We start from the raw sequence: 72,089 nt of genomic DNA, 5'->3' as shown, positions 1-72,089 counted from the left end.
TGAGGTCCCAGAGGACTGGAGAATAGCCAATGTTGTTCCTTTGTTTAAGAAGGGTAGCAAGGATAATCCAGGAAATTACAGGCCAGTGAGACTTAAGTCAGTGGTAGGGAAATTATTGGAGAGGAAATTATTGGAGAGGATTCTTCGGGACAGGATTTACTCCCATTTGGAAACAAATGGACTTATTAGCGAGAGGCAGCGTGGTTTTGCGAAGGGGAGGTCGTTTCTCAATAACATGATCGAGTTTTTTGAGGAAGTGATGAAGGAAGGGCAGTGGATGTTATCTCTATGGACTTCAGTAAAGCCTTTGACGAGGTCCCTCATGGCAGACTGGTGCAAAAGATGAAGTCACACTGGATCAGAGGTGAGCTGGCAAGTTGGATACAGAATTGGCTCGGTCATAGAAGACAGAGGGTATCAGTGGAAGGGTGCTTTTCTGAATGGAGGGCTGTGACTAGTGGTGTTCCGCAGGGATCAGTGCTGGGACCTTTGCTGTTTGTCGTATATATAAATGATTTGGAGGAAAATGTAGCTGGTCTGATTAGTAAGTTTGCGGACGACACATTTGTTGGTGGAGTTGCGGATAGTGATGAGGATTGTCAGCAGGATATAGGTCGGTTGGAGACTCGGGCGAAGAAATGGCAGATGGAGTTTAATCCGGACAAATGTGAGGTAATGCATTTTGGAAGGTCGAATGCAGGTGGGACGTATACAGTAAATGGCAGAACCCTTAGGAGTATTGACAGGCAGAGAGATCTGGGCGTACAGGTCCACAGGTCACTGAAAGTGGCAACGCAGGTGGATAAGGTAGTCAAGAAGGCATATGGCATGCCTACCTTCATTGGTCGGGGCATGGAGGATAAAATTGGCAAGTCATGCTGCAGCTGCACAGAACCTTAGTTAGGCCACACTAGGAATATTGCGTACAATTCTGGTCGCCACACTACCAGAAGGACGTGGAGGCTTTGGAGAGGGTACAGAGTAGGTTTACCGGGATGTTGCCTGGTGTGGAGGGCATTGGCTATGAGGAGAGGTTGGATAAGCTCTGACTGTTTTCACTGGAACGACGGAGGTGGAGGGGCGACATGATAGAGGTTTACAAAGTTATAAGCGGCATGGACAGAGTGGATAGTCAGAAGCTTTTTCCCAGGCAGGAAGAGTCATTTACTCGGGGACATAGGTTTAAGGGGAGAGGGGCAAAGTTTAGAGGGGATGTGCGGGGCAAGTTTTGTTACACAGAGGGTGGTGAGAGCCTGGAGCTTGGTGCCGGGGGAGGTGGTGGAAGCAGGTACGATAGTGACGTTTGAGAGGCATCTTGACAAATACATGAATAGGATGGGAATAGAGGGATACGGATTCCGGAAGTGCGGAAGGTTTTAGTTTAGACAGGCATCATGATCGGCGCAGGCTTGGAGGGCCGAATGGCCTGTTCCTGTGCTGGACTGTTGTCTATCACTAACCTCCTCACAGTTCACAATACTTCCATGTTTTGTGTCATCTGCACAGAGGTCCAAGCAATATTACAGAGTAAAACATAAATGTACAGAAAATTACGAGAGACTGATAAAACTGGAGTAGAAAAGAGTAACGTATTAGACGGGGACAGTGTCAGAGGGAAGGTGATAAGCTGTAAATTCAGTTTAATGTGTGTGTATATGAACGCACGGAGAGTGGTAAATAAGGTTGTTGAGCTGCAGGCGCAGATAGCCATGTGGAGATATGAGGTTGTGGCAATAACAGAGTCCTGGCTCGAAGAGGGGCAGGACTGTGCAGTGAATATTCCTGGCTACAATGTGTTCAGTAAAGAGAGGGAAGGAAGGAACGGAGGAGGGGTATCAGTATTGATTAAGGAGAACATTACAGTGCTGGAAAGTGATGATGTCAGAGAGGAGCCATCAGATGAGAGCGAAACAAATAAAGAAATACCATGACATTTCTGGGTGTATTCTATAGGCCAACAACTAGTGGGAAAGATATAGAGGAACAGATTTGCAAGGAGCTAACTGAGAGGTGCAAGAGTTAGAGCAGATATAAGGATGGGATTTAATTATCCAGATATAGACTGGCATAGTAATAGTGTAAAGGGCAGAGAGGGACAAGAGTTTCTAGAGTGTGTTCAGGTGAATTTCCTACGTCAGTATGTTTCCAGTCCAACGAGGACGGAGGCATTGCTGGATCTGGTTCTGGGGAATGAGGTGGGACAAGTGAATTAAGGGTCATTCGGGGAACATTTAGGGGACAGTGACCATTGTATCATAAGGCTTAGGTTGGCAATGGAAAAGGACAAAGAGAAATCAGGAGGAAAGATTATTCATTGAGGGAGAACCAATCTCAATGGAGTGAGAACAGATCTGACCCAAATAAACTGGAATCATATTATATACACACACACTGTGATGCATGAAGTGCTCAGTCCCAGAGACCCATCCAGTCTCTTACTGATGGAATGTGGGGCAATGATAGAGGGCAGTGGGGTAGAGTGACTGAGGGCAGTGGGGTAGAGTGACTGAGGGCAGTGGGTTGGAGTGACTGAGGGCAGTGGGATACAGCGACTGAGGGGGTGCGACGCATCGACTGAGGGGAGTGTGATGCAGTGACTGAGGGGAGTGTGATGCAGTGACTGAGGGGTGTGCGATGCAGTGACTGAGGGGTGTGCGATGCAGTGACTGAGGGGTGTGCGATGCAGTGACTGAGGGGTGTGCGATGCAGTGACTGAGGGGTGTGCGATGCAGTGACTGAGGGGTGTGCGATGCAGTGACTGAGGGGAGTGCGATGCAGTGACTGAGGGGAGTGCGATGCAGAGACTGGGGGGTGGAGTGTGACACGGTGACTGAGGGGACTGGGATACGGAGACTGAGGGAGGAGTGTTACGGAGACTGAGGGAGGAGTGTTACGGAGACTGAGGGAGGTGTGTTACGGAGACTGAGGGAGGTGTGTTACGGAGACTGAGGGAGGTGTGATACGGAGACTGAGGGAGGTGTGATACGGAGACTGAGGGAGGTGTGATACGGAGACTGAGGGAGGTGTGATACGGAGACTGAGGGAGGTGTGATACGGAGACTGAGGGAGGTGTGATACGGAGACTGAGGGAGGTGTGATACGGAGACTGAGGGAGGTTTGATACGGAGACTGAGGGAGGTGTGATACGGAGACTGAGGGAGGTGTGATACGGAGACTGAGGGGGGTATGATACCGTGACTGAGGGGAGTCGGAGGCGGAGACCGAGGGGGTTGCGGGGCGGAGACCGAGGGGGTTGCGGGGCGGAGACCGAGGGGGTTGCGGGTTGGAGACCGAGGGGGGTGTCATTCGGAGACCGAGGGGAGCGGGAGACAGTAATGTAGTGAACAGGATGGAAGATTATGGTTTTATAAAGAATGCTATCTGACATTCTCCTGACACTAGTACCATCCTGTTGACCTGTTGTGTTCTTCTCCATGTCTCACTCTGCAATGTCTCCCTCCCTTTGTTACAGAACCCGAGACTTCCCAAACTCAGGAATACGAGGAACAATGGACTGGAGAATCCACTGAGGGTCCATCCTCTATCCCAGCGGCCTCTGGAAGCTCAGGTATCTGCCTTGTGGGGTTATCATTGCATCATGGAATCAGAGACTTGTTTCAGCACAGAAGGGGCCATTCAGCCCATTGTACCTGTACTGGCTACCGATAAGAGCTACTCACCTACTCCCACTCCCCAGCCATTTCCCCGTCACCCTGCAGTTGCTTTCTTTCAGGATAATATTCCAATTCCCTTTTGAAAGCCTCAATTAAACCTGCCTCCAGCACACTCTCAGACAGTGCATTCCAGATCCTAACCTCTCGCTGTGTGAAAAGGTTTTCCTGCCTCTTTTACTACTTTTACCACTCACCTAAAACCGGTGTACTCTGGTTCTGGATCCTTCCACCAATGGGAACAGTTTCTCCCTGTCTACTCTGTCCAGATCCCTCGTGATTTTAAACACCTTGGTCAAATCTCCTCTTAATCTTCTCTTCTCCAGGGAGAACAACCCCAGCTTCTCCAATCTATCCACGTATCTGAAATCCCTCATCCCGAGAATCATTCTCGGAAGTGCTTTCTGTACTTTCTCGAATCCCTTAATATCCTTTCCTACCGTGAGGTGCCTGGAACTTGACACAATACTCGAGTTGACGCTGAACTGGTGTTTAATACAGTTTAACATATCTTCCTTGATTCTTGTCCCCTGTGCCCCAGTTTATAATTCCTGAAATTCCCAATGTTATATTTACCACTTTCTCACATTCCCTTGGGTAGCGGGATGGAGCGACGGAGGGGAGCGGGCTGCAGCGACGGAGGGGAGCGGGCTGCAGCGACGGAGGGGAGCGGGCTGCAGCGACGGAGGGGAGCGGGCTGCAGCGACGGAGGGGTGCGGGGTTCAGCGACGGAGGGGAGCGGGATGCAGCGACGGAGGGGAGTGTGATACAGTAATGTAGTGAACAGGATGGAAGATTATGGTTTTATAAAGACTGCTATCTGACATTCTCCTGACACTAGTACCATCCTGTTGACCTGTTGTGTTTTTCTCCATGTCTCACTCTGCAATGTCTCCCTCCCTTTATTACAGAACCTGTGACTTCCCAAACTCAGGAATCCGAGGAACAATCGACTGGAGAATCCACTGAGGGTCCATCCTCCATCCCAGCGGGCTCTGGAAGCTCAGGTATCTGTCTTGTGAGGTTATCATTACAGAATCATCGAATTGGTTACAGCACAGAAGGAGACCATTCAGCCCTCTATATTTATACTGGCTCTCTGCATGAGCCATTCACCTACTCCCATTCCCCAACCATTTCCCCATAATCCTGCAGATATTCCTGTTCAGACAATTAACCAGTTCTTTGTGGAAATCTTCAATTGAACCTGCCTCCAGCACACTCTCAGACAGTGCATTCCAGACACTAACCTCTCGCTCTGTGAATAGGTTTTCCCTCGTGTTGCCTTTCTTCTGTTCCCAACCACCTTAAATCAGTGTCTTCTGGTTCTGGAACCTCCCGCCAATGGGAACAGTTTCTTACTGTCAAGTTGAGTCTCTCCTCTCTTTTCTGCATTCGGATTCAGTTTCCACCTGTCGGAACATTTCCACCTGTCTGTCTACATCCTTTTGGCGTCTATCACTATTCTCCTCGTAATTCACAACTTTTGAGTCATCTGCAAATTTTGAAAATGTGCCCTGCACATCCAAATCTATGTCATTAAGGCATATCAAGAAAACAATGGTCCAAGCAATATTGAAGAGTCTGGTAGACAGTGTTTGAGGGGAGTGGGATACAATGTTTGAGGGGAGTGGGATACAGTGACTGAGGGGAGTGCGATGCAGTGACTGAGGGGAGTGCGATGCAGTGACTGAGGGGAGTGCGATGCAGTGACTGAGGGGAGTGCGATGCAGTGACTGAGGGGAGTGAGACGCAGAGACTGAGGGGAGTGTGACGCAGAGGCTGGGGGGTGGAGATTGACACGGTGACTGAGGGTACTGGGATACGGAGACTGAGGGAGGTGTGGTACGGAGACTGAGGGAGGTGTGGTACGGAGACTGAGGGGGGTGTGATACGGAGACTGAGGGGGGTGTGATACGGAGACTGAGGGGGGTGTGATACGGAGACTGAGGGGGGTGTGATACCGAGACTGAGGGAGGTGTGATACAGAGACTGAGGGGGGTGTGATACAGAGACTGAGGGGGGTATGATACAGTGACCGAGGGGAGTGGGAGGCGGAGACCGGGGGGAGTGGGAGGCGGAGACTGAGGGGGTTGCGAGGCGGAGACTGAGGGGGTTGCGAGGCGGAGACCGACGGGGGTTGCGGGGCGGAGACCGACGGGGGTTGCGGGGCGGAGACCGAGGGGGTTGCGAGGCGGAGACCGAGGGGGTTGCGGGGCGGAGACTGAGGGGGGTGTCATTCGGAGACCGAGGGGAGCGGGAGACAGTAATGTAGTGAACAGGATGGAAGATTATGGTTTTATAAAGACTGCTATCTGACATTCTCCTGACACTAGTACCATCCTGTTGACCTGTTGTGTTTTTCCACATGTCTCACTCGGCAATGTCTCCGTCCCTTTATTACAGAACCCGAGACTTCCCAAACTCAGGAATACGAGGAACAATCGACTGGAGAATCCACTGAGGGTCCATCCTCTATCCCAGCGGGCTCTGGAAGCTCAGGTATCTGCCTTGTGGGGTTATCATTGCATCATAGAATCAGAGACTGGTTTTAGCACAGAAGGGGTCCATTCAGCCCATTGTACCTGTACTGGCTACCGATAAGAGCTACTCACCTACTCCCACTCCCCAGCCATTTCCCCATCACCCTGCCGTTGCTTTCTTTCAGGATAATATTCCAATTCCCTTTTGAAAGCCTCAATTGAACCTGCCTCCTGCACACTCTCAGACAGTGCATTCCAGATCCTAACCTCTCGCTGTGTGAAAAGGTTTTCCTCTCTCTTTTGCTATTTTTACAACTCACCTAAATCCGGTGTCCTCTGGTTCTGGATCCTCCCACCAATGGGAACAGTTTCTCCCTGTCTACTCTGTCCAGATTCCTCGTGATTTTAAACACATCGATCAAATCTCCTCTTAATTCTTCTCTTCTCCAGGGAGAACAACCCCAGCTTCTCCAATCTATCCACGTATCTGAAATCCCTCATCCCGAGAATCATTCTCGGAAATCCTTTCTGTACTTTCTCGAATCCCTTCACATCCTTTCCTACCGTGAGGTGCCTGGAACTTGACACAATACTCGAGTTGACACTGAACTGGTGTTTAATACAGTTTAACATATCTTCCTTGATTCTTGTCCCCTGTGCCCCAGTTCATAATTCCTGAAATTCCCAATGTTATATTTACCACTTTCTCACATTCCCTTGGGTAGCGGGATGCAGCGACGGAGGGGAGCGGGATGCAGCGACGGAGTGGAGTGGGATTCAGCGACGGAGGGGAGCGGGATGCAGCGACTGAGGGGAGCGGGAGACAGTAATGTAGTGAACAGGATGGAAGATTATGGTTTTATAAAGACTGCTATCTGATATTCTCCTGATACTAGTACCATCCTGTTGACCTGTTGTGTTTTTCTCCCTGTCTCACTCTGCAATGTCTCCGTCCCTTTATTACAGAACCTGTGACTTCCCAAACTCAGGAATCCGAGGAACAACCGACTGGAGAATCCACTGAGGGTCCATCCTCTATCCCAGCGGGCTCTGGAAGCTCAGGTATCTGTCTTGTGAGGTTATCATTACAGAATCATCGAATTGGTTACAGCACAGAAGGAGACCATTCAGCCCTCTATATTTGTACTGGCTCTCTGCATGAGCCATTCACCTACTCCCATTCCCCAACCATTTCCCCATAATCCTGCAGATATTCCTGTTCAGACAATTAACCAGTTCTTTGTGGAAATCTTCAATTGAACCTGCCTCCAGCACACTCTCAGACAGTGCATTCCAGACCCTAACCTCTCGCTTTGTGAATAGGTTTTCCCTCGTGTTGCCTTTCTTCTGTTCCCAACCACCTTAAATCAGTGTCTTCTGGTTCTGGAACCTCCCGTCAATGGGAACAGTTTCTTACTGTCAAGTTGAGTCTCTCCTCTCTTTTCTGCATTCGGATTCAGTTTCCACCTGTCGGAACATTTCCACCTGTCTGTCTACATCCTTTTGACGTCTATCACTATTCTCCTCATAATTCACAACTTTTGAGTCATCTGCAAATTTTGAAAATGTGCCCTACACATCCAAATCTATGTCATTAAGGCATATCAAGAAAACAATGGTCCAAGCAATATTGAAGAGTCTGGTAGACAGTGTTTGAGGGGAGTGGGATACAGTGTTTGAGGGGAGTGGGATACAGTGTTTGAGGGGAGTGGGATACAGTGTTTGAGGGGAGTGCGATGCAGTGACTGAGGGGAGTGAGACGCAGAGACTGAGGGGAGTGTGACGCAGAGGCTGGGGGGTGGAGATTGACACGGTGACTGAGGGTACTGGGATACGGAGACTGAGGGAGGTGTGGTACGGAGACTGAGGGGGGTGTGATACGGAGACTGAGGGGGGTGTGATACGGAGACTGAGGGGGGTGTGATACGGAGACTGAGGGGGGTGTGATACGGAGACTGAGGGGGGTGTGATACGGAGACTGAGGGGGGTGTGATACGGAGACTGAGGGGGGTGTGATACGGAGACTGAGGGGGGTGTGATACGGAGACTGAGGGGGGTGTGATACGGAGACTGAGGGGGGTGTGATACGGAGACTGAGGGGGGTGTGATACGGAGACTGAGGGGGGTGTGATACGGAGACTGAGGGGGGTGTGATACGGAGACTGAGGGGGGTGTGATACGGAGACTGAGGGGGGTGTGATACGGAGACTGAGGGGGGTGTGATACGGAGACTGAGGGGGGTGTGATACCGAGACTGAGGGGGGTGTGATACAGAGACTGAGGGGGGTGTGATACAGAGACTGAGGGGGGTGTGATACAGAGACTGAGGGGGGTGTGATACAGAGACTGAGGGGGGTGTGATACAGAGACTGAGGGGGGTGTGATACAGAGACTGAGGGGGGTGTGATACAGAGACTGAGGGGGGTGTGATACAGAGACTGAGGGGGGTGTGATACAGAGACTGAGGGGGGTGTGATACAGAGACTGAGGGGGGTGTGATACAGAGACTGAGGGGGGTGTGATACAGAGACTGAGGGGGGTGTGATACAGAGACTGAGGGGGGTGTGATACAGAGACTGAGGGGGGTGTGATACAGAGACTGAGGGGGGTGTGATACAGTGACCGAGGGGAGTGGGAGGCGGAGACCGGGGGGTGTGGGAGGCGGAGACTGAGGGGGTTGCGAGGCGGAGACCGACGGGGGTTGCGGGGCGGAGACCGTGGGGGGTGTCATTCGGAGACCGAGGGGAGCGGGAGACAGTAATGTAGTGAACAGGATGGAAGATTATGGTTTTATAAAGACTGCTATCTGACATTCTCCTGACACTAGTACCATCCTGTTGACCTGTTGTGTTTTTCCACATGTCTCACTCTGCAATGTCTCCCTCCCTTTATTACAGAACCCGAGACTTCCCAAACTCAGGAATACGAGGAACAATCGACTGGAGAATCCACTGAGGGTCCATCCTCTATCCCAGCGGGCTCTGGAAGCTCAGGTATCTGCCTTGTGGGGTTATCATTGCATCATAGAATCAGAGACTGGTTACAGCACAGAAGGGGGCCATTCAGCCCATTGTACCTGTACTGGCTACCGATAAGAGCTACTCACCTACTCCCACTCCCCAGCCATTTCCCCATCACCCTGCAGTTGCTTTCTTTCAGGATAATATTCCAATTCCCTTTTGAAAGCCTCAATTAAACCTGCCTCCTGCACACTCTCAGACAGTGCATTCCAGATCCTAACCACTCACTGTGTGAAAAGGTTTTCCTCTCTCTTTTGCTACTTTTACAACTCACCTAAAACCGGTGTCCTCTGGTTCTGGATCCTCCCACCAATGGGAACAGTTTCTCCCTGTCTACTCTGTCCAGATCCCTCGTGATTTTAAACACATCGATCAAATCTCCTCTTAATTCTTCTCTTCTCCAGGGTTAACAACCCCAGCTTCTCCAATCTATCCACGTATCTGAAATCCCTCATCCCGAGAATCATTCTCGGAAATCCTTTCTGTACTTTCTCGAATCCCTTAACATCCTTTCCTACCTGAGGTGCCTGGAACTTGACACAATACTCGAGTTGACACTGAACTGGTGTTTAATACAGTTTAACATATCTTCCTTGATTCTTGTCCCCTGTGCCCCAGTTCATAATTCCTGAAATTCCCAATGTTATATTTACGACTTTCTCACATTCCTTTGGGTAGCGGGATGCAGCGACGGAGGGGAGCGGGATTCAGCGACGGAGGGGAGCGGGATGCAGCGACTGAGGGGAGCGGGAGACAGTAATGTAGTGAACAGGATGGAAGATTATGGTTTTATAAAGACTGCTATCTGACATTCTCCTGACACTAGTACCATCCTGTTGACCTGTTGTGTTTTTCTCCCTGTCTCACTCTGCAATGTCTCCGTCCCTTTATTACAGAACCTGTGACTTCCCAAACTCAGGAATCCGAGGAACAACCGACTGGAGAATCCACTGAGGGTCCATCCTCTATCCCAGCGGGCTCTGGAAGCTCAGGTATCTGTCTTGTGAGGTTATCATTACAGAATCATCGAATTGGTTACAGCACAGAAGGAGACCATTCAGCCCTCTATATTTGTACTGGCTCTCTGCATGAGCCATTCACCTACTCCCATTCCCCAACCATTTCCCCATAATCCTGCAGATATTCCTGTTCAGACAATTAACCAGTTCTTTGTGGAAATCTTCAATTGAACCTGCCTCCAGCACACTCTCAGACAGTGCATTCCAGACACTAACCTCTCGCTGTGTGAATAGGTTTTCCCTCGTGTTGCCTTTCTTCAGTTCCCAACCACCTTAAATCAGTGACTTCTGGTTCTGGAACCTCCCGCCAATGGGAACAGTTTCTTACTGTCAAGTTGAGTCTCTCCTCTCTTTTCTGCATTCGGATTCAGTTTCCACCTGTCGGAACATTTCCACCTGTCTGTCTGCATCCTTTTGACGTCTTTCACTATTCTCCTCGTAATTCACAACTTTTGAGTCATCTGCAAATTTTGAAAATGTGCCCGACACATCCAAATCTATGTCATTAAGGCATATCAAGAAAACAATGGTCCAAGCAATATTGAAGAGTCTGGTAGACAGTGTTTGAGGGGAGTGGGATACAGTGTTTGAGGGAGTGGGATACAGTGACTGAGGGGAGTGCGATGCAGTGACTGAGGGGAGTGCGATGCAGTGACTGAGGGGAGTGAGACGCAGAGACTGAGGGGAGTGCGATGCAGTGACTGAGGGGAGTGAGACGCAGAGACTGAGGGGTGTGTGACGCAGAGGCTGGGGGGTCGAGTGTGACACGGTGACTGATGGGACTGGGATATGGAGACTGAGGGAGGTGTGAAACGGAGACTGAGGGAGGTGTGAAACGGAGACTGAGGGAGGTGTGATACAGAGACTGAGGGGGGTATGATACAGTGACTGAGGGGAGTGAGACGCTGAGACTGAGGGGAGTGTGATACAGTGACTGAGGGGAGTGAGACGCAGAGACTGAGGGGAGTGTGGCACAGAGGCTGGGGGGTGGAGTGTGACACGGTGACTGGGATACGGAGACTGAGGGAGGTGTGATACTGTGACTGAGGGGAGTGTGATACAGTGACCGAGGGGAGTGCGTGGCGGAGACCGGGGGGAGTGCGAGACCGAGACCGAGGGGGTTGCGGGGCGGAGACCGAGGGGGTATCATTCGGAGACCGAGGGGAGCGGGAGACAGTAATGTAGTGTACAGGATGGAAGATTATGGTTTTATAAAGACTGCTATCTGACATTCTCCTGACACTAGTACCATCCTGTTGACCTGTTGTATTTTTCTCCCTGTCTCACTCTGCAATGTCTCCCTCCATTGATTACAGAAACCGTGACTTCCCAAACTCAGGAATACGAGGAACAACCGACTGGAGAATCCACTGAGGGTCCATCCTCTATCCCAGCGGGCTCTGGAAGCTCAGGTATCTGTCTTGTGAGGTTATCATTACAGAATCATCGAATTGGTTACAGCACAGAAGGAGACCATTTAGCCCTCTATATTTGTACTGGCTCTCTGCATGAGCCATTCACCTACTCCCATTCCCCAACCATTTCCCCATAATCCTGCAGATATTCCTGTTCGGACAATTAACCAGTTCTTTGTGGAAATCTTCAATTGAACCTGCCTCCAGCACACTCTCAGACAGTGCATTCCAGACCCTAACCTCTCGCTGTGTGAATAGGTTTTCCCTCGTGTTGCCTTTCTTCAGTTCCCAACCACCTTAAATCAGTGTCTTCTGGTTCTGGAACCTCCCGCCAATGGGAACAGTTTCTTACTGTCAAGTTGAGTCCCTCCTCTCTTTTCTGCATTAGGATTCAGTTTCCACCTGTCGGAACATTTCCACCTGTCTGTCTGCATCCTTTTGACGTCTGTCACTATTCTCCTCATAATTCACAACTTTTGAGTCATTAGCAAATTTTGAAAATGTGCCCTACACATCCAAATCTATGTCATTAAGGCATATCAAGAAAACAATGGTCCAAGCAATATTGAAGAGTCTGGTAGACAGTGTTTGAGGGGAGTGGGATACAGTGTTTGAGGGGAGTGGGATACAGTGTTTGAGGGGAGTGGGATACAGTGTTTGAGGGGAGTGCGATGCAGTGACTGAGGGGAGTGAGACGCAGAGACTGAGGGGAGTGTGACGCAGAGGCTGGGGGGTGGAGATTGACACGGTGACTGAGGGAGGTGTGGTACGGAGACTGAGGGAGGTGTGGTACGGAGACTGAGGGAGGTGTGGTACGGAGACTGAGGGGGGTGTGATACGGAGACTGAGGGGGGTGTGATACGGAGACTGAGGGGGGTGTGATACGGAGACTGAGGGGGGTGTGATACGGAGACTGAGGGGGGTGTGATACGGAGACTGAGGGGGGTGTGATACGGAGACTGAGGGGGGTGTGATACAGAGACTGAGGGGGGTATGATACAGTGACCGAGGGGAGTGGGAGGCGGAGAACGGGGGGAGTGGGAGGCGGAGACTGAGGGGGTTGCGAGGCGGAGACCGACGGGGGTTGCGGGGCGGAGACCGACGGGGGTTGCGGGGCGGAGACCAACGGGGGTTGCGGGGCGGAGACCGAGGGGGTTGCGAGGCGGAGACCGAGGGGGTTGCGGGGCGGAGACCGAGGGGGGTGTCATTCGGAGACCGAGGGGAGCGAGAGACAGTAATGTAGTGAACAGGATGGAAGATTATGGTTTTATAAAGACTGCTATCTGACATTCTCCTGACACTAGTACCATCCTGTTGACCTGTTGTGTTTTTCTCCATGTCTCACTCTGCAATGTCTCCCTCCCTTTATTACAGAACCCGAGACTTCCCAAACTCAGGAATACGAGGAACAATCGACTGGAGAATCCACTGAGGGTCCATCCTCTATCCCAGCGGGCTCTGGAAGCTCAGGTATCTGCCTTGTGGGGTTATCATTGCATCATCGAATCAGAGACTGGTTACAGCACAGAAGGGGGCCATTCAGCCCATTGTACCTTTACTGGCTACCGATAAGAGCAACTCACCTACTCCCACTCCCCAGCCATTTCCCCATCACCCTGCAGTTGCTTTCTTACAGGATAATATTCCAATTCCCTTTTGAAAGCCTCAATTGAACCTGCCTCCTGCACACTCTCAGACAGTGCATTCCAGATCCTAACCTCTCGCTGTGTGAAAAGGTTTTCCTCTCTCTTTTGCTACTTTTACAACTCACCTAAATCCGGTGTCCTCTGGTTCTGGATCCTCCCACCAATGGGAACAGTTTCTCCCTGTCTACTCTGTCCAGATCCCTCGTGATTTTAAACACATCGATCAAATCTCCTCTTAATTCTTCTCTTCTCCAGGGAGAACAACCCCAGCTTCTCCAATCTATCCACGTATCTGAAATCCCTCATCCCGAGAATCATTCTCGGAAATCCTTTCTGTACTTTCTCGAATCCCTTAACATCCTTTCCTACCGTGAGGTGCCTGGAACTTGACACAATACTCGAGTTGACGCTGAACTGGTGTTTAATACAGTTTAACATATCTTCCTTGATTCTTGTCCCCTGTGCCCCAGTTTATAATTCCTGAAATTCCCAATGTTATATTTACCACCTTCTCACATTCCCTTGGGTAGCGGGATGCAGCTCGGAGGGGAGTGTGATGCAGTAATGTAGTGAACAGGATGGAAGATTATGGTTTCATAAAGACTGCTATCTGACATTCTCCTGACACTAGTACGATCCTGCTGACCTGTTGTGTTTTTCTCCCTGTCTCACTCTGCAATGTCTCCCTCCCTTGATTACAGAACCCGTGACTTCCCAAACTCAGGAATCCGAGGAACAATCGACTGGGGAATCCACTGAGGTTTCATCCTCTAACCCAGCGGGCTCTGGAAGCTCAGGTCTCTGCCTTCTGGGGTTATCATTGCAGAATCATAGAATCATAGACTGGTTACAGCACAGAAAGAGGCCATTGAACCCATCATCTGCGTCCCAGCTCTCTGCAAGGGCAACTCACCTACTCCCACTCCTGCCATTTCCCCGTATCCTTGCAGATTGTTTCTCCGATGATAATTATCCAATTCCCTTTTGAAAGCCTCAATTGAACCTGCCTCCAGCACACTCTCAGACAGTGCATTCCAGATCCTAACCACTCGCTGTGTGAAAATGTTTTCTTGTCTCTTTTGCTACTTTTACCATTCACCTAAAACCGGTATCCTCTGGTTCTGGATCCTCCCACCAATGGGAACAGTTTCTCCCTGTCTACTCTGTCCAGATCCCTCGTGATTTTAAACACCTCGATCAAATCTCCTCTTAATATTTGTGCACATTTACCCGCAGGTCCCTCTGCCCCTGCACCTCCTCCAGAATTGCATCCTTTTTTTTTTATATTGCCTCTCCTCGTTCGTCCGACCAAAATGAATCACTTCACAATTCCCTGCGTTAAATTTCATCTGCCACTTGTCTGCCCATCCCACCAAACTGTCTATGACCTCCTGACATCTCTCACTATCCTCCTCACTGTTCACAATACTTCCAGGTTTTGTGTCATCTGCACATTTTGAAATTGTGCCCTGTCCGCCCAAGTCTCTGTCATTAATATACATCAGGAAAAATAGGGGACCGAGCAATATTACAGAGTAAAACACAGACGCACAGAGAATTAGGAGGGAGAGATAACACTGGAGTAGAAAAGAGTAACGTTCTAGAAAGGGACAGTGTAAGAGGGAAGGTGAGAAGCTGTAAATTCAGTTTAATGTGTGTATATGAATGTGCAGAGAGTGGTAAATGAGTTTGTTGAGCTGCAGGCGCAGATAGCCATGTGGAAATATGATGTTGTGGCAATAACAGAGTCCTGGCTCTAAGAGGGGCAGGACTGGGTCGTGAATGTTCCTGACTACAAGGTGTTCAGGAAAGAGAGGGAAGGAAGGAAAGGAGGAGGGGTATCAGGATTGATTAAGGGGAACATTACAGTGCTGTTTTCTTTTCTCTCTCTTGCTCTCACTCACTCCAGATCTCCCTCACTCATTTCCCTCTCACTCCTGTCGCCCTCCCTCCTTTTCTATCTCCCTCCTGTTCTCTCTTGTTCTCTCACTCCGCTTTCCCCCTCTCCTTTTGCCGATCACTTTGATAATCTGCCGAGTTTTCTCTGTTAGTTTTTATTTTTCCTTTCGGAGTAGTAACTGATTCTGCAGCCGATGATGTCTGGTGTCTCCCCTCGGTAAAGGCTGGTACACATTGATTCAGTGTGTAGAGGGAGTGAGATTACATACGAGAGGAGGTTCTGTGTGAAAACAGTTCCGTCCACTCATCCAGCATTCCGAATCCCAGTGAAATTCCTCTTGTCTTCATTTGATCCTCTCAGACTCGGGGTCTCTGTCTACTCCTGAGGAACATCCCGACTCCCAGCCTGTTTCTGATGACGGTGAGAACATTTCAGGAATATTAAATCCCTCCTCCTGTCTCAGTTTGGCACAAATATATCAGGACAGAGTGTCTCCAAACAGCTGTGTGATCGTTCTGTGTAGGAAAACCCATCGTTCTCTCTCTCTCTCTCTGTGTCTTGTCTGTGCTGTCGGACAGGAGTTGCAGTCACTTGTGTTCAGTGTGAGTGGAATCATTGGGAAAACACAGGGATGTAAATCCTCCTCCGTCAGAAATATCTTTGAGCTTCTATCTCACATCCCTCTCTCTGTAACTCAGTTTTATCTCTGTCTCTCTCTGTTTCTCCTTTATCTGTCTTTCACCCTCATATATAAATATATTTCATTTCTGTAACTGCCTCTCTCCTTCTCTGTGGCTCTCCGTTTCTCCAGCTCCCTCTTTCATCTCACTCTCTCTGTGATGTTCTCTCTCTATCTCTCTATGTCTTTGTCTTTGACTCTCTCTGTCTCTCTATCTGTCTCTGTCTATCTGTCCATCGCTCTCTGTCTGTCTGTCTCTCTCTCAGACATTCCATGTCTTTCTGTCTGTCTCTCTGTCTTTGTCTTTGTCAGACAGACAGAGAGCATCAGAGAGAGAGAGAGAGAGAGAGAGATAGACAGAGACAGGGAAAAGGGGAGTGAGACCGGAGTAAACACTGAATGCAAATGATCTGGGGAGATGGAACAAGGGGGCAGCAGAGAAGAGAGTACAGGATAGAGGATGATAACACAGGGAGGGGAGATTAGAGACAAGACAGGTTGAGATAGAGAGAGAATAACAGAGACAGATGAACAAATGAGTGGATGATAAAGTGGAGGGAAGAGAGTTTGAATTAGAGAGGAGAGATAGTTTGAAACACGTCCCGTGCCCTGTGCTGAACTCTTGGTGTATTTAACCTGTTGATGTTGTGACTGTTGTGTTTAGAGACTCAATACAAGAGGATTAATGTGAAGATCACTTCAATGACTGATCTGGATGATGAAACTGCAAAGAGAATCGTTGTGGAGAGGGTGAGAGACTGCACTGTACTGAGGAGAAACACGGGAGACAACAGATCCTCCCTCTCACTGTCTGTATTCACTGAATGGGAGTTCCAGCTCAGAGATTTAAACAGCTCTAATTCCCCCTCTGCTTAACTTCCTGTTAACCAGATCAACCCATTCATGGAGCAGAGAGATAGAACTGCTCGAGAGGGGCTGAATGGGCCTCCTCCTGTTCCTGTGTAACAGGGGTGAGAGGGGCTGAATGGGCCTCCTCCTGTTACTGTGTAACAGGCTCCAGAGGGGTTGAATGGGCTCCTGATGGTACAGTTACCACTGTCTGATCTTTCTCACTCTCCCCATTCTCTATCTCTCTCAGTCCATCACTCTAACTCTATTTCCTTCTCTGCCTCTCTCACCCATTCTGTCTCTCTCTTTCTTTGTCTCTCTGTCTGCCTCTTTGTCTCTCCCTCACTCTGATGCCCTCTTGCTCTCTCTCCCACTGTCTCTCTCTTTCTCTGCCTCTGTGTCTCTCTCTCTCCACCACTCTCCCTCTGTCTCTCTCTGTCTCTGCCTCTCTCTCCCTTTCTCTCTCTCTGTCTTCCTCTTTCATTCTCTTTCTCTCTCTGTCTGCCTTTCTCACTCTATCTCTCTCTCTGTCTATCTCTCTCTGTTACTCACTGTCTGTCTCTCTCTCTCTCTGTTTCTCTCTCTGTCTCCCCTCTCTCTGTCTTTCTCACTGTCTGTCTCTCTCTGACCTTCTCACTCTCTGTCTCTCTCACTCTCTGTCCCTCTCTTTATCTCTCTGTCTGCCTCTCTGTCTCTCCTTCACTCTGATGCACTCTTGCTCTCTCTCCCACTCTCTCTCTCTCTCTCTCTGTCTCTCTCTCTCTTTGTTTCACTCTCTCTTTGTTTCACTCTCTGTCTCCCCCCTCACTGTCTTTCTCACTGTCTCCCTCTCTCTCTGTTTCTGTCTCTCTCTGACTTTCTCACTTTGTCTCTCTCTCCCTCTCTCCTCTCTCGCTCTCTGTCCCTCTCTATGTCTCTCTGTCTGTCTCTATCTCGCCCTGTCTCTCTCTCTCTCTGTCTCCCTCCCTCTCTGTCTCCCTCCCTCTCTGTCTCTTTCTGTCTCTCTCAGTCTCTCTCTCTGTCTGTCTCTGTCTGTCTCTCTCTCTCTGTCCCTCTCTATCTGTCTCTGTCTCTCTCTTTCTCCCCCTCTCTCTCTCTGTCTTTCTCTCACTCTTTCTCTCACTATTTCTCTCTCATTATTTCTCTCTCTCTCTCTGCCTCTCTCTCTCTTTGTCTCTGTCTCTCTCTCTCTCTCTCTCTCTCTATTCATTCCTCCCTCTTGCAGTAACACTCTCCTTTCTCCTGTCTGTGATGTAGATGAACCAGATGTTCCAGGACCAGTGCCCAAACACAAAGATCGAATTGGATCCGGAAGATGTTGAGTGCTCGGCTAGTGAGCCTGTGGAAGTGTGAAGGAGATCGGTCGGTCAGCGAGTCCCCGACACGCGTGATTCAGTCTCTGTGTGTTTGACAGCCTCGCTCGACAACCGCACCATCTTCCCTTCACCTTGTTTAACCCACGCAAACTGTCAGCAAAGGGTTAATCTCCGACTAGAAGTCTGCTAATGTTATACTGCTATTGGTGTGTCTTTCCAGCGCTGGGGTGTGGGAGCTTTAAGCAATCGCTTTGTTAAATAGAGAAGTGAAATCCCATTCTTTATATAGTGACCATTGGTCAGCTGAGCCCAGACTGACCCGACAGCTCTGGTCCCTTCCAGGATGAAGCGATCTCATGTTGAATGAGGGAGTTTCATTAAAGATCTACCATTGAGTACAGGTCCCTAAGCTTCAGGGAGCTGTCAGCACTGAGAACAGGGGCACTGACAACAGTTAGTCCTTGTCGAAGGAGAACCTCTGTCTCTGCTCTGTCACACTGTGTGTCCAACATCCAGTACTGGATCAGCAGATATTTCCTCCCACTAAATACTGGGAAGACTGAAGCCATCGTCTGTGGTCCCCGACACAAACACCATTCTCAGACCACCGACACCATCTCCGGTACCTGTTTACAACTGATCCAGACACTTTGCAGCCTTTGCTGTTGTGTTTGAGCCCCGAGATGAGTTTCCGACCACATATCCGCTCCATCGCCAAGACTGTCCCTTTCCACCTCCGTAACATCACTCGACTCCGCCCCTGCCTCAGCTCATCGGCTGCTGAAACCCTCATCCCTGCCTTTGTTACCTCCGGACTGGACGATTCCAATGCTCTCCTGGCCGACCTCACATCTTTCACACTTCCTGATGTCATACTCATGCAAACGTTTGCTGCTGGTATCTTAACTCACGCCCAGCCTTGTTTACCCATCACCCCTGGACGTGCTGCCATTCACAGACTCCCTGCTCCTCCAATTTCCCATTATTAACATCCTCAGACTTGTTCTCAAATCCCTCCGTGTCCTCGCCCCACCCTCCCTATCTCTGTCGCCTCTTCCAGCCCCTACAAGACTCTGCGATCTTCTGCATGCGTCCAATTCCGCCCTCTTGTGTATCCCCCACCCCCCCCCAATTTTAATCACTCCTCCATTGGTGGCCAGACTTCAAAGCTGCCTTGGTGTTGAGCTCGGCAATTTCCTCCCTCAATCTCTCTGCCTCTCCTTACACGGAATTGTACTCCTGAGGCAGGGAAGAGGGAATGTTTGCACCTTCGCTCAGGGTCAATCAGTTGAAGTGTCATGAAAAGTCCCATTGGTGACAGCTCTGGAGTGTAACAATGGAAAAACATCAGCAAGGAGTGAGCTTGGCTGTGCAGCTTCCATTGACAGACATTCAGACAAGGAGAGTCGCTGCTTGGAAAGGGATCGCCGAGGGGCTTTAACAGGTCCGACTCCCCAAAAATCCGGTGTGCTTGCAAATCCGATTGTAAAGTGCGCGTTTAACGTTTTATTGCGTGTTCTGTCTGCTCAAGACATTGATGAATCCTGAGATTGACTGTCTCAAGACGTTTATTGATTTTGCCGAAATTGTTTTCCTATCTGATCATGGAAATCTGGGGTTTTTATTCCCGGGAGGGAACTCTCTCATTGTGAACCAAATTGAACCCTCCTCCGAAGCTGAGATATCCTTCCTGAGGTTTGGTGCACAGAACTGAACACAGTTACTCCAGACGGGGTCTAATCAGGGCTTCATACAACAGTAACACAACATCCATCGCTTTCTATTCCAGCCCCCTTGAGGGATAACGGACAATATTCTTTTGCTGTGATAGTCACTTCTTTTTAATCATCTTATCTGGAAACAAAACTGCAGAAAGGTTATTTCAGTGAGCGGGAGGTCTCTCTATGTACACTCTCCACCAGGTTCCGGTCCGCAGATGTATATCAGAGATGAGAAATTTCCCACTGGCTGCTTCTCCTGGACCGACATACAAAAAATCACGCTGTCAGTTTCACAGCTGACAGCTGCTGACATCGGGATTAGTGGCTTCTGAACTTCATACAATTTCGGGGTTTTCCGGCGGATTCTTTGAAAAGCCCGCCGGAAAATGGCCTCCTCCTGCTGCTAATTCACACGTAACTGACCAAGCAGAAACCCCAACTATGGTTCCAGTTGTAATCTTAGGCTTCTGTGCTGAGCATTCCCGCTCTCTGTAACTGTCAGAGAGAGCGGGCAGGGGGACAGACAGAGGGGGAGAGACAGAGGGGAGGAGGAGGAGAGAGTTCGCGGAGTGGGTGAGAGAGTGTGGGGGGTTAGAGAGAAGGGGTAAGAGAGAGAGATAGGTTGAGAGAGAGGGAGATAGAGGGGCGGACAGAAGGAAGAAAGAGAGATAAGGGAGGGGGAGGGGAGAGAGGGAGCTGGGGGGTGTGGGGAGAGAGGGGGCAGGGGGGCAGACAGAGGGGAGGAGGACAGAGCACGGGGAGTGGGTAAGAAAGTGGAGGGGAGAGAGTGGGGGGAAGAAAGAGGGGGTAAGAGAGAGGGATAGGTTGAGAGAGAGGGGTGAACAGAAGGAAGAAAGAGAGATAAGGGAGGGCAGGAGAGAGAGGGGGGGCAGAGAGAGAGAGAGAGATGGGGGGGGTGCAGAGAAAGCAGGGGGAAGAGAGCAGGGGTGTTACAACCAGGTGAGAAATGTGTCTTGGGCTCTGTTACTATCTTTACCTGGTCTTACTGTAACAGGGTTCTATTTTTAACACACTGTGGTTTGAGCTCCCCCTTTGTGAATCCTTGTTCACAGCTTTCCAATTATAAGGCAAAGCAAAGCCTTTGCTTTAAAGAAGAAAGATGCAATTTGCTCAACCTTAAACATAAACTCTAATACGGTTAACGCCTACGGATATATGAAGCGCCCCACGCTAGCATGCACATGCAATACACACATGCAAATAGGGACAGAAAAGAGAAGAAAAGATAAATAGAACAGTTTGAGGCAATATCTTGTTACTGTTTCTCGAGCTCTCTGTAGTCCTTGATTGAAGATATGGTCTTGCGTTTCATTGGGGCCCACTATTCTTCTTAAACCTTGTTCACGTAGGAGACTTTTTCTCTCTTTGAGTTTACGTGTTTTCAGTGGTTTCCGATGCAGGTGAGAGTGAGATGAGGACAGACAGGAGAGAGGTCTTATCAAACCAGGAGCTTTTGTTAGTTTGAATCCTTTGTTGGAAATTCAAATCTCCGTAGACAGCCAGTCATGTGACTGTATTCACTATGGAGAAGGACGATGTAGGTGTAGGGTTCAAGGAGGGGGATTGTGATATACTTGAACATATTAGCATTGAAAGGGAGGAGGTATTAGTGGTCTTAGCGGGCTTAAAAGTGGATAAATCCCCAGGCCCAGATGAGATGTATCCCAGGCTGTTATGTGAGGCAAGGGAGGAAATTGCAGGGGCTCTGACACAAATTTTCAAATCTTCTCTGGCCACAGGAGAGGTACCAGAGGACTAGAGGACAGTGAATGTGGTACCATTATTCAAGAAGGGTAGCAGGGATAAACCAGGTAATTACAGGCCGGTGAGTCTAACATCAGTGGTAGGGAGATCATTGGAAAAGTTCTTAGACAGGATTAATCTCCACTTGGAGAGGCAGGGATTAATCAGGGATAGTCAGCATGGCTTTGTCAGGGGGAGATCGTGTCTAACTAACTTGATTGAATTTTTCGAGGAGGTGACTAGTTGTGTAGATGAGGTTAAAGCAGTTGATGTAGTCTACATGGACTTCAGTAAGGCTTTTGATAAGGTCCCATATGGGAGATTGGTTAAGAAGGTAAGAGCCCATGGGATCCAGGGCAATTTGGCAAATTAGATCCAAAATTGGCTTAGTGGCAGGAGGCAGAGGGTGATGGTCGAGGGTTGTTTTTGCGAGTGGAAGCCTGTGACCAGTGGTGTACCACAGGGATCGGTGCTGGGCCCCTTGCTGTTTGTAGTGTACATTAACGATTTAGATGTGAACCTAGGAGGTATGATCAGTAAGTTTGCAGATGACACGAAAATTGGTGGTGTCGTAAATAGTGAGGAGGAAAGCCTTAGATTACAGGACGATATAGATGGGCTGGTAAGATGGGCGGAGCAGTGGCAAATGGAATTTAATCCTGAGAAGTGTGAGGTGATGCATTTTGGGAGGACTGGCAAGGGAATATACAATGGATGGTTGGACCGTTGGATGTACAGAGGGTCAGAGGGACCTTGGTGTACTTGTCCATAGATCACTGAAGGCAACAGCACAGGTAGATAAGGTGGTTAGGAAGGCAGATGGGATTCTTGCCTTTATTAGCTGAGGCATAGAATCTAAGAGCAGGGAGGTTATGATGGAGCTGTATAGGTTTAATGTTCATGTGGCCTCAGTCTTGGCAGGTGGGGGGTTTGCCTGATGGGTGGGGGGATGGGGAGAGAGAGAGAAAGGGGCAGAGAGAGAAACAGCGGAGGGTGGGTGGGTGGGGAGAGAGAGGTGAGGGGGGGAGAGAGAAAGAGGGTGGAACAGAATGAGAGAGGGGAGGGGAGAAAGAGAGGGGTAGACGGGGGAACAGAGAGAGGAGAGAGAGAGAAGGGGGAGAAAAGTGCGAGAAGAAAATGGGGAAGAGAGATTGCACAGCAGAGAGGGGGGACTGAAAGAGAAAGGGGGTACACAGACAGTGAGGACGACACAGAGGGGAGGAGAACAACATAGGGAGGGGGGAACACAGAGAGAGGGGTAGAGAGTGATCAACATCACATGGGCGGCACAGTGGCGCAGTGGTTAGCACCGCAGCCTCACAGCTCCAGGGACCCGGGTTCGATTCCGGGTAGTGCCTGTGTGGAGTTTGCAAGTTCTCCCTGTGTCTGCGTGGGTTTTCTCCGGGTGCTCCGGTTTCCTCCCACAAGCCAAAAGACTTGCAGGTTGATAGGTAAATTGGCCATTATAAATTGTCACTAGTATAGGTAGGTGATAGGGAAATATAGAGACAGGTGGGGATGTTTGGTAGGAATATGGGATTAGTGCAGGATTAGTATAAATGGGTGGTTGATGTTCGGCACAGACTCGGTGGGCCGAAGGGCCTGTTTCAGTGCTGTATCTCTAATCTAATCTAATCTAATCACTCCTGACAGGTGGGCATCTATCTGGAATACTCTGCATCACTGCAAAAAGCGTGCACACAAACATTGACGTCTTGTGCAAGCAACAAATTGCCAGGCATCTCACTAAATCAGTGTCCACATAGTGACGAGAAAGTACGTCAACAAATTAATCTTCTCATTTAAAGCTTCTTCACAAAAATCCCCATTAGTTGTTGCTTTGATTCATAGCAAGATACAATGTTAATACCTTTATCTTTCCGAAATTGTCTCACCTGCTCCCCATGTAAGACAAAAATTGTAATGAGGCTCGTCCCCCCACCACTCGAAAAGGTTGGACAACTCTGCTCTCGAGAGTGTACACAGGGAGTTCGAGATTGAGAGGGAAGGGGAGAGATAGACAAGGGGAAAAAGGGATGGAGAGAGTAGAACAGAGGGGAAGAGATAGATAGAGATGGAGAGAGATTACCAGGGAGAGATTGCTGGAGATGATCTCTCTACCCACGCCTATCACTCCCTTTCTCTCTGTCATGCTCTCTCCATCTATATTTCTCCCTCTGCCCTGATGTTTCACACTCCATGCCTCTCTCTCGTATGTCTATGTATACAGAAATGTCCAATGATTACATTTTTACATTTGCTCATTCAATGTAACCTAACAATCTCTCTCTCTCCAACATTATCTCTCGGTCCGTGAACAGAGTGACCATGGAGTGAGAGTCCACGGATTCCTGAGGCTGGCAGGACAGATGGATAAGGTGGGTGAGGCGGCTTGCAGGACACTTACCTTTATTGTCCGATGTATAGAATAGAAGAGCAGGGAGGCTTTTCTCGAGCGGTTTGAAACACTAATGAGGCCACAGTTAGAGTAAATAACTGTGTACAGTTCTGGTCAGCACATTACAGGAATGGGGGAGGGGGAAATGGGGTAATGGGGGAGGGGTAACGAAGTCCTGTTAGTTGCAAAGAATAATAAATAGTTATTGGTACCGAGTCATCGATTCCCTGCATCGAAAGACCACGAAAACAGCCAGTACCTCAACCCTCCCTATTTCTGTAACCTGTTCATTGATCCCGGTTCCCTCCCTCACCCAGGAGTCAGTCCCCCAACTCCACTGATTATTCCCACAGTATTGGTGTTCCTGCCCCTCGCTCGAACTGCAGAGAATTTACAGTGCAGGAACAGGCCATTCGGCCCGATGCATTCATGCTGGTGTTTGTGCTCCACACGAGCCTCCTCCCACCCCTCTCTTCATCTCACCCCATCCACATCTCCTCCTGTTCTCCTGTTCCTCTCTCCCTCATGTCTTTATCCAGCTTCCCTCCCCCTCCCCCATTAAATACATCTCTACGATTCGCTTCATCCCACTCCCCGTGCTGGTGAGTTCCACATTCACCCCACTCTCCACGTAAAGATGTTTCTCCAGAATTCCCGATCGGATTTATCAGCGACTGTCTTATATTGACTAGTCCCCCTAGTTCTGGTCACACCCGCGAGTGGAAACATATCTACGTCTATCTGATCGAAACCCCCTTTGGTAATCTTCAAGCCCTCTGTCAGGTCAACCCTCAGCTTCCTCTATTCTGGAGAAAAGAGCCCCAGTCTGTTTAATTTTTCCCCATCGTTATAAACCCTCTCAGTTCTGGTCTGGTCCTTGTCAATCTGTTGCTGAAGTTGTTGAAATTGTTAGTGTTTTTCTCCTGTTGAAGTTGTTGAATTTGTTGGAGCCATGCTCCTGTTAAAGTTGTTGTTGAATTTGTTGGTGGTTTTCTCCTGCTAAAGTTGTTGTTGAATTTGTTGGTGGTTTATCTCCTGAGGTTGTTGTTGAATATGTTGGTGGGTTTTCTCCTGCTGAGGTTGTTGTTGGATTTGTTGCTGCTTCTCTCCTGCTGAAGTTGTTGTTGAATTTGATGGTGTTTACCAAACAAATACAACAACAACCTCAGCAGGAGAAATAAACACCTACAAATAAAGGCCAGTTACCCGACCCGAACCCGATGGGACCCGACGAATTGTGTTAGGTTTGGGTCGGGTCGGGTCGGGTTGCAGTTCCGGGTCCGGCATTCGGGCTTGTGTTGGGCCGGGTCAGGCAGGCTCCATCACAGGTAAGTGGCTCCAATGTTCATTTAATATTTGGACAAGAAAGGTGGTTTTGTTACAGTTATTATAAGCTAGTGCAGATCAGCAACAAAGTGAAAAACGGAAGCCAGATTAACTGAATCTTCTGGTGGTTGGGTCGGGCGCGGGAAAAAATGGAAGGGATTGCAGACCCGAGCAGGCATTTACAACAAATTCAACAACAACCTCAGCAAGATAAAAACACCAACAAATTTAACAACAACTTCAGCAGGAGACACACCAACAAATTCAACAACAACTTCAGCAAGAGAAAAACAGTGCCAAATTCAACAACTTCAGCAAGAAACACCGACAAATTCAACAACAATTACAGCAAGAGAAAAACACTGCCGAATTCAACAACGTCAGCAAAAGAAAAACACCAACAAATTCAGCAACAACTTCAGCAGGAGAAAAACACCAACAAATTCAACAACAACCTTTGCAGGAGAAAAAAACAACAAAAAATTCAACAACTTCAAGAGAAAAGCATCAACAAATTCAACAGCAACTTCTGCAGGAGAAAAATACACCAACAAATTCCACAACAACTTCAGCAAGAGAAACACCAACAAATTCAACAACAACTTCAAGAGAAAAACACCGATAAATTCAACAAAAACCTCAGCAAGAAAAAACACCAATAAATTCAACAACAACTTCAGCAAGAGAGAAACACTGACAAATTCAACAACTTCAGCAAGAAACACCGACAAATTCAACAACAACTTTAGCGGGAGAAACACCAACAAATTCAACAACTTCAGCAAGAGAAAAACACTGCCAAATTCAACAACTTCAGCCAGAGAAAAACACCAACAAATTCAACAACAACTTCAGCAAGAGACAAACACCGACAAATTCAACAACGACTACAGCAAGAGAAAAACACCAACAAATTCAACAACAATCTCAGGAGTAAGAAACACCAAAAAATTCAACAACAACGTCAAGGGAAAAACACCGACAAATTCAACAACAACTTCAGCAAGAGAAAAACACCAACAAACTCAACAACTACTTCAGCAAGAGAAAAACACTGACAGATTCAACACCAACTTCAGCAAGAGAAAAACACAGCCAAATTCAACAACTTCAGCCAGAGAAAAACACCAACAAATTCAACAACAATCTCAGGAGCAAGAAACACCAAAAAATTCAACAACAACTTCAAGGGAAAAACACTGACAAATTCAACAACAACTTCAGCAAGAAGAACACCAACAACCTCAACAACTTCAGCGAGAAAAACACCAACAAATTCAACAACAACTGCAGCAAGAGAAAAAAACCAACAAGTTCAACAACAACTTCAGCCTGAGAAAAACACCAACAAATTCAACAAGAGACAAACACCAACAAATTCAACAACAACTTCAAGAGAAAAACACCGACAAATTCAACAACAACTTCAGCAAAACCCCAACAAATTCAAGAACAACTTAAGCAAGAGGAACACCTGCAAACTCAACAACTTCAGTGAGAAAAACACCAACAAATTCAACAACAGCTTCAAGAGAAAAATACTGACAAATTCAACAATAACTTCAGCAAGAGAAAAAAACCAACAAGTTCAACAACAACTTCAGTGAGGAAAAAACACCAACAAATTCAACAACAACTTCAAGAGAAAAGCACCAACAAATTCAACAGCAACTTCTGCAGGAGAAACACTGACAAATACCAAAACAACTTCAAGAGAAAAACACCAACAAATTCAACAAAAATCTCAGCAAGAAAAAACACCAACAAATTCAACAATAACCTCAGCAAGAAAAAACACCAACAAATTCAACAACAACTTCAGCAAGAGATAATCACCAACAAATTCAATAACTTCAGCAAGAAACACTGACAATTCAACAACAAATTCAGCCTGTAAAAAACACCAACAAATTCAACAAGAGATAAACACCAACAAATTCAACAACAACTTCAAGAGAAAAATGCCGACAAATTCAACAACAACTTCAAGGGGAAAACCCCAACAAATTCAAGAACAACTTCAGCAAGACGAACACCTACAAACTCAACAACTTCAGTGAGAAAAACACCAACAAATTCAACAACAGCTTCAAGAGAAAAATACTGACAAATTCAACAATAACTTCAGCAGGAGAAAAACACCAACAAATTCAACAACAACCTCTGCAGGAGAAAAATACACCAACAAATTCAACAACAACTTCAAGAGAAACACTGACAAATTCCACAAAATCTTCATCAGGAGACACACCAAAAAATTCAACAACAACTTCAAGAGAGAAACACTGACAAATTCACCAACTTCAGCAAGAAACACGGACAAATTCAACAACCTCAGCCAGAGAAAAACACCAACAAATTCAACAACAACTTCAGCAAGAGAAAAACACCAACAAATTCAAGAACAACTTCAAATGAAAAACACTGACAAATTCAACAACAACTTCAGCAAGAGAAAAACACGGACAAATTCAACACCAACTTCAGCAAGAGAAAAACACCGACAAATTCAACACCAACGTCAAGAGAAAAACACCAACAAATTCAACAACAGCTTCAAGAGAAAAATACTGACAAATTCAACAATAACTTCAGCAGGAGAAAAACACCAACAAATTCAACAACAACCTCTGCAGGAGAAAAATACACCAACAAATTCAACAACAACTTCAAGAGAAACACTGACAAATTCCACAAAATCTTCATCAGGAGACACACCAACAAATTCAACAACAATTTCAAGAGAAAAACCAACAAATTCAACAAAAACCTCAGCAAGAAAAGACACCAACAAATTCAAGAGAGAAACACTGACAAATTCACCAACTTCAGCAAGAAACACGGACAAATTCATCAACCTCAGCCAGAGAAAAACACCAACAAATTCAACAACAACTTCAGCAAGAGAAAAACTCTGACAAATTCAACAACAACTTCAAATGAAAAACACTGACAAATTCAACAACAACTTCAGCAAGAGAAAAACACGGACAAATTCAACAACAACTTCAGCAAGGGAAAAACACCGACAAATTCAACAACAACCTCTGCAGTCGAAGAAAAATCACAAAATTCAACAACAACCTCTGCAGGATAAAATACCAACAAATTTAACAGCAACTTCAAGAGAAAAATACCAACAAATTCAACAACAACCTTGGGGATAGAAAAGCACCAACAAATTCAATAACATCGGCCAGGGAAAAACACCAAAAAATGCAACAACAACCTTTGCAGTAGAAAAAAACACCAGAAAATTCAACAACAAACTCTGCAGGGTAACAAACACCAACAAATTCAACAACAACTTCAAGAGAATAGCACCAACAAATTCAACAGCAAATTCAGCAAGAGAAAAACACTGACAAATTCAACAACATCTACAAGGGCAAAACACCAACAAATTCAAAAACAACTTCAGCAGTAGAAAAACACCAACAAATCCAACAACAAAAACAGCATGAGTAAAAACTCCAACAAATCCAACTACAACTTCAGCAAGAGAAAAACACTGACAAATTCAACAACAACTTCAGCAAGAGAAAATCACCGACAAATTCAACATCAACTTCAAGAGAAATACACCAACAAATTCAACAACTTCAGCAAGAGAAAAACACCGAAAATTCAACATTTTCAGCAAGACAAAAACACCGACAAACTCAACAACAACCTCTGCAGTTGAAGAAAAATCACAAAATTCAACAACAACCTCTGCAGGATAAAATACCAACAAATTTAACAACAACATCAACAGAAAAGCACCAACAAATTCAACAACAACTTCAGCGAGAAAAACACTGACAAATCCAACAACAACTTCAGCAAGAGTCAAAACTCCAACAAATTCAACAACAACTTCAGCAAAACACCAACAAGTTCAGCAAGAACTTCAGCAAGGCAAAAACACCAACAAATTCAACAACGAACTCTGCAGGGTAACAAATACCAACAAATTCAACAGCAACTTCAGCAAGAGAAAAACACTGACAAATTCAACAACATCTGCAAGGGTGAAGCACCAACAAGTTCAACAACAACATCAGTAAGGGAAAAACACCAACAAGTTCAACAACAACTTCAGCAGTAGAAAAACACCAACTAGTTCAACAACATCCTCTGAAGGATAGAAAAACACCAAAAAATTCAACAACAACTTCAGCAGGAGAAAAATACACCAACAAATGCAACAACAACTTCAGCAAGAGAAAAACACCAATAAGTTCAAGAACAACTTCAGCAAGAGTAAAAACACCAACAAATTCAGCAACAACTTCAAAAGAAACACTGGCAAATTCCACAAAATCTTCAGCAGGAGACACACCAACAAATTCAACAACAACTTCAAGAGAAAAACTGACAAATTCAACAAAAACCTCAGCAAGAAAAGACACCAATAAATTCAAGAACAACTTCAGCAAGAGAGAAACACTGACAAATTCACCATCTTCAGCAAGAAAAACCGATGAATTCAACAACTTCAGCCAGAGAAAAACACCGACAAATTCAACAACAACTTCAGCAAGAGAAAAACACCAACAAATTCAACAACAACTTCAAATGAAAAACACTGACAAATTCAACAACAACTTCAAGAGAAAAACACCAACAAATTCAACAACAACTTCAGCAAGAGGAAAACACTGACAAATTCAACAACAACTTCAAGAGAAACACTGACAAATTCAACAAAAACCTCAGCAAGAAAAGACACCAACAAATTCAACAACAACTTCAGCAAGATAAAAACACTGACAAATGCAACACCAACTTCAAGAGAAATACACCAACAAATTCAAGAACTTTAGCAAGAGAAAAACACCGAAAATTCAACATTTTCAGCAAGACAAAAACACCGACAAATTCAACAACAACCTCTGCAGTCGAAGAAAAAATCACAAAATTCAACAACAACCTCTGCAGGATAAAATACCAACAAATTTAACAACAACTTCAAGAGAAAAGCACCAACAAATTCAACAGCAACTTCTGCAGGAGAGAAATACACCAACAAACTCAACAACAACTTCAGCGAGAAAAACACCGACAAATCCAACAAAAACTTCAGCAAGAGACAAACACCGACAAATTCAACAACGACTACAGCAAGAGAAAAACACCAACAAATTCAACAACAAACTCTGCAGGGTAACAAATAGCAACAAATTCAACAACAACGTCAAGAGAAAAGCACCAACAAATTCAACAACATCTGCAAGGGTGAAGCACCAACAAGTTCAACAACAACATCAGTAAGGGAAAAACACCAACAAGTTCAACAACAACTTCAGCAGTCGAAAAACACCAACAAATTCAACAACATCCTCTGCAGGATAGAAAAACTCCAAAAAATTCAACAACAACTTCAGCAAGAGAAAATCACTGACAAATTCAACAACAACTTCAGCAAGAGAAAATCACCGACAAATTCAACACCAACTTCAAGAGAAATACACCAACAAATTCAACAACTTCAGCAAGAGAAAAACACCGAAAATTCAACATTTTCAGCAAGACAAATACACCGACAAATTCAACAACAACCTCTGCAGTCGAAGAAAAATCACAAAATTCAACAACAACCTCTGCAGGATAAAATACCAACAAATTTAACAACAACTTCAAGAGAAAAGCACCAACAAATTCAACAGCAACTTCTGCAGGAGATAAATACACCAACAAATTCAACAACAACTTCAGCGAGAAACACACTGACAAATCCAACAACAACTTCAGCAAGAGTAAAAACTCCAACAAATTCAACAACAACTTCAAGAGAAACACTGACAAATTCCACAAAATCTTCAGCAGGAGACACACCAACAAATTCAACAACAACTCCAAGAGAAAAACCGACAAATTCAACAAAAACCTCAGCAAGAAAAGACACCAAAAAATTCAACAACAACTTCAGCAAGCGAGAAACACTGACAAATTCACCAACTTCAGCAAGAAACTCCGACGAATTCAACAACTTCAGCCAGAGATAAACATCGACAAATTCAGCAACAACTTCAGCAAGAGAAAAACACCAACAAATTTAACAACAACTTCAAGAGAAAAACACCGACAAATTCAACAACAACTTCAGCAAGAGAAAAACACCAACAAATTCAACAACAACTTCAAATGAAAAACACTGACAAATTCAACAACAACTTCAAGAGAAAAACACCAACAAATTCAACAACAACTTCAGCAAGAGGAAAACACTGACAAATTCAACAACAACCTCAAGAGAAACACTGACAAATTCAACAAAAACCTCAGCAAGAAAAGACACCAACAAATTCAACAACAACTTCAGCAAGATAAAAACACTGACAAATTCAACAACAACTTCAGCAAGAGAAAAACACCGACAAATGCAACACCAACTTCAAGAGAAATACACCAACAAATTCAACAACAACCTCTGCAGTCGAAAAAAAAATCACAAAATTCAACAACAACCTCTGCAGGATAAAATACCAACAAATTTAACAACAACTTCAAGAGAAAAGCACCAACAAATTCAACAGCAACTTCTGCAGGAGAGAAATACACCAACAAACTCAACAACAACTTCAGCGAGAAAAACACCGACAAATCCAACAAAAACTTCAGCAAGAGACAAACACCGACAAATTCAACAACGACTACAGCAAGAGAAAAACACCAACAAATTCAACAACAAACTCTGCAGGGTAACAAATAGCAACAAATTCAACAACAACGTCAAGAGAAAAGCACCAACAAATTCAACAACATCTGCAAGGGTGAAGCACCAACAAGTTCAACAACAACATCAGTAAGGGAAAAACACCAACAAGTTCAACAACAACTTCAGCAGTCGAAAAACACCAACAAATTCAACAACATCCTCTGCAGGATAGAAAAACTCCAAAAAATTCAACAACAACTTCAGCAAGAGAAAATCACTGACAAATTCAACAACAACTTCAGCAAGAGAAAATCACCGACAAATTCAACACCAACTTCAAGAGAAATACACCAACAAATTCAACAACTTCAGCAAGAGAAAAACACCGAAAATTCAACATTTTCAGCAAGACAAAAACACCGACAAATTCAACAACAACCTCTGCAGTCGAAGAAAAATCACAAAATTCAACAACAACCTCTGCAGGATAAAATACCAACAAATTTAACAACAACTTCAAGAGAAAAGCACCAACAAATTCAACAGCAACTTCTGCAGGAGATAAATACACCAACAAATTCAACAACAACTTCAGCGAGAAACACACTGACAAATCCAACAACAACTTCAGCAAGAGTAAAAACTCCAACAAATTCAACAACAACTTCAAGAGAAACACTGACAAATTCCACAAAATCTTCAGCAGGAGACACACCGACAAATTCTACAACAACTCCAAGAGAAAAACCGACAAATTCAACAAAAACCTCAGCAAGAAAAGACACCAAAAAATTCAACAACAACTTCAGCAAGCGAGAAACACTGACAAATTCACCAACTTCAGCAAGAAACTCCGACGAATTCAACAACTTCAGCCAGAGATAAACATCGACAAATTCAGCAACAACTTCAGCAAGAGAAAAACACCAACAAATTTAACAACAACTTCAAGAGAAAAATACCAACAAATTCAACAACAACCTTGGGGATAGAAAAGCACCAACAAATTCAATAACATCGGCCAGGGAAAAACACCAAAAAATGCAACAACAACCTTTGCAGTAGAAAAAAACACCAGAAAATTCAACAACAAACTCTGCAGGGTAACAAACACCAACAAATTCAACAACAACTTCAAGAGAATAGCACCAACAAATTCAACAGCAAATTCAGCAAGAGAAAAACACTGACAAATTCAACAACATCTACAAGGGCAAAACACCAACAAATTCAAAAACAACTTCAGCAGTTGAAAAACACCAACAAATCCAACAACAAAAACAGCATGAGTAAAAACTCCAACAAATCCAACTACAACTTCAGCAAGAGAAAAACACTGACAAATTCAACGACAACTTCAGCAAGAGAAAATCACCGACAAATTCAACATCAACTTCAAGAGAAATACACCAACAAATTCAACAACTTCAGCAAGAGAAAAACACCGAAAATTCAACATTTTCAGCAAGACAAAAACACCGACAAACTCAAAAACAACCTCTGCAGTTGAAGAAAAATCACAAAATTCAACAACAACCTCTGCAGGATAAAATACCAACAAATTTAACAACAACATCAACAGAAAAGCACCAACAAATTCAACAGCAACTTCTGCAGGAGATAAATACACCAACAAATTCAACAACAACTTCAGCGAGAAACACACTGACAAATCCTACAACAACTTCAGCAAGAGTAAAAACTCCAACAAATTCAACAACAACTTCAGCAAAACACCAACAAGTTCAGCAAGAACTTCAGCAAGGCAAAAACACCAACAAATTCAACAACAAACTCTGCAGGGTAACAAATACCAACAAATTCAACAGCAACTTCAGCAAGAGAAAAACACTGACAAATTCAACAACATCTGCAAGGGTGAAGCACCAACAAGTTCAACAACAACATCAGTAAGGGAAAAACACCAACAAGTTCAACAACATCCTCTGCAGGATAGAAAAACACCAAAAAATTCAACAACAACTTCAGCAGGAGAAAAATACACCAACAAATGCAACAACAACTTCAGCAAGAGAAAAACACCAATAAGTTCAAGAACAACTTCAGCAAGAGTAAAAACACCAACAAATTCAGCAACAACTTCAAAAGAAACACTGGCAAATTCAACAAAAACCTCAGCAAGAAAAGACACCAATAAATTCAAGAACAACTTCAGCAAGAGAGAAACACTGACAAATTCACCATCTTCAGCAAGAAAAACCGATGAATTCAACAACTTCAGCCAGATAAAAACACCGACAAATTCAACAACAACTTCAGCAAGAGAAAAACACCAACAAATTCAACAACAATCTCAGGAGAAAGAAACACCACAAAATTCAACAACAACTTCAGCAAAACACCAACAAATTAACAAACAACTTCAACAAGAGAAAAAAACCAACAAGTTCAACAACAATTTCAGTAAGGGAAAAACACCAACAAATTCAACAACAACTTCAGCAAAAGAAAAACACCAACAAATTCAACAACAACTTCAGCAGTAGAAAAACACCAACAAATTCAACAACATCCTCTGCAGGATAGAAAAACACCAAAAAATTCAACAACAACTTCAGCAGGAGAAAAATACACCAACAAATGCAACAACAACTTCAGCAAGAGAAAAACACCAATAAGTTCAAGAACAACTTCAGCAAGAGTAAAAACACCAACAAATTCAGCAACAACTTCAAAAGAAACACTGGCAAATTCCACAAAATCTTCAGCAGGAGACACACCAACAAATTCAACAACAACTTCAAGAGAAAAACCGACAAATTCAACAAAAACCTCAGCAAGAAAAGACACCAATAAATTCAAGAACAACTTCAGCAAGAGAGAAACACTGACAAATTCACCATCTTCAGCAAGAAAAACCGATGAATTCAACAACTTCAGCCAGAGAAAAACACTGACAATTTCAACAACAACTTCAGCAAGAGAAAAACACCAACAAATTCAACAACAACTTCAAATGAAAAACACTGACAAATTCAACAACAACTTCAGCAAGAGAAAAACACAAACAAATTCAACAACAATCTCAGGAGAAAGAAACACCACAAAATCCAACAAAAACTTCAGCAAGAGACAAACACCGACAAATTCAACAACGACTACAGCAAGAGAAAAACACCAACAAATTCAACAACAAACTCTGCAGGGTAACAAATAGCAACAAATTCAACAACAACTTCAGATGAAAAACACTGACAAATTCAACAACAACTTCAGCAAGAGAAAAACACAAACAAATTCAACAACAATCTCAGGAGAAAGAAACACCACAAAATCCAACAAAAACTTCAGCAAGAGACAAACACCGACAAATTCAACAACGACTACAGCAAGAGAAAAACACCAACAAATTCAACAACAAACTCTGCAGGGTAACAAATAGCAACAAATTCAACAACAACTTCAAATGAAAAACACTGACAAATTCAACAACATCTGCAAGGGTGAAGCACCAACAAGTTCAAAAACAACTTCAGCAGTAGAAAAACACCAACAAATCCAACAACAAAAACAGCATGAGTAAAAACTCCAACAAATCCAACTACAACTTCAGCAAGAGATAATCACCAACAAATTCAACAAGAGACAAACACCAACAAATTCAAGAACAACTTCAAGAGAAAAACACTGACAAATTCAACAACAACTTCAGCAAAACCCCAACAAATTCAAGAACAACTTCAGGAAAGGAACAGCTACAAACTCAACAACTTCAGTGAGAAAAACACCAACAAATTCAACAACAACTTCAAGAGAAAAATACCAACAAATTCAACAACAACTTCAGCAAGAGGAAAACACTGACAAATTCAACAACAACTTCAAGAGAAACACTGACAAATTCAACAAAAACCTCAGCAAGAAAAGACACCAACAAATTCAACAACAGCTTCAGCAAGATAAAAACACTGACAAATTCAACAACAACTTCAGCAAGAGAAAAACACCGACAAATGCAACACCAACTTCAAGAGAAATACACCAACAAATTCAACAACTTTAGCAAGAGAAAAACACCGAAAATTCAACATTTTCAGCAAGACAAAAACACCGACAAATTCAACAACAACCTCTGCAGTCGAAAAAAAATCACAAAATTCAACAACAACCTCTGCAGGATAAAATACCAACAAATTTAACAACAACTTCAAGAGAAAAGCACCAACAAATTCAACAGCAACTTCTGCAGGAGAGAAATACACCAACAAACTCAACAACAACTTCAGCGAGAAAAACACCCACAAATCCAACAACAACTTCAGCAAGAGTAAAAACTCCAACAAATTCAACAACAACTTCAGCAAAACACCAACAAGTTCAGCAAGAACTTCAGCAAAGAAAAAACACCAACAAATTCAACAACAAACTCTGCAGGGTAACAAATAGCAACAAATTCAACAACAACGTCAAGAGAAAAGCACCAATAAATTCAACAACATCTGCAAGGGTGAAGCACCAACAAGTTCAACAACAACATCAGTAAGGGAAAAACACCAACAAGTTCAACAACAACTTCAGCAGTCGAAAAACACCAACAAATTCAACAACATCCTCTGCAGGATAGAAAAACACCAAAAAATTCAACAACAACTTCAGCAGGAGAAAAATACACCAACAAATTCAACAACAACTTCCGCAAGAGAAAAACACCAATAAGTTCAAGAACAACTTCAGCAAGAGTAAAAACACCAACAAATTCAGCAACAACTTCAAAAGAAACACTGGCAAATTCCACAAAATCTTCAGCAGGAGACACACCAACAAATTCAACAACAACTTCAAGAGAAAAACCGACAAATTCAACAAAAAACCTCAGCAAGAAAAGACACCAATAAATTCAAGAACAACTTCAGCAAGAGAGAAACACTGACAAATTCACCATCTTCAGCAAGAAAAACCGATGAATTCAACAACTTCAGCCAGAGAAAAACACCGACAAATTCAACAACAACGTCAAATGAAAAACACTGACAAATTCAACAACAACTTCAGCAAGAGAAAAACACAAACAAATTCAACAACAATCTCAGGAGAAAGAAACACCACAAAATCCAACAAAAACTTCAGCAAGAGACAAACACCGACAAATTCAACAACGACTACAGCAAGATAAAAACACCAACAAATTCAACAACAAACTCTGCAGGGTAACAAATAGCAACAAATTCAACAACAACTTCAAATGAAAAACACTGACAAATTCAACAACAACTTCAGCAAGAGAAAAACACAAACAAATTCAACAACAATCTCAGGAGAAAGAAACACCACAAAATCCAACAAAAACTTCAGCAAGAGACAAACACCGACAAATTCAACAACGACTACAGCAAGAGAAAAACACCAACAAATTCAACAACAAACTCTGCAGGGTAACAAATAGCAACAAATTCAACAACAACTTCAAATGAAAAACACTGACAAATTCAACAACAACTTCAGCAAGAGAAAAACACAAACAAATTCAACAACAATCTCAGGAGAAAGAAACACCACAAAATCCAACAACAACTTCAGCAAGAGACAAACACCGACAAATTCAACAACGACTACAGCAAGAGAAAAACACCAACAAATTCAACAACAAACTCTGCAGGGTAACAAATAGCAACAAATTCAACAACAACTTCAAATGAAAAACACTGACAAATTCAACAACAACTTCAGCAAGAGAAAAACACAAACAAATTCAACAACAATCTCAGGAGAAAGAAACACCACAAAATCCAACAAAAACTTCAGCAAGAGACAAACACCGACAAATTCAACAACGACTACAGCAAGAGAAAAACACCAACAAATTCAACAACAAACTCTGCAGGGGAACAAATAGCAACAAATTCAACAACAACTTCAAATGAAAAACACTGACAAATTCAACAACAACTTCAGCAAGAGAAAAACACAAACAAATTCAACAACAATCTCAGGAGAAAGAAACACCACAAAATCCAACAAAAACTTCAGCAAGAGACAAACACCGACAAATTCAACAACGACTACAGCAAGAGAAAAACACCAACAAATTCAACAACAAACTCTGCAGGGGAACAAATAGCAACAAATTCAACAACAACTTCAAATGAAAAACACTGACAAATTCAGCAACAACTTCAGCAAGAGAAAAACACGAACAACTTCAACAGCAATCTCAGGAGAAAGAAACACCACAAAATCCAACAAAAACTTCAGCAAGAGACAAACACCGACAAATTCAACAACGACTACAGCAAGAGAAAAACACAAACAATTTCAACAACAAACTCTGCAGGGTAACAAATAGCAACAAATTCAACAACAACTTCAAATGAAAAACACTGACAAATTCAACAACAACTTCAGCAAGAGAAAAACACAAACAAATTCAACAACAATCTCAGGAGAAAGAAACACCACAAAATCCAACAAAAACTTCAGCAAGAGACAAACACCGACAAATTCAACAACGACTACAGCAAGAGAAAAACACCAACAAATTCAACAACAAACTCTGCAGGGTAACAAATAGCAACAAATTCAACAACAACTTCAAATGAAAAACACTGACAAATTCAACAACATCTGCAAGGGTGAAGCACCAACAAGTTCAAAAACAACTTCAGCAGTAGAAAAACACCAACAAATCCAACAACAAAAACAGCATGAGTAAAAACTCCAACAAATCCAACTACAACTTCAGCAAGAGAAAAACACTGACAAATTCAACGACAACTTCAGCAAGAGAAAAACACTGACAAATTCAACATTTTCAGCAAGACAAAAACACCGACAAACTCAACAACAACCTCTGCAGTTGAAGAAAAATCACAAAATTCAACAACAACCTCTGCAGGATAAAATACCAACAAATTTAACAACAACATCAACAGAAAAGCACCAACAAATTCAACAGCAACTTCTGCAGGAGATAAATACACCAACAAATTCAACAACAACTTCAGCGAGAAAAACACTGACAAATCCAACAACAACTTCAGCAAGAGTAAAAACTCCAACAAATTCAACAACAACTTCAGCAAAACACCAACAAGTTCAGCAAGAACTTCAGCAAGGCAAAAACACCGACAAATTCAACAACAAACTCTGCAGGGTAACAAATACCAACAAATTCAACAGCAACTTCAGCAAGTGAAAAACACTGACAAATTCAACAACATCTGCAAGGGTGAAGCACCAACAAGTTCAACAACAAATTCAGCAGTAGAAAAACACCAACAAATTCAACAACATCCTCTGCAGGATAGAAAAACACCAAAAAATACAACAACAACTTCAGCAGGAGAAAAATACACCAACAAATGCAACAACAACTTCAGCAAGAGAAAAACACCAACAAATTCAGCAACAACTTCAAAAGAAACACTGGCAAATTCCACAAAATCTTCAGCAGGAGACACACCAACAAATTCAACAACAACTTCAAGAGAAAAACCGACAAATTCAACAAAAACCTCAGCAAGAAAAGACACTAATAAATTCAAGAACAACTTCAGCAAGAGAGAAACACTGACAAATTCACCATCTTCAGCAAGAAAAACCGATGAATTCAACAACAACTTCAGCCAGAGAAAAACACCGACAAATTCAACAACAACTTCAAATGAAAAACACTGACAAATTCAACAACAACTTCAGCAAGAGAAAAACACAAACAAATTCAACAACAATCTCAGGAGAAAGAAACACCACAAAATTCAACAACAACTTCAGCAAAACACCAACAAATTAACAAACAACTTCAACAAGAGAAAAAAACCAACAAGTTCAACAACAACTTCAGTAAGGGAAAAACACCAACAAATTCAACAACAACTTCAGCAGTAGAAAAACACCAACAAATTCAACAACATCCTCTGCAGGATAGAAAAACACCAAAAAATTCAACAACAACTTCAGCAGGAGAAAAATACACCAACAAATGCAACAACAACTTCAGCAAGAGAAAAACACCAATAAGTTCAAGAACAACTTCAGCAAGAGTAAAAACACCAACAAATTCAGCAACAACTTCAAAAGAAACACTGGCAAATTCCACAAAATCTTCAGCAGGAGACACACCAACAAATTCAACAACAACTTCAAGAGAAAAACCGACAAATTCAACAAAAACCTCAGCAAGAAAAGACACCAATAAATTCAAGAACAACTTCAGCAAGAGAGAAACACTGACAAATTCACCATCTTCAGCAAGAAAAACCGATGAATTCAACAACTTCAGCCAGAGAAAAACACTGACAATTTCAACAACAACTTCAGCAAGAGAAAAACACCAACAAATTCAACAACAACTTCAAATGAAAAACACTGACAAATTCAACAACAACTTCAGCAAGAGAAAAACACAAACAAATTCAACAACAATCTCAGGAGAAAGAAACACCACAAAATCCAACAAAAACTTCAGCAAGAGACAAACACCGACAAATTCAACAACGACTACAGCAAGAGAAAAACACCAACAAATTCAACAACAAACTCTGCAGGGTAACAAATAGCAACAAATTCAACAACAACGTCAAGAGAAAAGCACCAATAAATTCAACAACATCTGCAAGGGTGAAGCACCAACAAGTTCAACAACAACATCAGTAAGGGAAAAACACCAACAAGTTCAACAACAACTTCAGCAGTCGAAAAACACCAACAAATTCAACAACATCCTCTGCAGGATAGAAAAACACCAAAAAATTCAACAACAACTTCAGCAGGAGAAAAATACACCAACAAATTCAACAACAACTTCCGCAAGAGAAAAACACCAATAAGTTCAAGAACAACTTCAGCAAGAGTAAAAACACCAACAAATTCAACAACAACTTCAAGAGAAAAACCGACAAATTCAACAAAAACCTCAGCAAGAAAAGACACCAATAAATTCAAGAACAACTTCAGCAAGAGAAAAACACAAACAAGACACTGACAAATTCACCATCTTCAGCAAGAAAAACCGATGAATTCAACAACTTCAGCCAGAGAAAAACACCGACAAATTCAACAACAACTTCAGCAAGAGAAAAACACCAACAAATTCAACAACAACCTCAAAAGAAAAACACTGACAAATTCAACAACAACTTCAGCAAAACACCAACAAATTTACGAACAACTTCAGCAAGAGAAAAAAACCAACAAGTTCAACAACAATTTCAGTGAGAGAAAAACACTGACAAATTCAACAACAACTTCAGCAAAAGAAAAACACCAACAAATTCAACAACAACCTCTGCAGTGGCAAGAAACACCAAAAAATTCAACAGCAACTTCAGCAAGAGAAAATAACCAACAAGTTCAACAACAACTTCAAGAGAAAAACACTGACAAATTCAACAACAACTTCAGCAAGAGAAAAAAACCAACAAGTTCAACAACAATTTCAGTAAGGGAAAAACACCAACAAATTTAACAGCAACTTCTGCAGGAGAAACACCGACAAATACCACAACAACTTCAAGAGAAAAACACCAACAAATTCAACAGGAACTTCTGCAGGAGAGAAATACACCAACAAACTCAACAACAACTTCAGCGAGAAAAACACCCACAAATCCAACAACAACTTCAGCAAGAGTAAAAACTCCAACAAATTCAACAACAACTTCAGCAAAACACCAACAAGTTCAGCAAGAACTTCAGCAAAGAAAAAACACCAACAAATTCAACAACAAACTCTGCAGGGTAACAAATAGCAACAAATTCAACAACAACGTCAAGAGAAAAGCACCAATAAATTCAACAACTTCAGCAAGAGAAGAAAACCAACAAGTTCAACAACAATTTCAGTAAGGGAAAAACACCAACAAATTTAACAGCAACTTCTGCAGGAGAAACACCGACAAATACCACAACAACTTCAAGAGAAAAACACCAACAAATTCATCAAAAACCTCAGCAAGAAAAAACACCAACAAATTCAACAAAAACCTCAGCAAGAAAAAACACCAACAAATTCAACAACAACTTCAGCAAGGGATAAACACCAACAAATTCAACAAGAGACAAACACCAACAAATTCAACCACAACTTCAAGAGAAAAACACTGACAAATTCAAGAACAACTTCAGCAAAGGAACAGCTACCAACTCAACAAATAACTTCAAGAGAAAAACACCAACAAATTCAACAACAACTTCAGCAAGAGAAAAACACCAACAAATTCAACAACAACTTCAGCAAGAGAAAAACACTGACAAATTCAACAACAATCTCAGGAGCAAGAAACACCAGAAAATTCAACAACAACTTCAGCAAAACACCAACAAATTTACGAACAACTTCAGCAAGAGAAAAAAACCAACAAGTTCAACAACAATTTCAGTGAGAGAAAAACACTGACAAATTCAACAACAACTTCAGCAAAAGAAAAACACCAACAAATTCAACAACAACCTCTGCAGTGGCAAGAAACACCAAAAAATTCAACAGCAACTTCAGCAAGAGAAAATAACCAACAAGTTCAACAACAACTTCAAGAGAAAAACACTGACAAATTCAACAACAACTTCAGCAAGAGAAAAAAACCAACAAGTTCAACAACAATTTCAGTAAGGGAAAAACACCAACAAATTTAACAGCAACTTCTGCAGGAGAAACACCGACAAATACCACAACAACTTCAAGAGAAAAACACCAACAAATTCAACAGGAACTTCTGCAGGAGAGAAATACACCAACAAACTCAACAACAACTTCAGCGAGAAAAACACCCACAAATCCAACAACAACTTCAGCAAGAGTAAAAACTCCAACAAATTCAACAACAACTTCAGCAAAACACCAACAAGTTCAGCAAGAACTTCAGCAAAGAAAAAACACCAACAAATTCAACAACAAACTCTGCAGGGTAACAAATAGCAACAAATTCAACAACAACGTCAAGAGAAAAGCACCAATAAATTCAACAACTTCAGCAAGAGAAGAAAACCAACAAGTTCAACAACAATTTCAGTAAGGGAAAAACACCAACAAATTTAACAGCAACTTCTGCAGGAGAAACACCGACAAATACCACAACAACTTCAAGAGAAAAACACCAACAAATTCATCAAAAACCTCAGCAAGAAAAAACACCAACAAATTCAACAAAAACCTCAGCAAGAAAAAACACCAACAAATTCAACAACAACTTCAGCAAGGGATAAACACCAACAAATTCAACAAGAGACAAACACCAACAAATTCAACCACAACTTCAAGAGAAAAACACTGACAAATTCAAGAACAACTTCAGCAAAGGAACAGCTACCAACTCAACAAATAACTTCAAGAGAAAAACACCAACAAATTCAACAACAACTTCAGCAAGAGAAAAACACCAACAAATTCAACAACAACTTCAGCAAGAGAAAAACACTGACAAATTCAACAACAATCTCAGGAGCAAGAAACACCAGAAAATTCAACAACAACTTCAGCAAAACACAAACAAATTCACGAACTACTTCAGCAAGAGAAAAAAACCAACAAGTTCAACAACAATTTCAGTAAGGGAAAAACACTGACAAATTCAACAACAACTTCAGCAAGAGAAAAACTCCAACAAATTCAACAACAACTTCAGCAAGAGAAAAAAAACAACAAGTTCAACAACAACATCAGTAAGGGAAAAACACCAACAAATTCAACAGCAACTTCTGCAGGAGAAACACCGACATATACCACAACAACTTCAAGAGAAAAACACCAACAAATTCATCAAAAACCTCAGCAAGAAAAAACACCAACAAATTCAACAAAAACCTCAGCAAGAAAAAACATCAACAAATTCAACAACAACTTCAGCAAGAGATAAACACCACCAAATTCAGCAAGAGAAAAACACTGACAAATTCAACAACAACTTCTGCAAAACCCCAACAAATTCAACAACAACTTCAGCAAAGGAACAGCTACAAACTCAACAACTTCAGTGAGACAGACACCAACAAATTCAACAACAACCTCTGCAGGAGAAAAAAAACACCAACAAATTCAACAACAACTTCAAGAGAAACACTGACAAATTCCACTAAATCTTCAGCAGGAGACACACCAACAAATTCAACAACAACTTCTGGAGAAAAACCGACAAATTCAACAAAAACCTCAGCATGAAAAGACACCAACAAATTCAACAACAACTTCAGCAAGAGAGAAACACTGACAAATTCACCAACTTCAGCAAGAAACACCGACAAATTCAACACCAACTTCAGCAGGAGAAACATCAACAAATTCAGCAGCTTCAGCAAGAAACACGGACAAATTCAACAACTTCAGCCAGAGAAAAGCACCGACAAATTCAACAACAACTTCAAATGAAAAACACGGACAAATTCAACAACAACTTCAGCAAGAGAAAAACACCAAAAAATTCAACAACTTCAAGGGAAAAACACTGAGGAATTCAACAACAACTTCAGCAAGAGAAAAACACCAACAAATTCAACCACAATCTCAGGAGCAAGAAACAGCAAAAAATTCAACAACTTCAAGGAAAAAACTCCAACAAATTCAACAACAACTTCAGCAAAACACCAACAAATTCAACAACAACTTCAAGAGAAAAACACTGACAAATTCAACAACAACTTCAGCAAATCCCCAACAAATTCAAGAACAACTTCAGCAAGAGGAACACCTACAAACTCAACACTTCAGTGAGAAAAACACCAACAAATTCAACAAAAAACTCTGCAGGAGAAAAATACACTAACAAATTCAACAACAACTTCAGCAAGAGGAAAACACTGACAAATTCAACAACAACTTCAAGAGAAACACTGACAAATTCAACAAAAACCTCAGCAAGAAAAGACACCAAAAAATTCAACAACAACTTCAGCAATAGCGAAACACTGACAAATTCAACAACTTCAGCCAGAGAAAAACACCGACAAATGCAACAACAACTTCAGCAAGAGAAAAACACCAACAAATTCAACAACAATCTGAGGAGCAAGAAACACCAAAAAATTCAACAACAACTTCAAGGAAAAAACTGCGACAAATTCAACAACAACTTCAGCAAAACACCAACAAATTCAACAACAACTTCAGCAAGAGAAAACTAACAAATTCAACAACATCGGCAAGGGAAAAACACCAACAAATTCAACAGCAACCGCTGCAGTAGAAAAATACTCCAACAAATCCAACAACAACTTCAGCAAGTGTAAAAACTCCAACAAATCCAACAACAACTTCAGTAAGGGAAAAACACCAACAAATTCAACAACAACTTCTAGAGAAAAACACTGACAAATTCAACAACTTCAAGAGAAACACTGACAAATTCAACAAAAACCTCCAAGAAAAAACACCAACAAATTCAACAACAACTTCAGCAAGAGAGAAACACTGACAAATTCACCAACTTCATGCAAGAAACACCAACAAATTCAACAACAACTTCGGCAAGAAAAAACACCAACAAATTCAGCAACAACTTCAGCAAGAGAGAAACACTGACAAATTCACCAACTTCAGCAAGAAACACCGGCAAATTCAACAGCAACTTCAGCAGGAGAAGCACCAACAAATTCAACAACTACAGCCAGAGCAAAACACCAACAAATTCAACAACAACTTCAGCAAGAGAAAAACAGCAACAAATTCAACAACTTCAAGAGAAAAATACCAACAAATTCAACAACAACCTTGGGGATAGAAAAGCACCAACAAATTCAACAACATCGGCCAGGGAAAAGCACCAAAAAATGCAACAACAACCTTTGCAGTAGAAAAAAACACCAGAACATTCAACAACAAACTCTGCAGGGTAACAAACACCAACAAATTCAACAACAACTTCAAGAGAAAAGCACCAACAAATTCAACAGCAACTTCAGCAAGAGAAAAACACTGACAAATTCAACAACATCTACAAGGGCGAAACACCAACAAATTCAAAAACAACTTCAGCAGTAGAAAAACACCAACAGATCCAACAACAAAAATTGCAAGAGTAAAAACTCCAACAATTCCAACTGCAACTTCAGCAAGAGAAAAACACCGATAAGTTCAAGAACAACTTCAGCAAGAGTAAGAACTCCAACAAATCCAACAACTTCTGCAAGAGTAAAAGCACCAACAAATTCAACAACAACTTCAGCAACAGAATAACTCCAACAAATTCAACAACAACCTTGTGGATAGGAAAGCACCAAAAAATTCAACATCTGCAAGGGAAAAACAGCAACAAATTCAACAACACCCTCTGCAGGAGAGAAAAATAACAACAAATTCAACAACAATCTCCGCAGGAGAAATAAATACCGACAAATTCAATAACAATGTCAGGAGAGAAAAGCCAACAAATTCAACAATAACTGCATGAGAAAAATACACCAGCAAATTCAACAACACCTTCAGCAAGAGGAAAACACCAACAAATTCAACAACAACTTCAGCAAGAGAAACACCGACCAATCCAACAACAACTTCAGCAAAACACCAACAAGTTCAGCAAGAACTTTAGCAAGAAAAAACACCAATAAATTCAACAACAACTTAAGCAGGAGAAAAAACACCAACAAATTCAACAACAACGTCCACAGGAGAAAAAACACCAACAAATTCAACAACAACCACCGCAGGAGAAAAATGCACCGATAAATTCAACAAGAACTTCAGCAAGAGGAAAAACTCCAACATATTGAACAACAACTTCAGCAAGTGGAAAACACCATCATGTTCAACAGCTTCAGCAGGAGAAAAAAAACGACAAATTCAACAACAACTTCAGCAAGAGAAAAACACTGACAAATTCAATAACAACTTCAAGAGAAACACACTGACAAATTCACACCAACTTCAAGAGAAAAACACCGACAAATTCAACAACTTCAGCAAGAGAAAAACACTGACAAATTCAACAACAACCTTGGGGATAGAAAAGCACCAACAAATTCAACAACATCAGCAAAGGAAAAACACCAACAAATTCAACAGCAACCGCTGCAGTAGAAAAAAACACCAAAAAATTCAACAACAAACTCCGCAGGCTAACAAATACCAACAAATTCAACAACAACTTCAAGAGAAAAGCACCAACAAATTCAACAGCAACTTCAGCAAGAGAAAAACACTGACAAATTCAACAACATCTGCAAGGGTGAAACACCAACAAATTCAAAAACAACTTCAGCATGGGAAAAACACCAAGTTCAACAACAACTTCAGCAGCAGAAAAACACCAACAAGTTCAACAACATCCTCTGCAGGATAGAAAAGCACCAACAAATTCAACAACTTCAGCAAGGGAAAAACACCAACAAATTCAACAACAATCTCAGGAGTGAGAAACACCAAAAAATTCAACAACAACTTCTGCAGGAGAAAAATACAGCAACAAATAAAACAACAACTTCAGCAAGAGTAAAAACTCCAACAAATCCAACTACAACTTCAGCAAGAGTAAAAACACCAACAAATTCAACAACAACTTCTAGAGAAAAACACTGACAAATTCAACAACAACTTCAGCAAGAGAAAAACACTGACAAATTCAACAACAACTTCGAGAAACACTGACAAATTCCACAAATACTTCAGCAGGAGACTCACCAACCAAGTCAACAACAACTTCAAGAGGAAAACTGACAAATTCAACAAAAACCTCAGCAAGAAAAAGCACCAACAAATTCAACAACAACTTCAGCAAGAGTGAAACACTGACAAATTCACCAACTTCAGCAAGAAACACCGACAAATTCAATCGCAACTTCAGCAGGAGAAGCACCAACAAATCCAACAACAAAAACAGCTAGAGTAAAAACTCCAACAAATCCAACTACAACTTCTGCAAGAGTAAAAGCACCAACAAATTCAACAACAACTTCAGCAACAGAAAAACTCCAACAAATTCAACAACAATCTTGGAGAGAGAAAAACACCAAAAAATTCAACATCTGCAAGGGAAAAACAGCAACAAATTCAACAACTCCCTCTGCAGGAGAGAAAAATAACAACAAATTCAACAACAATCTCCGCAGGAGAAATAAATACCGACAAATTCAATAACAATGTCAGGAGAGAAAAGCCAACAAATTCAACAACAACTGCATGAGAAAAATACACCAGCAAATTCAACAACAACTTCAGCAAGAGGAAAAACTCCAACCTATTCAACAACAATTTCAGCAAGAGGAAAACACCAACAAATTCAACAACAACATCTGCAGTCGTTAAAAAAATCACAAAATTCAACAACCACCTCTGCAGGATAAAATACCAACAAATTTAACAATTACTTCAAGAGAAAAGCACCAACAAATTCAACAGCAACTTCTGCAGGAGAGAAATACACCAACAAATTCAACATCAACCTCTGCAGTAGTAAAAAAACATCAAAAGATTCAACAACAAACTCTGCAGGGTATCAAATACCAACAAATTCAACATCAACTTCTAGAGAAAAGCACCAACAAATTCAACAGCAACCTCTGCAGTAGAAAAAAAACACCAAAAAAATCAACAACTTCAAGAGAAAAGCACCAACAAATTCAACAGCAACGTCTGCAGTTGAAAAATACACCAGCAAATTCAACAACAACTTCAGCAAGAGAAAAACAGTGACAAATTCAACAACAACTTCAGCAAGAGAAAAACACCGAAAATTCACCATTTTCAGCAAGACAAAAACACCGACAAATTCAACAACAACCTCTGCAGTCGAAAAAAAATCACAAAATTCAACAACAACCTCTGCAGGATAAAATACCAACAAATTTAACAGCAACTTCTGCAGGAGAGAAATACACCAACAAACTCAACAACAACTTCAGCGAGAAAAACACCCACAAATCCAACAACAACTTCAGCAAAACACCAACAAGTTCAGCAAGAACTTCAGCAAGGCAAAAACACCAACAAATTCAACAACAAACTCTGCAGGGTAATAAATACCAACAAATTCAACAACAACGTCAAGAGAAAAGTACCAACAAATTCAACAGCAACTTCAGCAAGAGAAAAACACTGACAAATTCAGCAGTGGTTAGCACCGCAGCCTCACAGCTCCAGCGACTCGGGTTCAATTCTGGGTACTGCCTGTGTGGAGTTTGCAAGTTCTCCCTGTGTCTGCGTGGGTTTCCTCCGGGTGCTCCGGTTTCCTCCCACAGCCAAAAGACTTGCAGGTTGATAGGTAAATTGGCCATTATAAATTGCCCCTAGTATAGGTAGGTGGTAGGGGAGTATAGGGACAGATGAGGATGTGGTAGGAATATGGGATTAGTGTAGGATTAGTATAAATGGGTGGTTAATGGTTGGCACAGACTCGGTGGGCCGAAGGGCCTGTTTCAGTGCTGTATCTCGAAACATCTGCAAGGGTGAAGCACCAACAAATTCAAAAACAACTTAAGCATGGGAAAAACACCAACAATTTCAACAACAACTTCAGCAGTGGAAATACACCAACAAATTCAACAACATCCTCTGCAGGATAGAAAAACACCAAAAAATTCAACAACAACTTCAGCAGGAGAAAAATACACCAACAAATTCAACAACAACTTCAGCAAGAGTAAAAGCTCCAACAAATCCAACTACAACTTCAGCAAGAGAAAAGCACCAACAAATTCAGCAACAACTTCAAGAGAAAAGCACTGACAAATTCAACAACAACTTCAGCAAGAGAAAAACAATGACAAATTCAACAACAACTTCAGCAAGAGAAAAACACCGACAAATTCAACACCAACTTCAAGAGAAAACCACCAACAAATTCAACAACTTCAGCAAGAGAAAAACACCAACAAATTCAACAGCAACCTTGGGGATAGAAAAGCACCAACAAATTCAACAACATCTGCAAGGGCGAAACACCAACAAATTCAAAAACAACTTCAGCATGGGAAAAACACCAACAAGTTCAACAACAACTTCAGCAGTAGAAAAACACCAACAAATTCAACAACAATCTCAGGTTTCAGAAACATCAAAAAATTCAACAACAACTTCAACAGGAGAAAAATACACCAACAAATCCAACAACAAAAGCAGCAAGAGGAAAACACCAACAATTTCAACAACTTCAGCAGGATAAAAAAACCAACAAATTCGACAACAACTTCAGCAAGAGAAAAACACTGAAAATTCAACATTTTCAGCAAGAGGAAAACACCGACAAATTCAACAACAACCTCTGCAGTCGAAAAAAAATCACAAAATTCAACAACAACCTCTGCAGGATAAAATACCAACAAATTTAACAACAACTTCAAGAGAAACACACCAACAAATTCAACAGCAACTTCTGCAGGAGAGAAATACACCAATAAATTCAACAACAACTTCAGCAAGAGTAAAAGCTCCAACAAATCCAACAACAACTTCAGCAAGAGAAAAACACACAATTTCAACAACAACTTCAGGAAGAGAAACACTGACCAATCCAACAACAACTTCAGCAAAACACCAACAATTTTAGCAAGAACTTTAGCAAGAAAAAACACCAATAAATTCAACAACAACGTCCACAGGAGAAAAAATACCAACAAATTCAACAACAACTTCCGCAGGAGAAAAATGCACCAACATATTGAACAACAACTTCAGCAAGAGGAAAACACCATCAAGTTCAACAGCTTCAGCAGGAGAAAATAACCGACAAATTCAACAACAACTTCTGCAAAACATCAACAAATTCAACAAGAACTTCAGCAAGAAAAATACCAACAACTTCCACAACAACTTCAGCATGAGCAAAACACCAACAAATTCAGCAAGAACTTCAGCAAGAAAAAACACTGACAAATTGAACAACTTCAGCAAGAGAAATCCACCAACAAATTCAACAACAACCTCTGCAGTAGAAAAGAAACACCGACAAATTCAACAACAACCTCTGCAGGATAAAAAATACCAACAAATTCAACAACAACTTGAAGAGAAAAGCAGTGACAAATTCAACAGCAACTTCTGCAGGAGAAAAATACACAGTTCAACAACAAATTCAGCAGTAGAAAAACACCAATAAATTCAACAACAACTTAAACAATAGAAAAACACCAAAAAATTCGACAACAATCTCAATAGAGAAAAGCCAACAAATTCAACAACCACCACCCATTCGCTGCAGTCCTGCAAACGTGTTTACCCTCCATGAAATTCATCCAATTTGATTCTAAATCCTCGATTGAATCTGCATCCACCACAATACTCCAGTTGGGGCTGAACCAGTGTCAATCAGACCTTTCACCCAATGTGACTCCTGAAACACACTCACTCCCTGAGACTCGCTCAGTCTCAACTGTGATCTTCCTCCGAGGACAGACTGCCTCCGATCCTCTCCAATCTTCCTCTGATTTACCAGTTCAGAACAGCCTGGGCAGTCAGGGCTTGTGATAGAGCTGTCAGCAGTGGGGAACTCTGTGTCCTTCTAGTAAGGGGACATAACACAGGCGGGGTTGTTGGAGGGGGAGAGAGTCTGTGATACCAGGAGGGTTTGATTCTGACACTGTGGAGCTGAATTGTGGATGTGGAATTTGCAGAACAGGAGCAGGAGAATCAGCCCAACTTGTCCACATTGGTGTTTATATTCCACACAATCATCCTCCTACCCTGATTCACCTCTCCAAGTGTGGTCTAACTGAGGGATATGGAGACTGGGACTGTGTGCAGTGCTCCGAGTGTGGTCTAACTGAGGGAAATGGAGACTGGAACTGTGTGCAGTGCTCCGAGTGTGGTCTAACTGAGGGATATGGAGACTGGAACTGTGTACAGTGCTCCGAGTGTGGTCCAACTGAGGGATATGGAGACTGGAACTGTGTGCAGTGCTCCGAGTGTGCTCGAACCAAGATTCTAATGATGTTTAATGTAATGTCTCCACCTTAGAATTCAATTCCACTCGAAATGAAGCCCATTGCTCTGCTTGGAATGAGATTTACAGCACCTTAAATGACACAAAAGATATTTACATTAAGCTAAGTTCCAGGAAACCTACATCAAAATTTCGGGATGCTTTTACTATCTGACGGGACAGTTTCACAATGACTGACTCCAGACAGACTGTGAGTCTGATGAAAACTGTCTTTGATCACAAGATTCATGGATTGTACTGAACACTGTCTCTGTCTCTCTCTTGGTCTATCTGTCTGTCTCACTCTCTCTATCCCTCTTTCTCTCTCTCTCACTTTTTCTCCCAATCTATCTCCATTTCTCTTTAAATTTATCTCGATGTTTTGCTCTGTTTTCTCTCTCTCCCTCTTCCTCTCTCTCTCTTTCTCTCTCTCTCTGATTCCCTATCTCTCACACTGTCAGCGTCTTTCCGTCTCTGTGTTTCCATCTGTCTCTCTCCCTCTCCCCTTTCTCTCTCTCACTCTCTCTCACTCTCTCTCTCTCACTTCTTCACTCCTGCATTGTCTCTTGCATCTGTGCCCAGCAATTAAATGCCCGACCCGGTGCTGTGAGGAGCCCAGACAGAGCAGGATGAGCCACTCATTCCCCAGGGCTGTTCCTCCAACCTCCAGTTCCCATGAGACTGATTTTTCATTGCAGGTCCCGGGAGGAGGACAAGTCCTGGACCAGCACCAGGCGCTGACTGTAAACTCTCAGAGGCGGGACATTCCAGGCCAGGTATCCATCAACTGGTGGCAGGAAACATCCAATCGGAATCTTTTCGGGCCCCAGCCCCGGAACCCTCAGTCCCTGACTTATTCTGGGAAAATTTCTTGTTGGGAGCCTCCCAAATATCCTGCTTTATAATCCTGAAAATCTCTCCCCAACATGAACTGGAAAACCCACTCCCCTTAAACTGCCTTTCTATTGGCTCTCGGTGTTTGAGTGCCATACCCATAGGGTATGACCCATTTCTTGTCCCCTCCCCATTGCCCTGTGAGGCTGAAGGAGTGGAGCAGCCACCTGGAACCTCAGCGGCGGGGTAAGGGGGTGGGGGTGGATTGCTGGGGGAGGGCATTCAGTGACAGCGATTGGCCATGGGCTGTCTGCCTCAGATTGTGCAGCTCCCAGTGTCGAAGAGCCCCTCAATTACTCTGCCACCCCCGAGCTTGTCCCCTCCTCTCACCTCTCCCTACCACACCCGCCATACCCGGTTGGCATTCTGGTCTGTAACTCTGCTCGGGGCGGGGGGGGTGAAGGTGTGTTTGGGGTCAGCTGGCGTCTGAAAACTTTGCCCCTCTCCATGTTGCAGTGATGCTGGACTTGTTGGAGGAGGACTGTCAGAAGGTCAGTGTCGATTTCCAGGTGATGTACGTCGGGGAAAGGAAACCGGAGACTCCCGAGGAAAAGGAAGCCTATTTCCGCCAGGTGAGGGATTTATTCCCCAGTCATTCTCCGAGCGCCGGGATCGCTGGGCAAGGCTGGCATTGAGTAACCAGGCCTGGTCAGCCTTAATTGATCATCCTTGGTTAATACTGATTAACCACTCCTAGTTAGCATTGAATAACCATCGCTAGTTAGCATTCAGAAATCATCCCCAGTCAGGATTCCTAGTTCCCATTGCTTACCCATTCTGGTTGGCATTAATTGCCCATCGGCAGTTGGCATTGAGAAGTGGTCAGTGATGGGAATTCTCTTCCTCAATCGATGGAAAATGTTTGATTGAACTGCTGGGAAAGGGATTCCTCAGATGTTCAATGAGCAGCCAGTAACCTGGTGTTAAGGGGAGGAGACTCCCCTTGGTGTGAAGGAGATTCCCCCCTGGTGTTAGGGTCTCGCTGATGTTTCCTGAGAGCCCGCGGTGAGTTGCGGTATAACTGCGATCCCTCCCTAACGTAGCTGACTCCTCACCGGGTGATTCCCATCCGTCCCCAGGTAGAGGACATGTTAAGAGACCATCTCCCGTGCAAGAAAGTGCGGCTGACGCCTGGAGATGGTAAGAAGAAAAGGAAATGAGCCGGACGATCCGGGATTGTCAGCGGGTGGATTACAACCCGATCTGGGCTGATGTGTTTCTGTGTGTTTGTGTCTGTGTTTGTGTCTGTGTTTGTGTGTGTTCAAAATGAGTTTTGTAAGATGTTTTTAAAGGGATTTATAAAGGGCTTCATAAGTTATTGAAATGGGTTTCTAAAGGGATATTAAAGGTGTTTAAAAGTAGTTTCTATCGTGCTTTTAAAGATAATTTTAAATGGGTTTATAAAGGGTTTCACAGCTGTTTAGAAAAGGTTTGTAATTGAATTCTGAAGAAGTTTAAAATCGTTTATTTTATTGTCTGAAAGCTGTTTAAATGGTTTATGATGTTGTTTTGAAAAGTTTAAAGTGCTTTATTTAGGGATTTTTAAGGGTTTTAGAAGGACATATTAGCGGGTTTTCAATTTGTTTAAAAGGGTTTCAAACTCGGTTTATTAAAAGCTGTTTGAGGTGTTTAGTAACTGTTTTAACAGGGTGTATTGATTTACTGCAGAGATTTTATTTGTAAGGGGTTGTAAAGGGGGGATTTAAATAGGGGTTTAAAAAGAGCTTTTTTTTAAATTGGTGGAGTACAGAGTTATCGGAGAGTTGCAAGGCATGATGAGGGTACAGAGATAGGGAGGGTTGCAGGGGCTGGAGGAGGATTCAGAGGTAGGGAGGGTTGTACGGGACGGAGGAGGTTACAAAGATAGGATGGGTTGAAGGGGCTGGAGGAGGATTCAGAGGTAGGGAGAGTTGTTGGGGATGGAGGAGGTTCCAGAGTTAGGGAGGGTTCTACAGGACGGAGGAGGTTACAGAGATAGAGAGGGTTGTAGGGGACGGAGGAGGTTACAGAGATAGGGATGGTTGTAGGGGACGGAGGAGGTTACAGAAATAGGGAGAGTTGTAGGGGATGGAGGAGGATACAGAGTTAGGGAGGATTGTAGGGGACGGAGGAGGTGACAGAGATAGGGAGAGTTGTAGGGGACGGAGGAGGTTACAGAGATAGGGAGGGTTGCAGGGGACGGAGGAGGTTACAGAGATAGGGAGGGTTGTAGGGGACGGAGGAGGTTACAGTGATAGGGAAGGTTGTAGGGGACGGAGGAGGTTACAGAGATAGGGAGGGTTTTCGGGGACGGAGGAGGTTACAGAGATAGGGAGGGTTTTCGGGGACGGAGGAGGTTACAGAGATCGGGAGGGTTGTAGGGGATGGAGGAGGTTACAGAGATAGGGAGGGTTGTAGGGGACAGAGGAGGTTACAGAGATAGGGAGGGTTCTATGGGACGGAGGAGGTTACAGAGATAGGGAGGGTTGTAGGGGACGGAGGAGGTTACAGAGACAAATTGTGATGTCGAGAGGGAAGGAAAAGATATAAAAAGTGGGAGTTGGGACAGACAGACTGGAACCTGGTTAAGATCTGTCCAATCTGTATACTGATCTGCTGGCTGTAACACGTTTTAATTCTCAGGATAAAACTCAGTGGGTTTTGCTGGAAACTTTGGGTTTTCTGTTTGTTTAATGAATGATTGTTTAATAAATGTCTGACATCTGACATTCAGTGTTGTGACTCCCATTGATTTGAGGAATAAATTACCGGTGAGAATACAAAATATTTACACATCCTTGAGCACGGTCCGACATCTGAATCCAGTCCCTCACTACTCGAACTGGGTGTACACCTGACTCCAGTCCCTCAACACTCGAACTGGGTGTAAACCTGACTCCAGTCCCTCATGACTCGAACTGGGTGTACACCTGACTCCAGTCCCTCACTACTCGACCTGGGTGTACACCTGACTCCAGTCCCTCACTACTCGCTCTGGGTGGACACCTGACTCCAGTCCCTCACTACTCGACCTGGGTGTACACCCGACTCCAGTCCCTCACTACTCGCTCTGGGTGGACACCTGACTCCAGTCCCTCACTACTCGACCTGGGTGTACACCTGACTCCAATCCCTCACTACTCGCTCTGGATGTACACCTGACTCCAGTCCCTCACCACTCGAACTGGGTGTACACCTGACACCAGTCCCTCTCTACTCGACCTGGGTGTACACCTGACTCCAGTCCCTCACTACTCGCTCTGGGTGTACACCTGACTCCAGTCCCTCACTACTCGACCTGGCTGTACACCTGACTCCAGTCCCTCACTACTCGAACTGGGTGTACACCTGACTATACATCTCTCTATGCAATCTTAAATTCTGAAGGGGAATTTGCAGGTGGTGGTATTCCCATTGTGTCTGCTGCCCTTGACCTTCTAGGTGGTAGAGGTCACGGGTTTGGAAGGTGCTGTCAAAGGAGCCTTGGTGTGTTGCTGCAGTGCATCTTGTAGATGGTACACACTGCTGCCACTGTGTGTCGGTGGTGGAGGGAGTGAATGTTTGTAGATGGGTTGCCAATCAATCGGGCTGCTTTGTCCTGGATGGTGTCGAGCTTCTTGAGTGATGTTGGAGCTGCACCCATCCAGGCAAGTGGAGAGTATTCCATCACACTCCTGACTTGTGCCTTGCTGATGGTGGACAGCCTTTGTGGAGTCAGGAGGTGAGTTACTCACCTCAGGATTCCCAGCCTCTCACCTGCCCTTGTAACCACAGAACAAATGGGACCCCTGGGGTTAGAATATAATGAAGGAATTCGATTGTCACCCATAGCGGTGACTTCTGAGCATCGACTGTTACAAGACAAAACCAGGAGAAATTCTGAAACCAATAATGATCCGTGTACATAAAATACCAGAAAATGTTCTTTAGAAAACTCAGTACAGTCACTGTTCTGAGAACCACAGCCGCCGTTTTGTCAGTGTGATATTTTATTTTCAACTTCTGGCAACAAATGGCCACAAATCGATCGAAGGTGAAAGTGACGGTGAACCAGACAGAACAGCCTGTGTCTGCGTAAAGCAGGAAGGTGTGAATATTACACACGGGGATCAAAAGCAAGGTAAGAAACTCCATCATATAGTGAATCGGAATGTGCCTCAGTATCAGATCAATGACAATGACCAGTAGATCCACCGCTGCCATGGTCACCAGGTAGTCAGTGACACATTTGGAGAGACCGCACTTTCCCCGAGACAAGATCACAATGGTCACTAAGTTAACTGTAAGGATGGGAAATAAAGAGGGTGATTATACATCAGGCTGGGACTAAAGCTACCAGTTTAACTGTGTTTGATTGAAATGTACAAGCGTGTTACAATACAAAGGCAGCTCAATGGAGTTCAGGTACAGATGAGCCAGGGTGGAGCTGAATGGTGGAGCAGGTTTGAGGGACTGAATTTCCTGCTCCTGTCCCTATGTTACACAAACTCTCTGTCTCTTAGGTCTTGTTTGCATAATTTGCACGGTTTGCGATCTTTGGGAGATCTGTGCCTCCGATATGGGAAGTGCAATGTCCTCAGTCACTGCAAAACACGACAACCTCAGACTTTGTCAAGGCTCTCATTGTCTCGCCTCTGATGTACAGCGTGCAACTTTCAAATCTGTTGGTCACAGGGACACGCCCACATCAGGCAGCCTCAGAATGGACGATGGATGCACAGTGGGTTGGAAGAACTTCCTTGTATCCCAGTGTTAGAATCAGCAATTTGAGAGCGAAATGCAAGCAGGAGTAAGCCAGAGGGACCCTCAAGCCTGCTCCACCATTCAACAAGATCATGGCTGGTCTTTGGCTTCAGTTCCACTCTCCCACACTATGGACTCACCAAAAATCTATCGGTCTCAGCCTTGAGTATACTCAGCGATTGGGCATCCACAGCCCTCTGGGCTAGAGAATTCCAAAGACTCACTGCCCTCAGAGTGAAGAAACAGCTCCTCAATTCAGCCTGAAATTATTGGGTATTATCCAGAGAATATCCACCCCTCCCGCCCTCCCGGTTCTGGATGTTTCAGCCAGGACAAACAGCTTTGACCCTGTCCAACCCCCATCGAATCTGAGAGCTTTTACTGAGATCATCTCTCACTCTTCCAACCTCCTCAGAGTACAGGCCCGATCCACTCAATCTCTTATCCTAGATGCCTCTCTCATCCCCCGGAACCAATGGTGGGAATCTTGGCTGCATAAATCCCCAAGACAACCATAAGGAGACTGAAACTGGGCAAGGTGTGGTCTCACCAAATTGTTCCAAGGCTTCTATCTCTTGAACTTCAGCCCCATTGCAAAAAAGGCCAACAGGCCATTGGCCTTCCTAATTGCCCACTGTACCTGTGTGCTGGCTTTCTGTGTACAAGGAGCACCCGAACCTCTCTGAGCATCAACACTGAGCAATTTCACACATATTACAACCCATTGTCCAATACTGTCCAGAACATGCTCAGACCCTCCCCCAGTTCCAGTCTCCCCTACACCCTTCATACTGGGCAGCTGAATACAGGTCATGTTACAGCACCAACACCCAGCTGGTTACCAAGCACCCAGGAGAGATGTTTCCTTGTTTGTTCCTCACTAGTCCTTTCATTGAACACCTTTCATTTGCATGGCTTACAACACATTGCACATCATTGATGAAATGATAAGTGTTTCAGCCAACCAGCACTGCCGTCGGTCACACGTCAATCCGCTGTGGTGGATGTAGGAGTTGGAGCTGTCACTGAGACTGACACTGTTCACAGCAGATTGGAGCCGAGACTGAGGAGGAAGCAACTGGAACTGAACCCACTGCATCTCCCACCCAGTGACACCTCCTTTGGAGACTCTGGTAAGCAGTCGGGTACGGGCAGACTGTTAGAATTAACTCAGGAGATTGTCACTTGCTAGGTGTTGACTCAGGGTGTGGGTCTTGCCTGTCCTGACCCCAAACAGGGCTCAGTAATGGACCTGATTATTAGAAGGGTGTCTATACAGGGAGACTGGAGAGGGACCTGGAGGAGAGAGACGGCAGGTCTGTAAAACACACACGGTTTAATCACTGGGGGGATTGGGACAGAGAAGCAGGGAAGGACTGGAGTCAATGAATTGGTGTCTCTCAAGGACATTTAAGGAGGGAGAGCTCATCTCTGTCTGTCGGAGTCTCTGAGGGAAAGAGGTAGAGCTCACCTCTGTCTGTAGTATCCCAGTGAGGGAGGGAGGGAGAGCTCACCTCTCTCTGTTGGGGTCTCTGAGGGAGAGAGGTCGAGCTCACCTCTGTCTGTAGAATCCCAGTGAGGGAGAGAGGAAGAGCTCACCTCTGTCTGCAGTATCCCAGTGAGGGAGGGAGGGAGAGCTCACCTCTCTCTGTTGGGGTCTCTGAGGGAGAGAGGTCGAGCTCACCTCTGTCTGTAGAATCCCAGTGAGGGAGAGAGGGAGAGCTCACCTCTCTCTGTAGGGGTCTCTGAGGGAGGGAGGGAGAGCTCACCTCTGTCTGTAGAATCCCAGTGAGTGAGGGAGGGAGAGCTCACCTCTGTCTCTAAGAGTCTGTGTGGGGGAGAGAGGGAGAGTTGACTGAGTATAAACAGATAAACCCTCTGATCCCTCTCCCCCACTCACTATTTAAATTTCCCTCTGATTCCCCATTCCCTTAACTCTCTCTAACACTAACTCTGCATTTCCCTTTCCAGAATATCACCCAGTGAGATGAGGACTCTGCTGCTGATCCTGTGTTCCCTGAGTGAGTCATTTACATTCTGGACAAACTTCACCGCGTTTACATAAAGTCTTTGGGGACAAAAACCTCCCACAGTTTCTTGTTATTTGTGACTTCGATCAGGGCGGTTTCAGGGTTGAAAACCGGTTGGAGAGGTTCACACATGGAGTTTATATTTAAATAATTACTTTCCTATTATTTAGACTGATCATTACTAATCAGAGTGAACAATGTATGTGTCTGTGATGGTTATTGTGTGAATACTGAGCAGAGTTCTGGTCTCTATGTTACAAAAAAGATACAGAGACACTGGAGACTGTGCAGAAGGTATCACAAGCAAGATTGAAGATCTCAGTGGTTTTAACTTAGCTGAAAATATTGAACAAGTTGGGGCTCATTTCTCCATAAAAGTTCAGACTGAGGGGGGAAATCTGATCGAGGTATTGCTGATAGGGTGGGAGGAGGCAGGGAGCAGAGGGGCCGAATGGCCTGTTTCTCTGCTGTGAATCCTACATGTATTAACTACTTGTATTATTGATTAATATTACTGATCTCTCTCCCAGATACTGTGAAATCATTGCGTTTATTTATACAAATTGACTGGTTCTGTAAATACTGGTACATTTAAATTTGCCTCCATTATAGAGCTATATTTAAGTTTCTAATGTGATCCCGATATTTAGAGATTTGTATAGTTAAATTATCATTTATTGTCATGTGTTAGTTTATATTTCCCATTGCCAGAAAACCAAGTTTCCATTCAGTTCCCGTATAATATCTCCAGTGTAATATTTCCAAACAAATACACAACGAATACATTGGTGAATTTATCACTCAATTTACATAATGTGTTGTGTAATCTTTATTAAGCAGTCAAGTTGTTATATTCAATATTTAATTTATTGCTCTGTCAATGATTGTGCAGTAACAGAATGTTATTCCGCATCGAATTCCACCTGGGGACTGAGATACCCCATGATATCTCACACTGACCATCGAGTGTCTCTCATTGTCTCTACTCAGTGTTCACCCGGAGACTGAGATACCCCATGATATCTCACACTGACCATCGAGTGTCTCTCACTGTCTGTACTCAGTGTTCACCTGGGGACTGAGATACCCCATGATATCTCACACTGACCATCGAGTGTCTCTCACTGTCTCTACTCAGTGTTCACCCGGGGACTGAGATACGCCATGATATATCACACTGACCATCGAGTGTCTCTCACTGTCTCTACTCAGTGTTCACCCGGGGACTGAGATACCCCATGATATATCACACTGACCATCGAGTGTCTCTCACTGTCTGTACTCAGTGTTCACCCGGAGACTGAGATACCCCATGATATCTCACACTGAATATTTGCAGCTTTTCTCCTGGGACAAAGTGAAGCTGAGATATTTACTGCTTTCTGTTACCTGAGATCTGATGGTAAATCTAGAATAGTGAGCACTGTCTGTGAGCAGTGAATTCGAGGGGGAGACTGAGCTGGGAGACAGATGGAAACTTGGTTTGGAGAAGGAGGAAATTTTCCAGCTCTAATCCGGGGGATTTTCTTCCAGGGCGTGGAGTGAAACTGAGATTATTGGTATTTCGCGAGGGTACAAGACGCTGTGTAACATTAACTATACATTATATTAACATTAAACATCTTTCTGTCACTCAGTCACAGTCTCTGCACACACTGACCCATGTGTAAATCACACAGTCCTGGACCAGCCCTGGAGGAGCATCGATTGTACTAAGACTGAGTGCTCCGGTCATTGGATGTGTGATAAGAATCTTGTTCGAGGATGGTACAGATTTAACAGGTAATGTAAAGGGGCAATTTCAGATAAATGAATAAATGAGGGAGGAGTGGATGTACAAAACAGAACAAAGTGTGAGTTTAGTATCACCTGGGTTTCCATTGCTTGTTATAACTTGAGAATCTATATTTTAAAAACTGACAGATCTTGCATCAATTTCTAGTCAAGTCTTCATCTGGAGATTGAGGAAAGTTTAAATATATGTTGTAACCTCTGGAGAAGTGGGACTGAATGAACAGTGCACTCCTCCCACCTCCATCACAGCAGTAGGAAGAGGAAGTTTTGGGAGACTGGGAATATCAGTCAGAACAATGGGACAGAGAGTGGATGCAGGGAAAGGGCAAGAACAGGCATCTACAGAGAGGTAAAGGGAGAATAAAGGGAGGTAACCGGGGTAGAGGGGAATATAGAATGGGGACAGAGAGTAAAGGGGGATACCCGGGATAGAGGGGAATGTAGAATGGTGACAGAGAGTAAAGGGAGATACCCAGGATAGAGGGGAATATAGAATGGGGACAGAGAGTATTTGGAGATACCCGGGATAAAGGGTAATATAGAATGGGAACAGAGAGTAAAGGGAGATACCCGGGATAGAGGGGAATATAGAATGGGGACAGAGAGTAAAGGGAGATACCCGGGATAGAGGGGAATATAGAATGGGGACAGAGAGTAAAGAGAGATATCCGGGATAGAGGGTAATATAGAATGGGGACAGAGAGTATTTGGAGATACCCGGGATAGAGGGTAATCTAGAATGGGAACAGAGAGTAAAGGGAGATACCCGAGATAGAGGGGAATATAGAATGGGGACAGAGAGTAAAGGGAGATATCCGGGATAGAGGGTAATATAGAATGGAGACAGAGAGTAAAGGGAGATACCCAGGATAGAGGGGCATATAGAATGGGGACAGAGAGTAAAGGGAGATATCCGGGATAGAGGGTAATATAGAATGGGGACAGAGAGTAAAGGGAGATATCCGGGATAGAGGGGAATATAGAATGGAGACAGAGTGAGTTAGAGATTTCCCCAGTTTCTGGTACTCTCTGCTGGTACCAGTCTCTCTAACTGTTAATATTTACCATCAGTTCAGGGACTGACTCTGTGATTGTTGTTTCAGTTCTGGTGGATGGAAGATTCCGGAGACTGCTACCCCACTGTATCACTGCTCCACACTTGCCACAGGCTGGTTAAATGGTAATTTCCGCCTTTATGATATCAGATTTACATTCACTGTCCAGCACTGTTCACATCAGTTACAATCTTCAATATTTATAAACTCTCATTTCAGGTTCCCATCCCAGTGTGGGACAGGGGGAAGTAACGAGGACAGTTTGTTTTAACTGGTTTGGAAATTACTGTCACAAGCCCAAGGAAATAAAGATCAAAAACTGCGGCAGTTATTTTGTTTATGAGTTGAAGCCTCCACCCGTCTGTAACGCTACTTATTGTCCAGGTAGATTGCTGTTTGTATATGGTGCAGATGGGTGATTCTGGGATGTCCCGTGGTCACCCACAGAAATGAGACAGTTTACTCGCTCCCCTCCTTATTGTCAGGGACACAGTGAATAAAGGATGTGAAACACAAAGTGAACTTCACTGAAACTCCAGGGAACTGAACCAGACTCTGCTGTCCGTGTTGACCAGTCACTCCCTTCCTGGCAGTGCCCATGGATGGTGATAGACCCCAAGTGTAGACCTGGGCACAACACACTCTCTCTCCAGGGGCCAGTATGTGTTGTGGGACAGAGTGACTGAGGGGACTGGGATGCAGAGGCAACAAGAACCACAATGTGCATTGATATAGTGCCTTTAACCTCCTATAATATCACAAGCTCTTGACCGTAGCGTCAACAGACAGATAATTTGATACAGGATCACATTAGGTGATTGTCGGACAGGTGGAAAACCTCTTGCTCCAGGATGTAGGTTTCAAAGGAGAACGCAGTGTCTGTACGCAGTGTTAACCCGGGGACTGAGATACCCCATGATATCTCACACTGACCATCGAGTGTCTCTCACTGTCTGTACTCAGTGTTCACCTGGGGACTGAGATACCCCATGATATCACACACTTACCATCGAGTGTCTCTCACTGTCTGTACTCAGTGTTCACCTGGGGACTGAGATACCCCATGATATCACACACTGACCATCGAGTGTCTCTCACTGTCTGTGCTCAGTGTTCACCTGGGGACTGAGATACCCCATGATATCACACACTTACCATCGAGTGTCTCTCACTATCTGTACTCAGTGTTAACCCGGGGACTGAGATACCCCATGATATCACACACTGACCATCGAGTGTCTCTCACTGTCTGTGCTCAGTGTTCACCCGGGGACTGAGATACCCCATGATATCACACACTGACCATCGAGTGCCTCTCACTGTCTGTGCTCAGTGTTCACCTGGGGACTGAGATACCCCATGATATCTCACACTGACCATCGAGTGCCTCTCACTGTCTGTGCTCAGTGTTCACCTGGGGACTGAGATACCCCATGATATCTCACACTGACCATCGAGTGCCTCTCACTGTCTGTGCTCAGTGTTCACCTGGGGACTGAAATACCCCATGATATCACACACTGACCATCGAGTGTCTCTCACTGTCTGTACTCAGTGTTCACCTGGGGACTGAAATACCCCATGATATCTCACACTGACCATCGAGTGTCTCTCACTGTCTGTACTCAGTGTTCACCTGGGGACTGAAATACCCCATGATATCTCACACTGACCATCGAGTGTCTCTCACTGTCTGTACTCAGTGTTCACCTGGGGACTGAGATACCCCATGATATCTCACACTGACCATCGAGTGCCTCTCACTGTCTGTGCTCAGTGTTCACCTGGGGACTGAAATACCCCATGATATCACACACTGACCATCGAGTGTCTCTCACTGTCTGTACTCAGTGTTCACCTGGGGACTGAAATACCCCATGATATCTCACACTGACCATCGAGTGTCTCTCACTGTCTGTACTCAGTGTTCACCTGGGGACTGAGATACCCCATGATATCTCACACTGACCATCGAGTGTCTCTCACTGTCTGTAATCAGTGTTCACCTGGGGACTGAAATACCCCATGATATCTCACACTGACCATCGAGTGTCTCTCACTGTCTGTGCTCAGTGTTCACCTGGGGACTGAGATACCCCATGATATCTCACACTGACCATCGAGTGTCTCTCACTGTCTGTGCTTAGTTTTCACCTGGGGACTGAGATACCCCATGATATCTCACACTGACCATCGAGTGCCTCTCACTGTCTGTGCTCAGTGTTCACCTGGGGACTGAGATACCCCATGATATCTCACACTGACCATCGAGTGTCTCTCACTCTCTGTACTCAGTGTTCACCCGGGGACTGAGATACCCCATGATATCACACACTGACCATCGAGTGTCTCTCACTGTCTGTACTCAGTGTTCACCTGGGGACTGAAATACCCCATGATATCTCACACTGACCATCGAGTGTCTCTCACTGTCTGTACTCAGTGTTCACCTGGGGACTGAGATACCCCATGATATCTCACACTGACCATCGAGTGTCTCTCACTGTCTGTACTCAGTGTTCACCTGGGGACTGAGATACCCCATGATCTCTCACACTGACCATCGAGTGTCTCTCACTGTCTGTGCTTAGTTTTCACCTGGGGAATGAGATACCCCATACACTGTTCACATGGGTTACAATCTTCAATATTTATAAACTCTCATTTCTGGTTCCCATCCCAGCGTGGGACGGGGGGAAGTTAAGAGTAGAGTTTGTTTACACTGGGATGGAATTCCTGCCACTGGGTCCATGAGATAAAGATCAAAAACTGCAGCAGTTATTTTGTTTATGAGTTGAAGTCGTTACACTGTCATGCTGCGTATTGTACAGGTACATTGCTGTTTCTCTATGACCCAGGAGGGTGATTCTGGGATGTTCTGTGTCACGGGGAGTAGGATTGGGTGCTCGAGGGTTTGATAAAGATGAGAGTCTGACACTGTCTGGACTCCAGTACAAAACGTACGATCTCTTCGGGTTTTCTCCACTCTGCCCTCTTCCTTTATTACAGATCCAGAGACAGCTGTAACTGAGGAACCCGAGGAAGAATCAACTCGAGAATCCACTGGCGGATCATCGTCTCCCCCAGTGGTGTCTGGAACATCAGGTATCACCCTTGTGGGGTCCATTATAAACAGATACTGTACACAATGTGATCCCATAGAAGATCAGTTTAGTTTAGTTTAGTTCAGTTTAGTTTAGAGATACAGCACTGAAACAGGCCCTTCGGCCCACCGAGTCTGTGCCGACCATCAACCACCCATTTATACTAATCCTACACTAATCCCATATTCCTCCCACATCCCCACCTGTCCCAATATTTCCCTACCACCTACCTATACTCGGGGCAATTTATAATGGCCAATTTACCTGCCAACCTGCAAGTCTTTGGCATGTGGGAGGAAACCGGAGCACCCGGAGGAAACCCACGCAGACACAGGGAGAACTTGCAAACTCCACACAGGCAGTACCCAGAATTGAACCCGGGTCGCTGGAGCTGTGAGGCTGCGGTGCTCACCACTGCGCCACTGTGCCGCCCATCAGTCCTGGAGATCATCTTATTGAGGGGAGCGGGATGCGGCGGCTGAGGGGAGCGGGATGCGTCGCCAACTGAGGGGTGTGTGACACAGTAATGTAATGAACAGGATGGAAGATTATGCTTTTATAAAGACTGCTATCTGACATTCTCCTGACACTAGTACCATCCTGTTGACCTGTTGTGGTTTTCTCCATGTCTCACTCTGCAATGTCTCCCTCCCTTTACTACAGAACCCGTGACTTCCCAAACTCAGGAATCCGAGGAACAATCGACTGTAGAATCCACTGAGGGTCCATCCTCTATCCCAGCGGGCTCTGGAAGCTCAGGTATCTGCCTTGTGGGGTTATCATCGCAGAATCAGAGACTGGTTACAGCACAGAATTATCCAGTTCTTTGTGGAAATCTTCAATTGAACCTGCCTCCAGCACACTCTCAGACAGTGCATTACAGACACTAACCTCTCGCTGTGTGAATAGGTTTTCCCTCGTGTTGCCTTTCTTCTGTTCCCAACCACCTTAAATCAGTGTCTTCTGGTTCCGGATCTTCCCGCCAATGGGAACAGTTTCTTACTGTCAAGTTGAGTCTCTCCTCACTTTTCTGCATTCGGATTCAGTTTCCACCTGTCGGAACATTTCCACTTGTCTGTCGACATCCTTTTCACTATTCTCATAATTCACAAGTTTTGAGACATCTGCAAATTTTGAAAATGTGCCCTCCACATCCAAATCTATGTCAATGGTCTGAGCAATATTGAAGAGTCCTGTGTACAGTGACTGAGGGGAGTGTGATGCGGAGACTGAGGGGGAGCGTGACGCGGAGGCTGAGGGGGGGCGTGATGCGGAGGCTGAGGGGAGTGTGATGCGGAGGCTGAGGGGGGCGTGATGCGGAGGCTGAGGGCGGCGTGATGCGGAGGCTGAGGGGGGCGTGATGCGGAGGCTGAGGGGGGCGTGATGCGGAGGCTGAGGGCGGCGTGACGCGGAGGCTGAGGGTGGCGTGACGCGGAGGCTGAAGGCGGCGTGACGCGGAGGCTGAGGGGGGCGTGACGCGGAGGCTGAGGGGGGCGTGACGCGGAGGCTGAGGTGGGGCGTGACGCGGAGGCTGAGGTGGGGCGTGACGCGGAGGCTGAGGTGGGGCGTGACGCGGAGGCTGAGGGGGGCGTGACGCGGAGGCTGAGGGGGGGCGTGACGCGGAGGCTGAGGGGGGCGTGACGCGGAGGCTGAGGGGGGCGTGACGCGGAGGCTGAGGCGGGCGTGACGCACAGGCTGAGGCGGGCGTGACGCGGAGGCTGAGGGGAGTGTGATACAGTGACTGAGGGGAGTGTGATACAGTAATGTAGTGAACAGGATGGAAGATTATGGTTTTATAAAGACTGCTATCTGACATTCTCCTGACACTTGTACCATCCTGTTGACCTGTTGTGGTTTTCTCCATGTCTCTCTCTGCCATGTCTCCTTCCCTTTATTACAGAACCCGTGACTTCCCAAACTCAGGAATCCGAGGAACAATCGACTGGAGAATCCACTGAGGGTCCATCCTCTATCCCAGCGGGCTCAGGAAGCTCAGGTATCTGCCTTGTGGGGTTATCATTACAGAATCATAGAATCATAGACTGGTTACAGCACAGAAAGAGGCCATTGAACCCATCATCTGCGTCCCAGCTCTCTGCAAGGGCAACTCACCTACTCCCACTCCTGCCATTTCCCCGTATCCTTGCAGATTATTTCTCCGATGATAATTATCCAATTCCCTTTTGAAAGCCTCAATTGAACCTGCCTCCAGCACACTCTCAGACAGTGCATTCCAGATCCTAACCTCTCGCTGTGTGAAAATGTTTTCTTGTCTCTGTTGCTAATTTTACCACTCACCTAAAACCGGTGTCCTCTGGTTCTGGATCCTCCCACCAATGGGAACAGTTTCTCCCTGTCTACTCTGTCCAGATCCCTCGTGATTTTGAACACCTCGATCAAATCTCCTCTTAATATTTGTGCACATTTACCCGCAGGTCCCTCTGCCCCTGCACCTCCTCCAGAATTGCATCCTTTTTTTTTATATTGCCTCTCCTCGTTCGTCCGACCAAAATGAATCACTTCACAATTCTCAGCGTTAAATTTCATCTGCCACTTGTCTGCCCATCCCACCAGCCTGTCTATGACCTCCTGACATCTCTCACTATCCTCCTCACTGTTCACAATACTTCCAGGTTTTGTGTCATCTGCAAATTTTGAAATTGTGCCCTGTCCGCCCAAGTCTCTGTCATTAATATACATCAGGAAAAATAGGGGACCGAGCAATATTACAGAGTAAAACACAGACGCACAGAGAATTAGGAGGGAGAGATAACATTGGAGTAGAAAAGAGTAACGTTCCAGAAAGGGACAGTGTAAGAGGGAAGGTGAGAAGCTGTAAATTCAGTTTAATGTGTGTATATGAATGTGCAGAGAGTGGTGAATGAGTTTGTTGAGCTGCAGGTGCAGATAGCCATGTGGAAATATGATGTTGTGGCAATAACAGAGTCCTGGCTCTAAGAGGGGCAGGACTGGGTAGTGAATATTCCTGACTACAAGGTGTTCAGGAAAGAGAGGGAAGGAAGGAAAGGAGGAGGGGTATCAGTATTGATTAAGGGGAACATTACAGTGCTGTTTTCTTTTCTCTCTCTTGCTCTCACTCACTCCAGATCTCCCTCACTCATTTCCCTCTCACTCCTGTCGCCCTCCCTCCTTTTCTATCTCCCTCCTGTTCTCTCTTGTTCTCTCACTCCGCTTTCCCCCTCTCCTTTTGCCGATCACTTTGATAATCTGCCGAGTTTTCTCTGTTAGTTTTTATTTTTCCTTTCGGAGTAGTAACTGATTCTGCAGCCGATGATGTCTGGTGTCTCCCCTCGGTAAAGGCTGGTACACATTGATTCAGTGTGTAGAGGGAGTGAGATTACATACGAGAGGAGGTTCTGTGTGAAAACAGTTCCGTCCGCTCATCCAGCATTCCGAATCCCAGTGAAATTCCTCTTGTCTTTATTTGATCCTCTCAGACTCGGGGTCTCCGTCTACTCCTGAGGAACCTCCCGACTCCCAGCCTGTTTCTGATGACGGTGAGAACATTTCAGGAATATTAAATCCCTCCTCCTGTCTCAGTCTGGCACAAATATATCAGGACAGAGTGTCTCCAAACAGCTGTGTGATCGTTCTGTGTAGGAAAACCCATCGTTCTCTCTCTCTCTCTCTCTGTGTCTTGTCTGTGCTGTCGGACAGGAGTTGCAGTCACTTGTGTTCAGTGTGAGTGGAATCATTGGGAAAACACAGGGATGTAAATCCTCCTCCGTCAGAAATATCTTTGAGCTTCTATCTCACATCCCTCTCTGTAACTCAGTTTTATCTCTGTCTCTCTCTGTTTCTCCTTTATCTGTCTTTCACCCTCATATATAAATATATTTCATTTCTGTAACTGCCTCTCTCCTTCTCTGTGGCTCTCCGTTTCTCCAGCTCCCTCTTTCATCTCACTCTCTCTGTGATGTTCTCTCTCTGTCTATCTCTCTATGTCTTTGTCTTTGACTCTCTCTGTCTCTCTATCTGTCTCTCTCTATCTGTACATCGCTCTCTGTCTGTCTGTCTCTCTCTCAGACATTCCATGTCTTTCTGTCTGTCTCTCTGTCTTTGTCTTTGTCAGACAGACAGAGAGCATCAGAGAGAGAGAGAGATAGACAGAGACAGGGAAAAGGGGAGTGAGACCGGAGTAAACACTGAATGCAAATGATCTGGGGAGATGGAACAAGGGGGCAGCAGAGAAGAGAGTACAGGATAGAGGATGATAACACAGGGAGAGGAGATTAGAGACAAGACAGGTTGAGATAGAGAGAGAATAACAGAGACAGATGAACAAATGAGTGGATGATAAAGTGGAGGGAAGAGAGTTTGAATTAGAGAGGAGAGATAGTTTGAAACACGTCCCGTGCCCTGTGCTGAACTCTGGGTGTATTTAACCTGTTGACGTTGTGACTGTTGTGTTTAGAGACTCAATACAAGAGGATTAATGTGAAGATCACTTCAATGACTGATCTGGATGATGAAACTGCAAAGAGAATCGTTGTGGAGAGGGTGAGAGACTGTACTGTACTGAGGAGAAACACGGGAGACAACAGATCCTCCCTCTCACTGTCTGTCTTCACTGAATGGGAGTTCCAGCTCAGAGATTTAAACAGCTCTAATTCCCCCTCTGCTTAACTTCCTGTCACCCAGATCAACCCATTCATGGAGCAGAGAGATAGAACTGCTCGAGAGGGGCTGAATGGGCCTCCTCCTGTTCCTGTGTAACAGGGGTGAGAGGGGCTGAATGGGCCTCCTCCTGTTCCTGTGTAACAGGCTCGAGAGGGGCTGAATGGGCCTCCTCTTGTTCCTGTGTAACAGGCTCGAGAGAGGTTGAATGGGCCTCCTCCTGTTCCTGTGTAACAGGCTCGAGAGGGGCTGAATGGGGCTCCTCCTGTTCCTGTGTAACAGGCTCGAGAGGGGCTGGATGGGGCTCCTCCTGTTCCTGTGTAACAGGGGTGAGAGGGGCTGAATGGGCCTCCTCCTGTTCCTGTGTAACAGGCTCGAGAGGGGCTGAATGGGGCTCCTCCTGTTCCTGTGTAACAGGGGTGAGAGGGGCTGAATGGGCCTCCTCCTGTTACTGTGTAACAGGGGTGAGAGGGGCTGAATGGGCCTCCTCCTGTTACTGTGTAACAGGGGTGAGAGGGGCTGAATGGGCCTCCTCCTGTTACTGTGTAACAGGCTCCAGAGGGGCTGAATGGGCTCCTGATGGTACAGTTACCACTGTCTGATCTTTCTCACTCTCCCCATTCTCTATCTCTCTCAGTCCATCACTCTAACTCTATTTCCTTCTCTGTCTCTCTCACCCACTCTGTCTCTCTCTTTCTTTATCTCTTTTTCTGTCTGCCTCTTTGTCTCTCCCTCACTCTGATGCCCTCTTGCTCTCTCTCCCACTGTCTCTCTCTTTCTCTGCCTCTGTGCCTCTCTCTCTCCACCACTCTCCCTCTGTCTCTCTCTGTCTCTGCCTCTCTCTCCCTTTCTCTCTCTCTGTCTTCCTCTTTCATTCTCTTTCTCTCTCTGTCTGCCTTTCTCACTCTATCTCTCTCTCTGTCTATCTCTCTCTGTTACTCACTGTCTGTCTCTCTCTCTCTGTTTCTCTCTCTGTCTCCCCTCTCTCTGTCTTTCTCACTGTCTGTCTCTCTCTGACCTTCTCACTCTCTGTCTCTCTCACTCTCTGTCCCTCTCTTTATCTCTCTGTCTGCCTCTCTGTCTCTCCTTCACTCTGATGCACTCTTGCTCTCTCTCCCACTCTCTCTCTCTCTCTCTCTGTCTCTCTCTCTCTTTGTTTCACTCTCTCTTTGCTTCACTCTCTGTCTCCCCCTCTCACTGTCTTTCTCACTGTCTCCCTCTCTCTCTGTTTCTGTCTCTCTCTGACTTTCTCACTTTGTCTCTCTCTCCCTCTCTCCTCTCTCGCTCTCTGTCCCTCTCTATGTCTCTCTGTCTGTCTCTATCTCGCCCTGTCTCTCTCTCTCTCTGTCTCCCTCCCTCTCTGTCTCTTTTTATCTCTCTGTCTCTCTCTCTCTCTGTCTCTTTCTGTCTCTCTCAGTCTCTCTCTCTGTCTGTCTCTCTCTGTCTCTCTCTCTCTGTCTCTCTGTGTATCTCTCTCTCTGTCCCTCTCTATCTGTCTCTGTCTCTCTCTTTCTCCCCCCACTCTCTCTCTGTCCTTCTCTCACTCTTTCTCTCACTATTTCTCTCTCTCTCTTTCTGTCTCTCTCTCTCTTTGTCTCTGTCTCTCTCTCTCTCTCTCTGTCTCTCTCTCTATTCACTCCTCCCTCTTGCAGTAACACTCTCCTTTCTCCTGTCTGTGATGTAGATGAACCAGATGTTCCGGGACCAGTGCCCAAACACAAAGATCGAATTGGATCCGGAAGATGTTGAGTGCTCGGCTAGTGAGCCTGTGGAAGTGTGAAGGAGATCGGTCGGTCAGCGAGTCCCCGACACGCGTGATCCAGTCTCTGTGTGTTTGACAGCCTCGCTCGACAACCGCACCATCTTCCCTTCACCTTGTTTAACCCACGCAAACTGTCAGCAAAGGGTTAATCTCCGACTAGAAGTCTGCTAATGTTATACTGCTATTGGTGTGTCTTTCTAGCGCTGGGGTGTGGGAGCTTTAAGCAATCGCTTTGTTAAATAGAGAAGTGAAATCCCATTCTTTATATAGTGACCATTGGTCAGCTGAGCCCAGACTGACCCGACAGCTCTGGTCCCTTCCAGGATGAAGCGATCTCATGTTGAATGAGGGAGTTTCATTAAAGATCTACCATTGAGTACAGGTCCCTAAGCTTCAGGGAGCTGTCAGCACTGAGAACAGGGGCACTGACAACAGTTAGTC

General features: G+C 44.3%; 1 long non-coding RNA gene across 1 annotated transcript; it reads left to right on the top strand.

Annotated features, from left to right (window-relative positions):
* The first annotated feature begins 18,074 nt into the window (after window positions 1-18,074).
* Window positions 18,075-53,944, top strand: LOC137359384 (uncharacterized). The gene is made up of 4 exons (XR_010971539.1): window positions 18,075-19,442; window positions 23,805-23,861; window positions 53,000-53,115; window positions 53,623-53,944. It is a non-coding gene; the product is annotated as an uncharacterized lncRNA (long non-coding RNA).
* Window positions 53,945-72,089: the final 18,145 nt, after the last annotated feature.

Source organism: Heterodontus francisci, unplaced genomic scaffold (assembly GCF_036365525.1).
Source record: "Heterodontus francisci isolate sHetFra1 unplaced genomic scaffold, sHetFra1.hap1 HAP1_SCAFFOLD_234, whole genome shotgun sequence".
In the NCBI taxonomy this organism is placed as follows: domain Eukaryota; kingdom Metazoa; phylum Chordata; class Chondrichthyes; order Heterodontiformes; family Heterodontidae; genus Heterodontus; species Heterodontus francisci.
This window is presented reverse-complemented; position numbering and strand designations above follow the sequence as displayed.